Source organism: Thalia democratica, chromosome 5 (genome assembly GCF_965202585.1).
Source record: "Thalia democratica chromosome 5, ktThaDemo2.hap1.1, whole genome shotgun sequence".
Classification (NCBI taxonomy): domain Eukaryota; kingdom Metazoa; phylum Chordata; class Thaliacea; order Salpida; family Salpidae; genus Thalia; species Thalia democratica.
Genome location: NC_139169.1, coordinates 26,559,513 through 26,631,601, shown reverse-complemented (window position 1 = coordinate 26,631,601; position 72,089 = coordinate 26,559,513). Strand labels below are relative to the sequence as shown.

At 26.0% G+C, this 72,089-nt stretch overlaps 1 protein-coding gene across 1 annotated transcript; it reads left to right on the top strand.

Moving 5' to 3' along the window:
* Window positions 1–27,454: 27,454 nt before the first annotated feature.
* Window positions 27,455–33,889, top strand: LOC145836366 (uncharacterized). Its single transcript, XM_082944175.1, has 7 exons — window positions 27,455–27,516; window positions 28,551–28,707; window positions 28,879–28,974; window positions 30,484–30,548; window positions 30,631–30,768; window positions 30,830–30,967; window positions 33,398–33,889. Exons 1-7 carry the CDS (start codon window positions 27,480–27,482, stop codon window positions 33,850–33,852), a joined length of 1,086 nt encoding a protein of 361 aa, XP_082800301.1. The 5' UTR covers window positions 27,455–27,479; the 3' UTR covers window positions 33,853–33,889.
* The last annotated feature ends 38,200 nt before the right edge of the window (window positions 33,890–72,089 follow it).

Genomic DNA, 72,089 nt, shown 5'->3' with positions numbered 1-72,089 from the left:
TGCATGAAAACAACGCTGCTTTCCATCTCGCTCAACAGAGGATCAGAGTAGGGATTGTTGAACAGGTTGACTACCTCATTGCACGCTTTTGTGTTTTTGTGGCTTTTGCTCTCCAGCTTGGCTCTTAGGTCGTCTAAAGAGCGCTGGTTCAAGTTTGCTTTGCCAGCAACTTTAGCCTTGATACTGTCCATTTCCCTGCAAAAGGCATGCACTTTTACAACAAGCGTCTCACAGGTCTTTCTCACCTGGATCCAGGAGTTCAGGTTGAAGGTGAACTGGAGCTTCTGGTTCATTCCCACTTCTGCAAGCTCAATGTTGTGGTTTTGGACATCAGCAATGCTCTTCAGCACGTGATGAACAATACAAGTGCTTCCGTTGACAGATGAGCAGAAGCAGCAAGTGCAGTTTTTTTTCTTGCCTTTCAACTTTTCATCGTTGTCCTTCTTCAGCTTGTCAGTGACCATGACGAGCAAGCTCCTTCTCTTCTTCTTGTTGCCTGCCTGCTTTTCCTGACCCTCAACAACAAACATTTCCCTGATGACTTCCGCGCTCTCGTGGAAGGCAGCCACCAGAGCGATCTTGGTCAGGTTGCTGTAGATGCTGAAGTCAATTACCACCACAAGGTCTCTGTTGCCATAAATATCCAGCGCCACCTGTGAGTAGTAGAGCAGCAGCTTCTTGATGTTGGCCACGTTCATTTCAATCTGGTCGGTTTGCTTGCTTTTGAAGCAGACAATGGGGTGGCCTTCATTTGTGGTGCCAGTCAGGCACGCCAGCCCGCTTTTTATTTCACTAATAACCATGCTGTGAGAAAATTTTGTGATTAGCAATTTAAAAGTATTTTACTGTAAAATCTGCTGTAAAACAGTAGGCACAAAAAAAAAACTGAAATAGTATAAAAAATAATTTAAAGTACAAACAAAAAAAATAAGTTTAATTTTGTTTAAAGACATATGCTATTATCAATGTATTTAGATAAAAACACTTCTACACAAATTTAAAAACTAATAAGTTTAAGACACTTATCAACTATGAAAATTAAGTCTTGTTAAGCAAAAATTAAATAAACTCATGCTATTGATTTATTTATAAAAGTTTATTGAAGGACTTTTAAGATAAACTTATGATTTATGGTATATATACAGAATATGAGAAAAAGCTTGATCAACTTAGAGTTAGTAAAGCTTTTTTTAATGTTGATTATATATTTAAGAATTTTTACTATATAGCCAGCAGTATTTTTTTAATTTTTTCATAACTCAAAATAATTCTTGAGACATAAGTGGAAAAAAGTAAAACCTCAATAGGTTCCCTTTAGAAGGACCAAATAAAAGAGGCAAAAAGAAAAATTCAGCAAAAATGTATCTTCTCCTACAGCTGTAAATCAATTAATATATGCTTCTAAAACTTTCAAAGTAGAACTTATAAAAACAAAAGTTAATTCTTTTGTAAAGTTTTATTTAAATTATAAGTTTTTCTTGTTAAAAAAATACAATTAGTATTTTGTTTTATTTTTGGTTATAAAATGATTGTCTTTTGACTTTCAATTGTTATAAAAGAGTTTTATACTGCAAGGCACATTTCCTAAAAATTTACGACTAATTGCTAAATAAATGAAAAATAAATAAATGTTTAATGATAATTCAAAATTAAGAGAAAACTATCAATAAAATTTATTTTTTTAAACATTTGTATTTGAAATTTTTTAATGAACTGACTATATTTAAAATGTCATTATAATTTCTTTTCTATTCTATAAAAACTCATTTACAGTGTATAAAATAAGCTTTCAATTAAGGGACAACCTTAAATTTTGAATAAAAACATACTGAACCCCACTATGAACCTAAGAAAACAAAACACTTTTATTAGCTTTTCAAAATATTTGTTAGAATTTTTTTTGTGTATACTTTGGTTTCAAGTATTGTTTTTTATAGATTATAGTATACTGTTTTTTAAATATATTTTTTAATTATTAACTTGACATAATTCTAAAATTCTAATAAAAGTACTTCTGAGAATTATAACATAATTGCAACACTATGAGGCAAACCTCTAGCCGAGTTAGCCTTAATTTAAAACAAATTAAAAAATTAATATATGACCCAACTTAAAAAAATATATTCAACTCTGACTACTCATACAAACCAAAATAATGAAAAAAGGGACTTAACAAAAGTATTCTTCACATAAAAATACTTAAGTCACAGAGTTTGTGGAGACCCTGCTAGTTTATGTACAACATCATAATTTTAAAATTAAACAAAAGTTTAAACTTCTAATAGTAAATCCATAAGTTCAACAAAGTCATTATAAAATTTATATTTGGGATTTTTGTTTAATAATTTTAATAGAATTCTAAAATTATAGATAATATCATAAATTTTTTTGAAAATAGCATTAATCATGTTTGAAAAAACAAAAATAGCTCTACTTGCTAGAGACTAATTTTGAACTAAGTTTACTTTATTAAAAACAAGAGGTAAACTTTTTAACTTGTTCAATAAAAAATCATTTTGATAGAATTTTGATTGGATATGTGCAAACTTTATTTTTATACTTTATAAAATGATTAATCTAGTTTATAAACCAAAAACAAACAAAAAATGGGAATACTAATAAATTATATCAGATAGTTAACACTAGGTTTTAAATAAACAGATTTTAACAATTGTATGTCGGCATCTCTTTGTGAATTGAAAGTTATAATTTTATCATAAACTTATTTTTAACACAAATGAAGTATGATTTCTCAAATTCCAGGTTATTTTAGTACAAATTGTCAAATTCATGGTTTTTCCAAGATACCAGGTTTAGTGGCCACCCTACAGAAGGACAGATAATACAATACTCAAGTTGCACTGTTACTTAATACAAAACATTAACATAACCTAATTAAAAACTTTATTTAAAACGTTAACATAAACTAATTTTAGAAAAGTTAAATACTTTAATGTTAAAAAACATCAATACTCTACCCTTTGCAACAATAAATGTTTTCTTGGAACTATTATCTATTTTTTTAAAATATAAACCTCAAACAAACAAGTTTTTAACAAGTTGTGTTTTAAGGGCATAGGGAGGAGGCTCAGCCTTGATTTTTACAAGTTGATCTTATGTAATAGATTTTTATCTGAGCTGTCAGACTTTTTTAACTTCTTAAAAAATTCAAATTATTTTTGAAATGTGAGCATCAAATTTGGTGACCTCAATAAGTTCCTAATTGAAGGCACAAACTAAAACACAAAAAAAACATTTCAATAAAAGTTTATCTCTTCCTTCATTTTTTAAGCAATTATCTTTAAACTTTCACAGAAAGTCTATTATTAAATTCAAAAAAAATTGAATGCAGGAATTTTTTAATTTTAAAAAATTAATATTTTTATTATTGAAAACTACTTAACTTTTTTTATAATCTAAAAATTTAACTTTTTGGTATTTTTAAAACAGCAACAATCAAAGTCTTTTAAACTATAAACGAAAAGTTTCCTGAAAGTTTGAGCTCTCTAGCTCAAAAAATGAAGAAGAAGATATATTTTAAGTGATTTTTTAAATTTCTGAGAAAATTGACCCAAAAAAATTTGCGGTGTATACGTTTGTATTGGAAATTTTTATAAAATTTAGAAAATATCAAAAGTTAATAAAGTTTTTTTTTTATTCTATAAAAACTAGCTTGTAGTTTGTTCTTAAATCTTTAATATAAAATCCAATATTATTTTTAGTATAAAAAAATGTCAGACCTCCCCTATGTTGTTAACTAAATGTTTTTCAAATAATTTAAGAAACTAAGCTTCACTACATAGAGTTACAAGTATACTTACTTAGGGATTTGAGCTTCATGATTTCCCACACTTTGTGGTTTTAAGTGTTAAGATTTTACTTTGTGAGTGTTTGCCAAATGAAGTATCACCAAGGGATTTTTTTTTTGGTTAAATAGATAGTTTTTTTAATTAAATTTTCTGAATAGTTTAGTGTTATTTTTACAGGGGAGTTAGAATTACAGGTAATGACAAATTGCTTGCAAAAATTATTGCAGATAGAAAATTAAGTCTGACGACTTTTTCTACCATGAAAAATAATGGGTAAATGCCTAGGATGATGTTGCACCAATATCAAACTGAAAATATGTTATATTTGTTGTCTTTTTTAAGCTTATTTTTAGGCTAAAAATTTATATTTTATAAATACATAAATAAAATTAAACTTGTTTTTTATAAACTAATAAAACTTAAATATTCAATATCTTTTATTTGCAATATAAAGTGATTATATAAATACAATAATTTATATTGAATACTGTATTGTAATGTAAATTCATCAAATATCTTATTTTCACATAAAAAAGTTTAATTCTTAGTACATATTGATATAGCTTGTTTAAAACAAATTATCTTTTAAGATTAAACATATTCGGCTTAAAACATTGATTTTTAGCATATAATTATGCTTAAAAAAGACAAATAAATATTATACATTTTTAGTTTGATATTGGAGCAACATCATCCTAGGTAACTACCAAAAAATAATCTTCATCAAGTTTCATTATCTTCTATTAGTGAAACCTAGAGCATATAAAGCTTCTTTTATTTTAGAAGATTTAACATAGTATTATAAATACTAAAACCTGTTGTATTGGACATCTATAAAGTATGATTAACTGTTTTTTAAGTTATGTATAGATTATGAGCTAATAAAAATAAAATATGTATTTGTGCATCATAAGAGCAACATAAATACTAAAAACAGGACTGCCAAAATTGGAGGAAAAAGCCTAAAATAAAGTGAAAAATGTTACAACAACCACAATAATTTACTACTAAAAAATTTAAAAAAACTAATTTATATTTAAATAGTACTTAAATTTTTGTACACAGTACTTTGTTCATTGTATCAGCTTAGGGACTTTATTTTGATGGTAGTAAACAAACATTAGCCAATGACAGTGTTTGCTATAGTGCGAAAACTTTATTTAAATTTTACAAAAATGCAAAAAATAAAAAACAGGGTCGGCTACAGTTATAAATTTAGGGAACTGTTTCATTTATAACAATATGCACTTAAGGTAAAAGCTAAAACAGCAGTGTATTAAGAGAGAATGCGTCAAATTGGACGAAGTACATTTTTGCATGAAGGGTAAAATAAGCACATTTCTATTTTGCACGAAAAGTCAAATTGCACGAGAGAAATAAAAAATAAATAATTTAAAGCAAAATATTAACAAGTAAAAATTATAAATAATAAACTTACCGACTAAGGGTAAAACGACACAGTATAAATAATTTAAAATATATTTTAATATTCAAAAAAAAGCAATTTACCGATCCAGGGTAAGGCTTAGGTTAGGGATAACAGTGATATAAAAAAATATACATAACATTTAAAAAAAATCGAAAATTAAAATAAGAATTAAAAAAGTTACCGAATGAAGTGCAAGAGAGTTAAGCTGAATACAGGATTAGGGCAACAGTGTTAGTAAAAAATTGAAAAACAAAAGACTGTTTATATCTAACACCTATCTATATTAAGATTATCTATATATTCTTTATTTAAGGACAAAAAAGCTCAAAAAATTTTGTCTTAGGAAACTGGTGCATGACAAACCTTTTAGTAATCGAGACTTAAATCATTTATCATCTTAAAAAAAAAATCTTCGTATAAATCATCTATTAATAAAAACTATTAACAGTTTATAAAACCTTTTACTTTATTTTAAGATCCGTTTTTTTAAGATTTTATAAATTTATTTAAAAATTTTAATGCTAGCAACTTTAAGAAATCTTTGTCTGGTTGTAATAAGTGCTAGTTACCATCTATAAAACTAAAAACAGAAGAAATTTGTAAGCACTATAAGCCTCTTTTTAGTCAAGTATATTAAACTTAGCATATGCATAATTTTTGTTTGTTGAATGTTAAACACTTGTCAATTACAAGTTAAATCTATTCTGCAATATAATTTTTGCTCAGAGAAGAAATTAATAGTTTATGCATTTATGACAAAATGCTCGCATGATAAATATAGTGGGGTTGAATTTTTATACAGAGTTTATTCAATTTTTTTAAAATACAGTTTATATTTTGTACTAACAATTCTTTTATCTGGAACAAAAACTGATTCATTTAACTTCAAACACTAGCAAAATAAATTATGTAAAATATTCATTATAAAATAGTACATCCTTCCCATTTATATACAACATTTTTTTAAGAGAAACTACTTATACAGTGTTTAATTGTAACATAGTTCTAAAAAATATTTTATAGTGTTTTTTTCTAATTAACATATTTTGTGTTTCTTATACTTTAGAGTTAGTTTTACAAATTATAATCATAGTTAAAAAATTGATTTATTTTTGTTGTTCAAATAAGATTAGATAATTTAAATTAAGTTTTCAAAATAGATATAAAATTACTTTTTTTTTTGTTAATAACCAAGTTTTAGTTAAAGTACAAAAAACGTGTAATCCTGGAAAAAAATTGACACTGACAATTTAGGAAAAATATTAACTAGAAAAACCTGGATATTCAGAAATTAATAACATGTAGGAATAACATGAAACTTTGTACAATTTTTACATGTGCAATTTGTTAGCTTTTTTAGACAAAATAATGTATTATATACTATGTTTTTTTTTAAACGTTTTTAAGTAGTATAACAGTATTTCAAATAACTGTATACTATTTATGATAGTTTCAACTTAAATTCAATTTTATGCTTATAATGGACAAAAATTTTGAACTTTGAAAAACCTAGACAAAATTACAAAAATTCCTTAGCAAACCTATGAAGTATAATTGTTCACAAATTTTTTAAATTTGATCAGTGTTCTATTATTTGATAGTATTACACTTAGTTATTTAAAAATGCCTGAAATAATATTTTAAACTGTCTAGTATGCACATAGCTTTTTTAGATTTCATCTGTACGATTGTTACAATATTTTATTAACCACTGATGTAATAATTATATATAGTTTAATATTTAGTTTATTTCAAATCAAATTTTATTTAAAGTTTGTGCTTAAAGAGTAAGTTAAACACACTTTAGATTTTCTTATAACTATTACCTTAGATATTGTTTTTATGTTGAAATAAATTCATACAATAAGTGCATGAAAACAAAAAACTTAAACTACTAAGAAAGAGATTAATAAAAGTAAAAATTAAGTTTAATAAAACTAGTTGTAACTTATATAATTATAAATTCTGTTACTTTATGTCCTTAGTACAATATGTTATAGTCAATTTAGACAATTATTCAGTTGTTGGTCCAGCAATAACAGTAAAAGGAAGTTACATTTCTATAAGCAATAAAATAAAACTATAAAGTTAAAAAAATATTTTTAAATCACCTAATTGTACTCAGGGTTGCTACTTTATCTAGAATCCAGTAAAAACCTGGAATTTGACAATTTAGGCATAAAGAAAACCTAGAAAATGCTCAAATTTGGGATATTTTGAAAAAAAAACCTGTAAAATTCTGGAATTTTAACAATTTTCTTATGATCAGTAGTACTTTTTCGATTTGACTCAAAAAATATATTATATAAATAAATAAAAATTCTCATCATCAAATTTTTTTTATATTGATAAATATATTTAAAGTAGCTTAATAGTATCTTTTCAACGTTTTAATACTATTTAACACAATTATACTTCGCTTTAAACTAAAAATAGACCCACCCAACAATGTGTACTTTTAAAAATCTGGAAGAAATTTGGAAAACCTGGAAAAACTTTTGAAAAAACGAGTGGCAACCCTGTGTATTGTATTAAAAACAAAATAGCTTTAATAAAAAAATAGTACCAACATAATCTCAAAGTCCTAAAACATTTATATAGTATGATACTTGTTAAAAAATTGAGAAATGTTAACCTTGTAAACTTACTTTTTAAGTTTAAAACTGTTTATTAAAGCTTTTGGTTGTTTTGCTAATTTGTAGTAATTACAGCAATTTTCTTTATTTAAGTTAGTATTTAATAAATACTAACCACAATAATTAATTATTAACAGTAGTTCTTCTTTTATGTTCATTTTGCAATTAAATTAGCATATTAAATTTCTTATAAGAAGACAATTTTACCGATTATGCAAACTAAAACATAAACATTTACATATATTATAATTTTAAACCATGCTAATTTAAAAAAGGCAACTACTTATATAAAAAAGTTAATTTACTAAAAGTAAATACTCTATAACCACAAAGTTATTTTTGTGCACCAAGTCACTGAAGTGTAATTTTTAATTGCTTTTTTGCAACAAACTGTTTTTATTTAATTTATAAGAGTACAGACAGACCACTGTAGTCTCAATATTTTTCAATAATGCGATAATTTAATTGCAGTTTACTTTGTTTTAGTAATTAACTTCTTTTAGACTAATGCATGTAATAGATTGACATTTGAAGTTTCTTTATTTTAACATAGATTTTAAGCTACAATTACAATTAAAGTAATAAAGCATATAAACTATCAGGTATAAATTATTAACTTAATCATAACTAAAACACTACATTTAGTATATTATTAACTGATAAGTACTAGAACTTATTTCAGCAAATATATATATAGCAATGAGAAAAATCTCCAACAAACGCAATCTAGCTGATTTAGCAGAAAACCACCGGAAAGAAGCTGATGCAAAGAAAAGAAAACTACAAAACTCTGGTACAAAGCAAGCAGATAACAAATTTTTGAACCTCTGTAAGAAAAACACTCAAAATGATTATAAGATCTATAGCGAAAAAGGTAAACTATGTTACTTATAATAATTTTTCTTTCATATCTATTTTGTATAATTTTGTATAAAAATATAAATAGAAGGACTAAAAACTAAAATAACTATTTTTGTTTGTTATTTTTTATTCAAATTGAAAAAATTTACATAATTTAATACTTATTTCATTTTATTTATTAAACTTTGTTTATAGTAAGTTTTCTGCATTGTATCTAAAGCACTCTTTTTTAAGGAATAAATATTAAATATCTATTATAATTAGTTTGTTAAATATATGATTTTACAATTAATTTTCTTTTTAATCTTCTGATGTTATGCATTTATTACCGTTTATAATAACTTTTTTTTTTCACATTTATACCATCATATATAACTACTTTATAAAATTTAACTAATAAAACTTGGCCTAATGGTATAAGTCAAACTATTAAACTTTAGTCAGACTTGTCATGTAGTAATCTACTTTATAGCTTTCAAGAACTTGACCTGTAATAATCTAACTTTGATTGTTACTTCTATTTTTTGAAAACTTAAGAATATTTTAAAACTTGCCTTTGAATAACAGGGTATATATTCTTTAATTTTAAAGTATGTTTGAATAGATTTAGGTTGAATAGTTCGTTTTCCTATACATACTTCTATCAGTTATCAACTAAAAGATTTCTCTTTGGTGCAAGCTTAGTTTAAATATAAACAATAAAATTAAATGCAAAATTTTAATTTGTGGAAACATCTTAAAAAATTATGCTTATGCATTTAGGGTTTTTTAAGTTATTTATGATTATTCGATTTATGTTTAAGCTAATTTTCAAAAGTTTTTCTTCTAAATTAAGTAATACTGAACAATAGGATAAAAAAGAGGTTGGGATAAAGTTAGTTGGATAAAAATTGGTTACTTTTTTGCAAAAGTGTCTTTTCGTGCAAAAGTTTCAGTTTGCATATTTGTCCTGCTCCCGTATGTACTAAATTGTAAAAAATACAATCGGATGGTAAAATTTAATCTTTTGAGTAAACTATGACTTTAAACTTTCATAAAAGCAACATTAAGTTTTATAAAAGCCTAAAAAGTAGTTATATTTTGTCAAAAGACTTAAATTTTTAAATAACGCTACAATTTTGGTGCAATTGTTGCTGATATAAGTTCTTTCCATTTATATTGTGTTTGGGGTAAACTTAAGTGAGAAAAAAAATTTAAAATAGCCGTATTTAAACTAGCATAATTTATAAAACACTTATAACAAATTAAAAAACTGTTTTTAAACGAAGAAACCCAGACCAGAAAAAAAATTATATATCTTGTTACCAAAAAGTAAAATTATCGTTAACAACTCATTAAATACTATCGTGTATAAAAAATCAACTCTGTACAAACATTAAAACAACTCTAATTAATGGCTTACTTTACATAGAGCTTTATTGCATTTTTTAAATATACTTTTTCAGTTATACGTCTTGCAGTTTTCAATTAAAAAAAAAAACGATATTATTGTGCATAAGAAAATTAATTGGCCCGAATATTTTTCGAAAATAAATAAACTTAGGTCGAGTTAGATTAGTTCTTGAATATTCATGCAAGCTTCTAAAATCTAGTTGTTAGCAATGTTGTTTATTACATTTGTCAAATTTATTATTACATACTGTATATAAAATTTAATAATAAATAAAAGATAATTTCTTCAACTATAATTTATTAATTTATTTGTGTTTTGAAAATATTATTTATTGTCCACAATTTTAAGTGTTCAGAATATGATTTTAGAAGAATTATATTAAGTTTGTTATAAGAGGATGTAACAAACATTTTATAACTGTTGAGTGCACGATTATTCAAATTCTGAGAATTCAAATTTTAACAATTCGGAGTTATTCTTAATTATATTTGCTATTTAAAAAAATTGAAAATTCAATCCTATTATTTAGACTTATATAAAATTTTTGAGATGTTGGAGCTAAAAAACTCCTTTAAGTACTTAAATATTTAGAATTTGAGTTGTCAGAATTTTAATAGTTATGTAACCATAACTTTATACAGGGCTAGAAAAAATGGGAATTGGTAAAAAATGCACGAATAAATACTTTTTCACGAAAGGTCACTTTTGGACCAAGGGACAACTTTGCACAGAGTAAAAAAGCCTAAAAACAAAATTTATAAATATTAGTAAGAAATTAAATTACCGACCGAAGGTGTAAGGGTTTGGTGTAACAGGTAAAGTATAAAAAATACAATAATAAACTTAAAATATATATATATATTAAATGCCAAAAAACTGCTAAGGGTTAGTAGTAACACTAATGGTAAAAAAAAAATGTTTAGAGAATTTAAGACTATGCAAAAAACTCAAGTCATGCTTAAGTGACCATTCAAAAAAGTCCCTTCGTGCATATTTGACACCTAGCCTAAAAAATATAATAAGTTAAATAAATATGTTATTTATAGTAGTTATGTTTCAATATCTACTTCTTATAATTTTGCATAAAAATATAATTAGAAGGACTAAAAGCTAAAATAACTAATATTTTTTTTGTTTTTAATTTGAAATTAAAAATATACCTTATTTAACTTCTGTATTTATTTAATTCTGTTTATGATAATTTTTCTGTATTGCATCAAAAGTACTTTTTATAGGAATAAATACTAAGTATTAATTATAATTTGTCATTTGAAAATATGATTTTATAAATACTAAATTAAAGAAAAATTCTAAAGCCTTGCACTTATTATCGTTTTTAATTACAAGGTTTTTTTTTATTTTTCGTATTCACATTTATACCATCATATATAGTTACTTTATAAAATCTAACCAATAAAATTTGTGCTAGTTTTATAACTTTAAACTGTTGAATTTTAGTCAAACTGGCTAAATAGTAATCTCCTTTATATATTTCAAAAACTTGAGCTGTATTAATCTAACTTTGACTTGTTAGTTCTATTTTTAGATAACCTCAGGCAATTTTAAAACTTTACTTTGAATATCAGGACACATACCAAATTTTAAGTACGATTGACTCTATTCAGGTTTCAATATTTCTTTTTCTTAACAAACTTATATAACTTATTAAATAAAAATTTTCGCTTTGCTGCAAGCTTCGTTTAAATTTAAACTTTAAAATTAAAAACTAAAATACTCAAATTAAGTAATAGTTAAAAAATTTTGCAATTTTTCAAAATAACTCTGGAAACTAGATTTAACGCTTTTTTAAAGCAATTTATCTAACTGTTTTTTTTAAATAGTAGATTAGTGCTTATCGAAAAATAATAAATTTTGTTGAAAAACTTAATATATTTTTTTGGTTAAATATTTATAATTTTAACAAAAAAAGTTTAAATATTTATCTTAAAAGTATTTATTACAAATGTCATAAAAAATACCTGTATGTAACTATATTTAAGACTCCTACTGTATTTACTAAAGCCAAAAAAAAAAAGTTAAGTTTTTACTTCAATATAAAACTTTCATAAAAGCATTCTTAAACTTTATACAAAGAAACATGTTTAAAATATGTAGAGTGAAATGAATTTAATTTCTGAATAACGTGTAGTATCTACTAAAAGTATATTTTGAACTACACTTTATTAGATAAAAGTAAGATTATTAAAGTATTTTAGCTACTTTTTTGTAATCGTTGCAGGTATTTTTTTTTATGTTTAATAATATTTTGTTTCTAATTCAAATATAATTTAAAATAGCTGTAATTAAACTAACATAATTTCTTAAACACTTATTGCAAAACAAGACACTATATTAAAAAGAAAAACATAGAGCTCTGAAAAATATATATAAAATTTGATTTAATATTTTGTCACTAGTAAAATAATGGTTAAAAACTCATTGTATTTTGTTTTAATTAAAATTATTAAAAAAACTTTATACTCTGTATCAACATTAAAAAAATTTTTTATATCTTACCTTACATATAGTGTTCAGGCAAAAAAAAACATAAGTCTTCAGTTTTACTCTTTCCACTTTGAAAGTTAAACAAAACAACATAATTTTGTATGAGAAAATTAAATGGCGCCGAAACATTTCGATTCCGAAAAACTTAGGTCTAAACTTAGATTAAATTGTTAGTCTATAAAATTCAAGAAATAACAACGTAGTTTATATATTAATATGTATATATATATATATAGAATTAAATTATTTAACTTAATAAATTAAATTTTTCACACTAAGCCCACCTTGAGGGCTTTATTAATAAAAAGGTTTATTTAAAGATGCAAAACTCAAAGGACTCGAGTTTCGTGACTATTCACTCATCAGCTTCAAAACAAGTTTAAAACAAGTTATATGAATTTTTGCTTGTTTATTGTCTGTTGGTAGATTAATTTTTGCACAAGCCGTTTTGAATGATTTTTGATAGTTTCAAAATTACGTCATAATCTATTTATGCAAAAAATTTTTTACTTTCATTAGTGATTTTGTTTTGTGCTTTATTTTAAGATCTTAATAGTAAGATTATGATTGTAAGATTTTTCAAATCATTATCTAGAATTATGGTCAACTCAGAACTATTAAAATTTGAACTGTCAGTATTTGAACAGTCATGCTATATATATATTATATTGTTATTAAACGAAACAGTTTTTTTTTTTTTTAATTTTCAAAAGTCAAATTATGATTTCAGTAGAAACATAAGAATATTTTATAATTCGGATGCAACTAAACCTATTTTTAAAAATTAGGTGCATGACTGTTCAAATACTGACAGTTCAAATTTTAATAGTTCTGAGTTGACCATAATTTTAGATAATGATTTGAAAAATCTTACAATCATAATCTTACTATTAAGATCTAAGGGAGGATAAGTTTGCTTAAAAGACAATGCCCTGAAACATTCTTTAAGTACTTCTATTAATAATGTTAATAAAGAGCCTCAAGAATTTAGCAAAATAGAAATTCAAATTAGTTTAGGCTTGTACAGCTTGCAAAACTCTAATAAACTTATGCTATTTTTACCATGAAATATAATAACTATAGTCAAATTATGTCGCACATATCTAAAATATTTACGAAATATAAATTTGAAAAATGAAGAACAATATCTAGATACTAAGTTTTCTAATATATACATTTTTTCGTAACCTAAACTATTTTATATGTTTAAAATTTAAATTATAAAAACATTTCAGGTACTAAACTAGAATGTGCTGATCTAATTCAAGCTATAAAACTAACGAAGATTTTAACACAACATAATTTTGAACTAAAAGTTAATAAAAAACTTTTAAAGACGTTGAGCCTTAAAAATTTGTTGGTATTCTACACTATTAGCAAAATTTTCAACTTACCATCTGTTGCAAAACAATCTTGCAGCCACATTGAAAGATGTTTTACAATTTTAGCTGCAAATAAGAACTTATTAGAGTTAGAGTATATACTTGTTGCAAAAATATTTGTAAGTTCTGAACTACACATTACTTCCGAGCTTGAAATATACAATTCAGTAAAAGCTTGGCTAAACCACAATCCTAGTGAACGCAAAAAATATGCAAAACAGCTGTTGATAAAAGTTCGACTAGCTTTACTTTCAGATCATACATTGAGAAAATTTTTAAATGAATCTTCCTTGTTTACTGAAGATAAAGAATGTGTTTCAGTATTAAAAGATGTCATAGAAAACAGACAAAGATATATAGATTCTAGTTGTTACAGGTACTGCAGTAGCAATAATTTTAACTTGCTACTTTGTGGAGGCCGTCACCGTCATTATGGGGTTGTTGGAACTGTCGAGCAGATTTGTGGAACTAGTTTAAAAAGTATCAATACCTTGCCTTCAATGAGTCAAGGTCGTGAAAATAGCGAGACTGTATGCATCAAAGATGAAGTATTTGTCATTGGTTGTCGTGATGAAAACTATCGGAGTTCGAGCTCTATAGTGAAATACTCAGCTGCTACTAAGAGTTGGAAATACGTTTGTAACATGCATTATCGATATGATTACTGTTTGTGTGCATTTATAGATGAAATATTTTTCTTCGGAGGGACACTTCGTTATGTAAATGATAAACTTGCTAGTACTATTTGTGAAAAATTAAACACAACAGACTATCAATGGATAGATGTTGCCAGAATAAACGAAGTTGTGAGAAATGGAGCCTGTGCTGTATTTCAAAATAAAGTTATATTTTGTGGTGGGACTATAAATGGTTTTAAAACAGATAGTGTTAGTTCGTATGATCCATCTGCTGACGAATGGACACCGATGCCAAATATGATCACAGCAAAATCTCATCACAGCTCTGTTGTTGTCAAAAATAAGCTGTTTGTAATAAGCTCATTTATAAACGAGGTCGAAATTTATGATAACACTCATAAGATATTTATTTCTCTTAGTCCACCAGAAATTAGACATAAATCTGTTAATACAGTAGTTTCAATGGGAAATGAGTTTTATGTATTTTTTCAGTTACAGAACAACTGTGTTCTTTGTTATGATGTAGATGAAGGTAAATGGTCTAGAAAATCTTTTAAACGTGAAACACTTAATATTTCATACGTAAAGATACCTTGGTTCTAAAAAGTATGCAATGAGAAGTACATTTTTGACGTCAGCGTACCTTAAGAAGTAAATTTAGAATTTCAGAAGTTTTTTTTTTTGTTTTTTAAGTAGTGCAAAGTCAATTTTTTTCCCCAAAACTTAAAATAGTGTGAAAAGCAGTTGGATTTACTTGTCTTTATGGACAGATTCTTGTTTGTTTATTACCTTTAAAATGTTGGGTAACACAAGTTTTGTATAACTTAATATACTGTTTGGTATGTTAATAGTGTCTATTAATGTTTCAAAAAATGAATTGGCTTAAATTTAAAATATATTAGGAGTTTCTGATTTTTAAAATACTGTTGTAAAGTTGCTAATTAAAAACATTCTATCTTTGTTAGACATTTAACAGTTTCTATTTTTGAATTGATAAAATGTTTTGTTAATATTTGTAAAATGTTAAAATAAAAGTTTTTTACCCATCAAAAGACCTTAATTAAGATTAAATTTTAAGAAACGGGCAATTTACCAACAACAATGAAGATTATTAAAAAATGATAATACAAATCAGTTTATTTTTTTTTAACAAGGTTATAAAAAAGTAACAGTTTGTATGTATTTCTCGACATATGCAACAAAAATTTAAAAATAAATAAATAAATTTCATTTTTCTACTGCGACTCAATGAACCCTAATAACACATGCTTACGTTTTGAGATAAATGGTTCAGCTAAATAATTTTGCATGAAATTTTATTTGAAAAAAAAAAACAATGAAAAAGCTACACGTTTAATTTTTAAATGACAAAAAAAAAAAAATTTTTCTATTTTATTATAACAGTTATCGTCGCAATATTCAAGTCTATCAATATTAAGCATAAGCATTGTTTAAACATAAATTGGTAGCATTTTTTTTTAACTATGAAATTCTTTATTAAACTTAGTTTAAAACTATTAGCCTTGAACTTTAATTCTACTTTGCAATTATTTCATCAAGCCTTGATATTGAAAAATTAAACAGTAAAAAAATATACTTTAAAATTAATACAAAAGAGCACTATGGTACCTACAGTGCATATTACTTCAAACTTCCTCTAAATGTTTTGTAGAATATATAAATGTATAGTTTATGTGGTGATAGTTGAATGTTTTACTTAAACAAATAACTTAAGTAAAGCATAAAATGTGTGGTTTACTATAAAAAGTTAAAAAGTAAATTTATTTACAAGTTAGGTTTATTTTAAAGTGTTTTTTTATGTGCTCTTATACTTTGATTTTAAAGTTATACTTTTTCTAATAACAGCATTCAATGCATATTGCAGATAAAGATTAAAACAAAAACTAGATTTAAAATCTAATATTTATTTAGGTTGAAAAATATTCTTATGTAATACGTCAGGGGTAGGCAAACTGCGGCCCGCGGGCCAAATGCGGCCCTTTAAGACAAAATCTGCGGCCCACGAGGTACATTTCAGCTAAAAGCATTCTTTTATAAAACAATATAAAAAAAAATTGGTGGTGAAAACTAACAAATTTAAGTAATTACTCATTACTAGTGCTGCTTTATAGCTCAGTTTTCCCCAATTTTTGGTTTAAATAGTGCTTTTGTATTATTTATTACAATAACTTACTATAAACTGCGGCCCGCGAAGACTTTTCTCTGTATAGTGCGGCCCGCGAGCAAACTTTTGTAATAAAATTGGTCCGCTACTTATATAAGGCTGCCGACCCCTGTAATACGTTAATAATATCCGACAATCAGAGTCTATACGAGTTCGTGTAGCTGCATTCTTTTCGGGGTGGGTGTCAGAATGACACAGCGACAAAATGACACGGTGCGTCACTTTGGCACGGTGCGTCACTTTGACACGGAGGGTCACTTTGGCACGGCGACAAAACGACACGGTGCGTCACTTTGACACAGCGACAAAATGACACGGTGCGTCACTTTGGCACAGAGGGTCACTTTGGCACAGCGACAAAACGACACGGTGCGTCACTTTGGCACAGCAACAAAATGACACGGTGCGTCACTTTGGCACAGAGGGTCACTTTGGCAAAGCGACAAAACGACACGGTGCGTCACTTTGGCACGGAGGGTCACTTTGGCACAGCGACAAAACGACACGGTGCGTCACTTTGGCACGGAGGGTCACTTTGGCACAGCGACAAAATGACACGATACGTCACTTTGACACAGCGACAAAATGATACGGTGCGTGTCTATAGCATGGATTAACAAACTTATAAGCAAAACTAAACTTCTTCAGTAGTATAACTTTTAATTGTAAAATTTTGATAGTAATTAGTTAAAGAAAGGATTTATTATATTTTTTCCAAACTATAGTAGCTTGATACATTTGAAACTATATATGATACAATGCTTTAAAATTTAAGTCATTGTATAAAAACAAAAGTATTTTAAGTTTTATTTTTTACGTTTCACGACTTTTCATATTTATGTAATGAATAAAATTTAGTACTTTTTGTTAAACGTTTAACTAATTATTATCAGGAATTGTGATAAAAAATAACTAAGATTTAATTTAGTACAGAGTTATTTTGTTGTTAGAATAAGTCATGCGTGTTTTAACTCTACTTTTAAAAAATACAGAGTTAAGCTGCTTTTGTTGTAACTAGCCAGTTATATTAAATATGTTTAATATATTAACCTAGTAGTTTGTTTAAACATAAAAGTTTTTTCATTACTGTTTTTTAAACGACAAAAGGTTATCGCTCGAAAAGTTATACCAAAGAACATTTCAGTTATCGAGTTGTAAATCACATGATTTAACAATCTATTACGAGCAGTTAAAAATAATTTTTTTTAATGTAAAGTCCTAAATTTCCAAAAACATACAAAAAAAATATTCAACAAAAATTAATAAGTTAGGATGTTTACTTAAAACTCTGTATTGAAATTTGTATAATAAACTCGTCTAAAAGCAAATAATTAAAACAAACGGTCCTGGAGGCTAAATTTATGAAAAAGTTTAAATAGTATTATGAACAGTTGAAAGAAAATTAAGAGTCTTATGCAACCATTCATGCGCATTTATATATTTATCACTTTTAAGAAAATTAAGCACTAGAGGTTATACATACAACATTGCTGCTGCAGCCTAGAATCAACATGTTTTTGAAATTTTATTTATTGATTTATTCTAAGTCTTTTTTAATCCTTCATTACTACTTTTAATTTGATTTTATTTCTAAGTAGTAGAACACCTTTAAATATAAATATTCTAAAATAGCTTTCTCTGAGTATTAAACTGTGTTTTAAGGGTTTTAAAACATTCAAAATATTTTGTAAAGTAAAATGTACCATTCACTCATTATAAAGCCTAGTTTGTATAAAATAGCATTAAGTACAATCCAGTAATTATTTAAGATAAGTTTATTAATTTAGGTAATTTTGAACAAAAAAGGTTTTGGTAATAGATTATTTTATGAATATAACACCATAGTTTTATAATAAATTTCAATAAACAAAATTAAAAATTAGTTGTAATAGCAATTTAAGTTTCTTATATTAAAAAAAATCCTATTCTAAAATTGAAAAAAAAATTACAAAATAGAAATACACTGTTTTATAACTTACTTTTGTATTCCATTGTTAATCATTTCTGGTAAGTCTAGTTGTTATGTTAAGAAAAAATTAGAAAAAAAAAATTATGAAATTAATATGAGCTAGAGGGTAGAACTGTTGTAAAAATATTCATTGGGGCTCATTCAAATCTGAATATCATAGGGGTTAATTAAGATTCATATTTTGGTTTAATTAACCAAAAAATTGTATTTTGTTAAAGCAAGTCTACAAGTGTGTAGTAGTAGTTTATTGAGTTTTATTTAAAGAGATGCTTGATGTAGGGAATGTTTTGCTAAAAAACTAATTTATTTGCGGTTATTTGTACTTATACTTTTATCTATGCATTTTTAGTGCTTAGATGCTCAATTTTATTTGCGAAAGAGCATTATATTTCTACTTCTAAGTGCACGATATATGTTGCAACTAACATAAGTCGCATAGAGGCGCGACAATTTCGATCTTTTAAGTCAGGTGCACAATGATTTTTTGAAGATGGGGCTACTAACGTAAATCGTCAGGGAACGCAGTATTTTATTTCAAAATTGCAACCTATTAAGTCGCCAAAAGAGCGCAAGTATTTCTTTTTTAGGCATAAAAGCGTAAAATAAGAACCGCATTAGAATTTAGAATTACAACAGCAGAAAAGATGTTTTCGATAACGTTTGAGTTTAGTTTATAAAACAAGTTTTCCTCTTTGTTTACATCTACTACTTTATTGTTTTGATGTGCTGAATGATTGATCTAAAATGTAGATTGTATTTTTCAAATTAGAATGTTTCTGAAGTTTAAAAAATATGTTTATATGAGTTTTTATCTTTCTATTCGTAAAATGGCAAGTCATTTTCTAATTTTTAATACTCGTTTCAAGTTCTAGTACAAAACTGTTTTTAAGTTTTTTCATTCGAAAGAAATCAAAAATAAATTCCCCTTTAATTTTGGCAGTCGTATTTTGTTAAAAAAGTTGCTGCTTTTGTATCTTTGTGAACGTTGTTTGATACAAATAATTATTTGTCGTTTCTTAAGCACAGCTTTTAAGCACACCTAACACCTTGCTACTGCTTAAAAATGAGTATGTTGTTTATAAGTACGACGATGGACCATAGAAGGTATAAAAATTACGTGTTTCACTTTATTTTATGAAGTCACAATCTAAAGTTTCGGTTAGAAGACAGGAAACCAAAAATTTTCCTAGAAAAATAAGATCGTAGTCCAACCAATGAAGATTGAAGTTTCACAACAAATCGTTCCCTCCCTTATTAACCATCGTGTCATTTTGTCGCTGTGCTAAAGTGACCCTCCGCGTCATTTTGTCGCTGCGCCAAAGTGACCCTCCGTGCCAAAGTGACGGACCGTGTCGTTTTGTCGCTGTGCCAAAGTGACCCTCCGTGCCAAAGTGACGGACCGTGTCGTTTTGTCGCTGTGCCTAAGTGACCCTCCGTGCCAAAGTGACGCACCGTGTCATTTTGTCGCTGTGCCAAAGTGACCTTCCGTGCCAAAGTGACGCACCATGTCGTTTTGTCGCTGTGCCAAAGTGACCCTCCGTGCCAAAGTGATGCACTGTGTCGTTTTGTCGCTGTGCCAAAGTGACCCTCTATGCCAAAGTGACGCACCGTGTCGTTTTGTCGCTGTGCCAAAGTGACCCTCTGTGCCAAAGTGACGCACCGTGTCATTTTGTCGCCGTGCCAAAGTGACCCTCTGTGCCAAAGTGACGGACCGTGTCATTTTGTCGCCGTGCCAAAGTGACCCTCTGTGCCAAAGTGACGCACCGTGCCAGAGTGACCATCCGTGTCATTTTGTCACTGTGCCAAATAGACGCCCCGTGTTGTTTTGTCGCCGTGCCAAAGTGACCCTCTGTGCCAAAGTGACGCACCGTGCCAAGGTGACGCACCGTGTCATTTTGTCGCTGTGCCAAAGTGACGCACCGTGTCTATTTGACGACCGTGTCATTTTGTCGCTGTGTCATTCTGACCCGCTCCCTTCTTTTCGAACTTTTCACATTTTGTCAGTTTTCTCCTGATATTACATTCCTAAGTCACCGTATACTAGTTGTTACTGCAATCTGTTTCTTAAGCTAACAAAACATACCTTTTTTTTTTGAAGTTTTAGAATGGAAATTTTTCTTTTAGTTTTAGACGCTTTAAAAAGTTTAGCCACCCGAAATCCTTCTAAGTCACTGTAATTTTAATAAATGAAACTATAACTCTTTTAAAATTAAAATAAGCTAACAGTTTAACATTTCATATAACAAGTGTAATTACATTATGTAATTACTGAAATCTAGTTAAAATTATGAAAATTATTTCTTTTAAGTGAATGCATAACCATCAGCCTACTTAATAATTTTAGTTTCACTTTATGCACTATGAATATAATTTAGGCATAAGTACTGAGTACTCTGTTTAAATTTTATCTTTGTTGATAATTTTACAAAAAAAAATTGACCGGTAATTGTAGGTAGTTTAACATTTTGTCGGTTTCATTTTAATTTCTATATTAATTAGTTTCAAATATTTTTATTCACAACCAGGTTAAAGGCTCAATAAGATTGTGAATAACTCTATAAACTTATTTTTCTCGAAAGTTTGTTCGTTCTTTTCTAAGGATTGTAAAGTTAATTTATTCTAAGAATGAGCAAAAAAATTCGAAAATGATCTAAACAAGAAATAACAAAAGCTTCATAACCCTTACAGTGACCTTCCGCTAAATACATACTGTTAGCTAAAAACCGTTGTGTTAAAATTGCATATATTTTTTTACTTTGAATTGAAAACAGAACTACTGAATAAAGTATAACAAAAAAATTTTATAAAAAAAATTTTTATTAAATATAAACAAAACAAATCTAAAAGAGTAGAAAAAATAAAAACTCCGGACTTTAGTAACTGCTTAAATTAAAATTCGAAGTACAAATAAAGTTTAAATTTGTTTAGTTAAGCTTAAAACTGATTTTTAAATATTGTTAAAAACTCTTTCAGAAAGAAAATTAATAAACGAATTACAATTACAAAAAAACACCTCCACACTCTTATACTTTAAATAAACTATTCTTTACTTTAAACTTTGATTTGAAAATAAAAATTTACTCCGGTCTTTGAAAGCAGCCGATTATGATTTTGCACGTAAAAATTACTAGATTAAAATAATATATCAGAGTACACAGAACATAATGGTGCGGATAATATTACAAACATGTTATAATAATCTTTTTAGGTTTAAACAGTATAATAAAATAATTAAGTCAATTAACTAGGCACTAAAAAGCTATAAACATGTTTTTCAGTATAGAACTCTCTAAGCAAAAAATAAAAACTTAAGTATAAAAGTTAGAAGGAGCTAAGACGAGTAAAATAAATCAAAAGATCTACGGAACTTAAACCATTAGGATAGAGCTAAATCGTTTTTTATTAAACTATATTCGTTTGGATCCGGAAGTATTTTCAAAATAATATAAAGCCCGAATCGGGTATATTTGTTAAATTAGTATCTAGGTGAATCTGGATGTTTGATTCAGTAGATCATTATTAAAAAGGCATTCGCAGACTATGAATTTTGATATATATTTTCATTGTTTTTAACTGAATTTCATTCAAGTTAAAATTTAATTAAAAGTAAATCCATTGAGTGTATGAATAGCTATACACTTTTTTAAAAATTACTTCTAGAAAAACGTTTTCTAACTATTGTTTTTATACTTAGGTTTTGTATACATATATTGCAATCATTTAATATTTTAAGTTTAAGTTTAGTTTAATATCAATTTTATATAATGAAAGTATTTGATCAAATTATAGATCTAATAAAGTAATTTTTAATTTAGTCTTTTTATTTAGTATCACAAAATTTTAGTGTCCAAAAATGTCTCTTTATGCGTAAAACACTATTCGCGCAAATTGACGAATCGTGAAGAAAATTCAAATGTAATAAACTAATTCTACGTGCAAAAGTAACTAATTTCTCCCAAAAGTGATAGTAATTTTAAGTAAAATATCTATTTATTTAAAAAAAACTTTATTTTTAGAGGACTTTATTGTTTAATATTTAGTAAACTTTGTATAGTAAATTTATATTTTGCTTAAAAATTTTTAGCTTTCTATTCATACCGAAAATAGGTTAAAACACGTAATTCACACACTATTACATAAACTTGGATCAACTTTAATTTAATTTACCTTAAAATACTTGTGAAAAATATAACTCTGAAATTAAAACTTGAAGTGTTTTACATGTGTTTTAATTTATTGTGTAAAAAACGTCATATTAGAAGTTTTTATCTTTTGTATGTAAAATTTACTTGTACAGTCTTAATTCTCCTCTTAACACTTTTTTAAAGAACAGTAGATCTTTGTTAATGTTTTTTGACTGACAGGCACAAACATTTTAATTAAAATACTTAGTTATACTTGTAAATTTTTCATTTAAATTTTATAATTTTATGAGCTACTATAAAGAAGTTTTCAATATATTTCTAATAGGTATTAATTAACATTCTTAAAATCTGCTCAACAAAAATTTAGATTGAGTTTTTCAGAAATTGGTTTTAGACTATTATCAAAACTAATGATAAATGAAATAAGTATATGATGATTAGTATAAGTCAAAAATGAATCAACGGAACAAAAAACAACTCTGTTTAAACCCATACAGTTACAAACAAGTAAATTTATAGTATTATCATATTAATGTGTAGGTAAAGAAATTAGTTAATTAAATAAACTATCCTATAAATCATTGTAAATACACTTTATTTTAAAGCCAGTATTATATCAATATAAATGTGGCAAGTTGAAGTCATCAAGAATGTAGAAAAAGTGTTTTTTTGGTATGAAGTGTTTAATTAAGTCAATCAAGTTTTAAAACAGTAGTTAAAGATTTAGAATATTTTGGAGGAACTTACGTACATAAAAATCTCAGTATTAAGCCATTTAAAACTAAATAAAAATTTGAAAATACGAAATTAGTTTCCGATTCAATAACTTTTTTTAAGTTAAAAAAAGGAGCAATGCCTAACCAAAAACTAAATCTCATTACGGTCAATAAAATCTTATATAAAAAAATTTAAAAAAATACGTCCGAAGGTAACACATTTGAGTTAATTAAATGGGTTTTGCACATTTGACATTCTACAAAACTTATCCTACTCACACTAGATCTTCAAAATAAAGTTTGTGCCTTCTAGAAACTTCTTGAATTGTATCACCGTTTTTTGTCACAATTGCTTCATGTAAAGTAGTTGCAACTAAAAATTCCAAGGTCGTATTTTTGGTCAAAAAGAGTTTACATTGAGGTTGTTATCAGAAAGCCAAAACTTGCTACTTCGAAGGTTGTTTTAAGACGAACTAAAACTTTGCACATATATTTTTGTGATATTTTCCAAAAAAGAAAAGCTGACAACTCATAGGCTGAGTATATTGCAAGCACACTACTTACCATTGTCAATAGTTGTTAAGGTTCATATATTTGTCTCTTTTATTTCAAGTGACCAATTTCAAAAATAATTAAATAGAAAAAACGAACGTTAATAACGAAATACAAGGGAATTTAAAACCAATTTAGAAATAAATCGCTTGATAATATATTTTTTTTGCATTTTATAACCTACGTAGAATAAAAATATGTTTCCTTTGCACCTGGAGATCGTCACCTTGGAACTTATACGAAAAGCCCAGAAAGCACTAGTATTTTCTTTTTATATAGAGTTAATTCTCATACTTGCAATTAAAAAACATAGTGGATTGAATGGTTAGCATTTTGCAGTTAAAATTTGATTATAGTTTTCTATGCTTGCACAACTGTAAACTAACATAAAATCAATACTTACCTAATTATTAATAAATTACAACTTTTATACAAAAAAAAAGTGCAAAGTACCTGAGAAAACCTTACCAACGTTATTAATAACTTGTAATTATTTTTTTCATATAACAGCTAAAAATTTTTTAAGATGATTAGTAAAAAAAAATTTAGTCAGGCTTGGCAAAAAATAATTTGTAAAACAAACTAGAGGTTATAATACCTAATACCAAAAAAAATTATCTAAAACATGCAACATTTTCAAAAAAGTCAAAGCAATTCTAAGCACAAATAAAAAACATAATATACAGTTTTTATATATTTAATTTCTTTTTTCTTATTAAAAAAAGAACTACATACGTAAAAATACTTTGTTTAGTACCCCTGAAAATACCAACTAAATGTTATAAGTTGTTACGGGGATACACCTATACTGGTACATTTCTATGAAAACTTATTAGATTATTAATGGTAACAAATGGCTTGCAATTAAAATTACCAGTCCACTAATGTTTACAAAATATAAGTGGAACCCACAAACTGTAAAACTGTGGCTTGTGAGAGGTTGTTAAATCAAAATTTAAAATTTTTATTAGATATTTTGGAAATTACCTAGAATGTTGCACAAATATCAAGCTGAAATTATATTGTATTTGATGTCTTTTTAAACCATAACTTTGGTTAAAAATCAATGTTTTATGTTAAAGCCTAATATTTTTTATCTAAGAAGACACTTTGTTTTAAAAATGCTACATAAATACATAGTGTTTGTAGAATTAAAATTATTTATTATACACTAAAATATTTAATTGATTTTATTTTACAATGTTGTATTGATATAATTGATTTATATTTAATCATGAAAGTTTTTAAATGTTTTAGTTTTATAAGTTTATGATTAGTAAGTTCAGTTTTATTTAGGAATTCATAAAATAAAAATTTTTAGCCCAAAATTGTGATTAAAAAAGACATCTAATATAATATAATTTCAGCTTGATATTGGTGAGACATCATTCTTGGTAATTACGGATATTTAAGTATATATGTGTTGGCCATTTGTTTTGATCTTGTAATGTTCAACTCAGATAGTTGTCAAAGGATCTCCATAACTTATATGTTGAGTGACAAATTTTTTATGCTGACTCAACAAATATTGGGGAACATCTAGAATTTAAACAGGACTCTTATAGGTCATATACATTCTGGGGTTTTTTGAATTTGACATGAATAGCAAATAAAAAGTTACATAAAAAAGGTCTGAGGTACACTAGAGATAGTAACAAAAATATCACATATAATAAAGATATTTTCAAATGAATTTGGATAATTGTGGTAGTTTTTGTAAATACATATGAAGAATACAATGAATTTTGAAATGCTTCTGCCTGCTAAGGACTAATTTATATAATTTATTTAACTGTTCAAAATATAGTTTTAATTGTTTGCTAACAAAAGATCCTAGTGAAGTAACTTCACTGGAATATAAATAAAAACAAATTATACAGTAATCTTCCTTTATTCTACCAACATATGTTTCTGTGTGTCAACGAATCAACACACTTCAACTGGGTTGTTAATCCCAGTTATCTTTCCCATTAATAACCCAGTTGAAGTGTGTTGATTCGTTGACATATAGAAACATATGTTGGTAGAATAAAGGAAGATTACTGTATAATTTGTTTTTATATAATCTTTTTGTATATTTCTATAAGTCACGCGGATGTTGTAAACTGTTTTCTGCAGTTTTTGTGACGTGCTTCCAGTATTGAAAAAACAAATATTTTTTATTGTTAGAAGTTAATTTCTTTTCAATGATTACGTAAAAAAAATATTTGCAATGAACTTTATTTTGCTTTTGATATAAAATAAACAACATTTTGAAAGTTATGAGCATTCGGCAGAGATTTGGCAGTTATTGGTGTGCTTAAATTTAAGATGCATTTCAAACACGTTAAATTTAAGATGCTTTCTTTATTAAATTCTAACATGCTTATTAGTATTTTATTATCATTTGTGTTTAAATGTAGTTTTAGTATAGAATGATGTAATTATAACGTATCTTTGTGTTGTTTAGTCTATGTAAATAAAATATAAGTGTTGTTTCGATTGTTGTATTAAATTGCTATACTATTTCCTATTACCCCTAAATAACATCTCTGTAACGAAATAGTATATACATTATACATTAATATGTTATGTACTATACTTTAAAGTTTTAAACTTTTACTCATCTTATTATTTAAATCATTTACTTGTTTAAGTACCAGAAATTTTTTATGGAATTGACTTTTTAAAAATTTTTTATAGTGTAATTTGGTGGCACTTATTACTTGGTTTCAATTTTTAATATGTTGAGCTGATAAGTATTTGAGATACTTGATTTTCATAATTTTTCAATTTATTTATTTTTTCATTATTTTAATAAATACCATGTTTGCTAAATGACATGCAATCATTCAATTATATCAAATCAAAAACTTTAATTTTCTGAAGTCTTGTTATTTATCTTAACACTTTTTAACACCTAATTAAACTTAAGCACTATTATGTGACACTTTTTTGCCCATATAAAACTTTTATCTAGTGTAATAAATCAATATGTACATAAGCAAGCAATTTTTGTTTTTAACTTGAGAAATTATTTAAATAATATAGCTTTAATTTTTTTTATTTAGAAAAATATTTAAGTTTAAATTGTAAAAAAAGTATGATTTATTTGCCTTAATATTTTAATTTTTGGCATGCATTTTATTTACTCCCCCTACAAAATCGCTGATGCTAGTAGTCGATTTAAGTAAACAGATTTAAAATAAAATCAACATTTAGTTCATTCAAATGATGTTTAAACAGGAAATTATTTGATTGAATAGTTTTTTGTATAAAAATGGATGAACTTGGTAACAACAGAACTCTAAATGAAAGTTAGTTTCTCTTATACAACACATTAAAGTACTTTAAAAATGTACAATTGTTTTGTTTACCAACTAGTTTTGTCATAGTTTTTATTATTCAAAGTAATTAAAGTCTTTAGGATTTCAAATATTTTCTAAATAAGTTGAAGTTGATTCTTTATTTCAGGGGTCGGCAAACTGCGGCCCGCGGGCCACATGAAAATTTTTATTCAACTGGTTTAATATACTAATATTTTCGAAAACACAAAAATAAAATTTCAGTGTTATATTAAAAGGATATTCTATCGCCTAAATTTTTTTTGTTCAAAATGTTTTTTAAAGCACATAAAAAAAGTTACTTTTTGACCTGCCGACCCCTGCTTTATTTAAAGCTTAAAGTATAAATTATTTAAAAATAAAAGTGTAGTTAGTTTTTGGTATGTGGGTATTTTTGATAAAAGTATTCTGACATTAAACATTTTAGAAGACAACTTTTTTACTAAAAATTTTTACAGAAAAAAATCTATCTGCTCCTAGGTTTTTTCAGCAAGATATATAAATTTTGAGCAATTTTATTCAATATGCCTTGGTATAATTCATGTTATAGCATTTTAAAATTAATAATAATTAAGTTCTTCTATTTTTAAGGTTATTAAGTTCTTAATAATTAATATGTAAGTTCTTCTATACTTACATTTTTACTTGTTTTTAAAAATTGTTAATTCTATAAAACTATTCTTACAACAAAATTGCTTATAATTTTGTATAGGTAGTAATGGAATTATTTAAATATACTAGCCTTTAAAACTGTGTTATATGAAAAAAAAAATTTGTCACTGTTATAGTTTGGTCTTTGCATTCCTCAAAAAATCTTCTGTTATTTTTTTATTTGACAAAAAACAGTTTTTAGTTACATGGAATCTAGCAAAAAGAGTTAGTAGCTTGATACAGTATCTGTAAAAAAAAACTTTAAGTAAAATTAAGTTTAATCAAACTTTATAATCCCTCTATAAAGTTATTGTTAGTTTATTGATGGTATCAAAAATATTAATTACATTTTTTAGATTTAAACCAAGCTGAGTTTTTGATGTCTAACTTGAAACAGCTTATTGAAAAGCAAAATTCAGAAAATCAATATTTACAAAGCAAGAATTCCAGTTTGAAAACAGAAAATAAAGTTCTTGCCGAAAATAATGCTAAGTTGTTGGAACTGAATAAAAAGTAAAAGAAAAAATGAAATTTTGCAATATATATTTTTTAATACCTTTCATTTCTATAGTATTTGTAAAAACTTACTTAAGGCAGTAAAAAAGTTTAGTATAGAATGATATTTTTCAAAAATTCCCAGCATCTTTAATAACAGTAAAGTTTACAAGTTTAAAATTGTTACAGTTTTGAAATGGAAACTAGAATAATGGCTGAAACACATGTTAAATTAGCAAAAGAAATTGAGGTATTAAAAAAGGACTTATTTATGAAAAGTTCTAAGTTAGTAGTAATAATTCCACAGTTTGTTACATTAATTTAAGATTTTATTCTAAGCTATATTCTGTTATTACACAACAATTTTATTGTTTATTCTTGAATGTTACTGTAAAATATTTTTTAGCAATAAGTAGTAATGAATGTTCAAAGTAATTAGTTTTAAACATAAATCACCCAAAATTTACTTTATCTTTTATAAAAGTGTTTCATTTCAATGTTTATCAAGTTTTAAAATTAACTACATTTTAATGATGTTGCTTTACACCCCTTACAGGGTTCGTGCGCGTCAGGCTAAATCAGTTTATTTGAAAAAAGTTGAAAAACGTCAGGCTAAATCAGTTTTTGTGTTTAAAAATTTGAGAATCTCAGTTTTTGTCAGTTCAAATGCATGAAATTTTTTTAATTAAGATCAAATTGAGATGTGAATTTATTTCTAAATAAAGATTTAGTTATTAAAGACAAAATCAGTCAGTATTTGTAAAAATAAGTGCTTAAAACATTTTGTTGAATCTCTAAAATAATTTTAAGAATCTTCATTATTTTGTTTTTAGTAGATTATATATGTCATAATTATAAAAATTCATAAAAAAGTACAGTTTAAACATTACAGTTTAGTTCAACAACTTGACTGTTTGTTAGAATTTGTTTACATGAGCTTTGTTTTTCAGAGATTGGTTGGTTAAACTGTTTTAATTTCTAATATAAAGGCTTTATACCAAATACTTTATAGATTAATACTCTTAGCAGTTTGTTCATATATTTTATTTTCTGTTTATTCAAACTTATTAGAGATATTCACAAGACTAAAAAATTACTTATGTAATATCATGATTATTTTAATTAGTTATTTTAAAAATTAAGATGCTTTAATGATAACATAAAGTTTTTGAGAGATGTGTTTAATTACATTTTGTTTTTCTTTTACAGACTTATTCACATTTCTGTTTTAATAAAAGCTTCTGGTCCAGTCATGTAACTTATAATTGACGAATTCAAGTACTAATTGACACGAACCTTGTATATGGGTGATAAGTGGTGGATGTAACTAAGCCCCAAAATTTAATAAAGGTATGAATTCATTGAAGCAGAAATTATAATGACCAGTTAGAAATATTCAAGTTGCTGGGTAAGGGATTGATAGATGTTGAAAAATAATTCATTTAAATTTTTATTTTCTTTAAAAGTAGTTTTTTGAATACTTTTATTGCGTTAATTTGCTAATTAAGACCCCCCAATGCCCAAAATGCCTTCTAAAGGTGATTTTTTCTACTTTGAAAAAATGTCAGGCTAAATAGGTCTCTGTCAGGCTAAATGAAAAGGAATTTCGCGCACGAACCCTGCCCTTATGACATCATCAAAGTACACAATTAAAACTTTATTTATTTTCTGTAAAAAAGAAATATTTTAATAACAATTTATTTGATAACATAATAAAAAGGTTTAAATAATTTGATAATTAACCACATCTTTGTATTTGAATACCTAATAATTTAGATTGCAAAATATCAACAGATGTTCTTGTTTTGATCAATCAAATGAAAAAGATGAAACATCAAACAAAACTAATGATGGTATAAGTAAGTATTATTTAATAGAAACAAATTATCAAAAATATGCTTGTAAAATTAAAATTTTTGTATACATTAATGATTTTAACAGAAGCCATCTCATTTAGTGCATTGGTTCATGAATTTAATGAAGTTGAAGTAGAACCAGAAGACAATCATAATTCCAATATAAATCCATCAAATGGAAATGTAGTAACTTGTTATGAAAATTCCGCTGAGAACATGACTGGTGAGTTTGAAACTGTCATTAAGTTTGTTAATGTATTTAAATTATAAACTTACATAACCAGAAGCCGGAAACTCAAAGTTTATCAACCGCTCTTCAAATATAGTTGATGTGGATTCAATGCAAACTGAAGAAAATGAGTTGTTAATCAATGAAAACAATTCAAATATGGACAAAAATTCCAGACAAGGCCCAAATGAAGGTAAAAAAAGTTAACTTATTATCCGAACTGTTTTTTTTTGTAATTTGTCTTTTTAACTTTAAAAATAATCATAACCAATTTTTATAGTGTTTAAAAAGTATTTTAAGAAAACTGGTATATATATATATATTTATAAGTTATCAAATTTGTTATATTCATTTTTATAAAGTCTTTGTATTCTTTTTTTTTCAATTTATCTCTCATAATTTGTAACAAGGTTTTTATTAATTTTTATGTTTTTATTGATTTATCTCTAATAACAATATTTTTTATGACCACAAAGTTTCCACATTCAGCTCATTTATTGTATTCACTGTTTTTTCTGTCATTTTGTTTTTAATTAAACTTTTTATTTTTGGTTTCTAACATGTTAATTTTAATATTTTCTTTTACATCGTGTATTTTGTTAAGTTTTATAACTTTTTTTTAACGCTTTGCTCATGTGCATTTTATGATTATGGTTTTTATTACTTGTTTTTGTACTTTTTCTCTTTTTCACTTGATTCTTAAAGGATGGATTTATTTTTTAGTTTTTTTCTTAAATTTGATTTAATGCATTTGGTTTTTAGGTCAATGAATGCATTTTTATAACCTTCTTTTTTTAAAACTTTTTATTCTCTCTGCTTCAGGTAAAATAATGCCTCTAAATCAGGGTTTCCCAAAATGAGTAATATGGCTGTTGTTCCTTTAGGGCCATTTGAAAAATTAGGTGGCTTTAAGCTGCAAAGAGACCATAGAGGAGGCCTTGACTAGAAATGAGGCCATAGAGAGGCATAATGCCCTGTTTTGAAACTTAAACTAGTTATTCTGGATTTGATGATAAAGAGAAAATAAAAAGTAGTTTTAAAAGTTTAATCAGTTATATAGAAAACAATTTTAACTAGATTAGGGCTTCCTACAGAGGGCCATTTTAGAAAGTTAGGGAGCCGTAAGCTGCAAACGGGGGGACTATAAGGCTAGATTTTCTGGAGCTAATGTTAAAGATCATAACAAGTTTTAGGGAGTTTTTAAGGTTAGTTTTTTGGGAAATGTTATTGGAGAAAGCTATTGCTTTCTATAAATTCTTTGAAGAGGGCCATATGAAAAAAGTTTTGGAAAAACCTGCTCTAAATACATGTGGAGGGTGGTAAGAAGTATCATTTAAAAAATATTCTATAGGTTTTGTATGGTTTACAGTTTTACATCTATTTTTCTCTGAGCTTTTAATTTTGTATCTAATACCTAGAAAACCCAGTTGATTCTCTCCTTTTATTATATTTCTTATATATTGCAAACTTAAGTCATGTTTAACAAATTTTTAGTTAGTTTGTTTTCAGTTTAAATTATTTTACATGAAAAACAAAAAAAAAATTCATCTGTTCACCTTTTGTGTATACATAATGAAATTAACTTGTTTAATTATTTGGCTATTTAATGAAGAACAATATTTTTTAGGGGTATTTTAAACTTTAATACTGTAAGGATACCTTAGTTATTTTTATACAATGTATTTTAAAAGCTTATGTGGTTTTTTTTTTCAAGAAAAACATGAAAGTTTTTGTTATTTGAGTGTTCTGTTGGGTTTTGTACTTTAAACATATTTTAGACATTCTTTCAAGAAGGTTTTATTTTTTTTAAGGGAAGGGTGTAGGTTTTATTGTCTCCTGTAATTGTAGGTTTTATTTATTATTATTTTATAAATTTTAATAGTTTTAAAGGTATTTATCACTGTTTTTGCGGTTATTGTATATATCTGTTTTACAGTGGTTTGCTGCCATGTCTTATGTTATGTTTTCAAGTATGGTGGTTATTCTACGCAGAAAAGTGTTACCTATGGTGCAAATTTTCCTCGTTAGGAAATTTTGTATTTTGTTGTTTTCAATTTACATTGTCCTTGTCCTAGGTTTAAATTGTGAGTTTTAAATGTTGGGTATATGTGTCCTGGGTTATTATTTTCAAAGTATTTTGGTTATATCTTATAAACTACTATGAATTTCAAAAACCGGTAAAACACAACTGGTAGCTCGATTTTTCTTGTAAAACATAAAGCAACATTAAAAAAAATCCTTAGGACCTGTTTTCAATAATGGAACATGCTTTTTTTACAGTGTGGCCAACTAAAATTTGTCTACCCTAATATGACCACAATTTTTAAAATCCAGTCAACCCGTAGCGTAGTGCAATTAATTAATATATAATATGTGTTTCAAGTTTTACTATAGTAAATTGTACTTGATTATTCAACTTATATGATGGTTTATATTAAATTTCTAGAAATTTAAATTAAAGCTTTTTTTTACTTCAATTGTTTTGTTATTAAAGTTATTTTTATGACGGTTTAATTTAAACTAATATATTTGACTAGCAACTAAAAAAATTATTAAACTTATGAGCATAAGAAAAAAACGTAAATGTTCTTGTATACAACTAACTATGTGTATAAATTTTCAGAAAGCAGTTCTTCGCACAAAAGAGAAGCAATTGAATGTCCCACCTGCAACAGGCCTTTTGTCAGCAGAAGCATTGTGAACGACTACATGCACAGAAAGAAGAAGTACACATACCCCAAATCCTACAAGTGTGAGGTCTGCCTCAAGTGTTTCTCCAGCAAATCGAGCCTCAGCATGCACACCAGAACGCACACCGGAGAAAAGCCCTTCGCGTGCACCGCCTGCGGCAAGAGGTTCGCCACCAAAAGCGTCCTGCAAAACCACGAGGCCACCCACAGCGAGGAGAGGAAGTTCAAGTGCGAGATATGTCCGGACCACAGGGGCTTCAAGACGAAGAACGACCTGGGCAGGCACATGGTGTACCACTACGACCCGAAGCACTCATGCGTGAAGTGCAGCAAGAAGTTTTACACTTCGAGCGCTTTGAGGTGGCACGAAAAAAGAAACAAGTGTTAGCTTGGCTTTAGTTGTGAAGACTGATTTCAAGCAACAGATCCAAACATAACTGAACTATTATCAAAGTTTTAGCTCAATAACAATTTTAAAAATTAATTAAACAACGTGTTAGTTGTGTGGTTTCGATGTATTGACTGTATTTGATTTCATATTTTTATGATTTAAAAATAGATTAATTCATCCAGAAATCAAATAAGATTTTTATTTATAAAACAAAGTTTTTTACTTAACAATTGTACAATGAAAACTATTTATTTTTTAAGACATTTTGTTAATGATTGAGAAAAATGTAGGTATTTAAACAATCAGTATCAATTTTGACTAAGTTTTATGACTGTAAATGTAAACTTTAAATAATTTAGAAATGTAGTTTTGTTTTTTGATTTAATAAGGTTTAGGTAAAAGTTTAAGATTTTTATTTAAAATTTTTTTTCCTAGACGTTTTAAAAAGCTCTACTTAAGAACAATAAATTATTTAGTTCAATAAAGGTCTCAAATTTTCTATGTTAGAAATTTTATGATTTTTTTTACAATAAAATTTCTTTAACCTTTTAAAGCTTATTGCATTTTCAACTTTTAATTGCTGAAAAATGAGATTATTTAAAAACATAAGAATATGGAAGTTATTATATATCTAAACAAATGGTGTTATTAATTATAGTTTGTTTGGTATTCATTTAGAAACATTACAAAAGTTTAAAATATATCTTCAAAACTTATATTGTGTTAATAACTGAAGTATATTTTCACTAGAACTAGTCAAAATTTTCTGTATATGCATTTTCGGAATATTTTTCTGTATTTATTACTTTGACTAAAAGTGTAATCAATTCTTTTAAATGATGTAGTCGATTCATTGACCATTATTTAACGTATTTAATAGAATTATATTTATAGGTTTTTTGAAACTAAAGTTTTTTTAAACTTCAATAAAAAGTGTTTTATTTTTAAAACAAAATTAAAACTTTGCAAAACTTATTGATGTTATAACTAAATACTTAAATATAAAACTTTTTATAAATAAAAGTAATGTTTATTTTTATATCTTGTTTTATTTAGTTTTATACAGGTTAAACATATACTAAAAACTTAAACACATACTAGTAAATTGAAAATTGCTTGCGCATAACTTGTTTCATTGTACTAACAAATGTTTTTGTATATTAAACATATGTCAGTACAATAAAGCTGTAATGCGCATGTTGTTTTTTGTTATTTAACTCTGCGAACATGCTTTATAACAAATTAGGATCTTCATTGGCAAACAGTTTTCTTGTAGCTTTCAACATTAGAAAAAAAAAGAATTCACTTTTTTTTCTTTTTTAGTTTCAATAATTGTTCTTATATTAAACAAAAAATATTACAAATTTACGATAGTTATTATCAAGTTTATTGCAAATAAAAAAATTTCTAGTTGTTGAAATTAAACATCTTTTCTTTTTGTTATAATACTATTTAAGTTTCTTTAATTATTTATACATGTTTTTAAGTAAAAAAACTTTTTGAAATGTCTGTTTGTTTTTATTAATTTTATTATTTTTTATTTTATCAAAAATTAAAGTAAAAGCATAATTATGTTATACATTTTTAAATGCAAGAAATAATTCAATATTTTTAGTTTATCTTTTTTGAAAGTTTTATAACTTTTGTCAAGTTATATTTACATTTAGTTGTATTAAAAATTGTAGTTTACTTTAAATCAAACAATAGAAAGTTCTCAACTTAATAAAAATATATAAACTATAAAATAAAGTATTTTAAATTTAGTGAGATGAATATTATATTAATAATTTATTAGTGCTTTAGTTTTTATTTTTTATAAAATATAGTGTTTGTTTCACCTAAAAAGTAACTTTTTGAAAAACAGAGTATCTTTACAATACTTTTTCAAATAAAAAAATACTACGCAAAGTTTTAAAGGTTTTTGTCGCAGAAATTAATTTTTTATTAAGCAATTTTGAACCGTTAAAAAAAAACAATACTTTCTTCACTGACAGGTGTAGAGACATTTTAAATTGGTTAAAATTCATATTTTTTCTCATTTCAATTCAACAGTAAAAGTTATCAAATAAAGTTAAAGCTAATTTTTTGTTTGTATGATCAGCTGCCATTATATTTATTTTAATATAGCATTTGTAACACTCTTGCATTTTTGCTATTTCTGGAAACTAATGTTGTTACCAATTTTTTTATTCTTTAATATAACAAGTAAGCTGAAGTTATTAATGATATTTGTTAAATATATACAAACTCAATTTACGCACTAAAATAAAACTATTTGATGATAACATGATTTATAATGTGTGTGTTTGTAAAGTTTGTAATATTTCACTTTAAAAACTTAAATATTTTTGGTCATCTAATGCAATAAGCATTGAAACAATTGTAAGTAATATTTGAAAAGTTTATTATAATTTTAATAATATTTAGCTATGCAACAAAAGTTATTAAATGTATTAATAAATACATTGAATATTTTATATATGCATATAATTGTTTTACAAAATAAACTTTTTTTTTTGTTTACAGTTGTTCTAACTCGTAAAGGCGTCTTTTCAAAGAAATTTAAGTTTTATTGGTAAAATTTTATAAAAGTTTGCATAAATACACATTATGACGTATCAGATAAAATCGGTCAATTTTTTTGTAAAATCTCTTTTGTTCAAGTAAAGTTCTGTATTTTTTGTTTTATTTTTTTTTTCAGTGTCTACTTGTACAAAACTTTTTTCAAAAGTAAACTGATCTACTTAATTAATACGTCATAATATGTTCTTTTATAAACTTTTGCCAATAAAACTTAACTAGTTTTGAATACACGCTTTTGGCGATAAAATAACTTTAAGCAACATTAAAAGTTTTTTATTAAAAACAAGTAGTTATCTCCGCAACAAAAATTACTTGAAAAACTTTGACGATTGTAAATCAAAAAAACAATTCTTATATGCTCATAATTATGTTTATTTGATACTTAAGTATCTGCAGTATCAAGTTTAAAATAGCGTTGTTACTAATAACTTTTTCAAACTAAATAAGATCGGAATCATGAATTTTTTGTTGATCTGGTTGATTTCCTGAAAACTTTAATTAAATACTTAGTCATAGAGTTTTTTATTATGATTTGGTTTAAAATTCACTGTTTCTCTGATACTTTTCACAGTTTAGATTGTTAAATTTAAAATTATTGTTAAAAGTGACACTATAAATGGCACAGTATTAACAAAATCACAGTGGTTAAAAGTTAGAGTAAGTTAATTAAATATTCTTAAATCATTTAAAAAGCATTTACTTAAGTATTTGTAGAAACAAATGTAAACTAATTAAAGTTAGGATGAAAAACACTCTGAAAATCAGTTTAAGTAAGCATTAAAGATTTTATACTGTACTAACTATATCTGTTTAAATTATATAATACTATAAAACAATTCAAAATGAATTTATTCGATTATAGCTCTTAAAACTATTGACTATATTAGTATATATAAAATACTTGTAGCAACCATTAACGAATGACAATTGTAGAAGAAGATAGCAAACAATTACTTAACAAAAGACGTGATACTTCAAACAAATGTCTACATAATTACATACATACCGTTCTTATTCAAATAACATCTTGGCTCTTTCTCATCTTTTATTTCTCTTTCACGTGAACACACACTCACTTGATATATAATTCTATATCCTAAGTTAATACATAGTTTTAATTAATTTTAATAAATATATTCTTATACATGTCACTTTTCATTCTCCAACATGGTTTTTGTCTCTTAGTAAACTATATATTTTTCATGTTCCTTTATGAGTAAAGTTCCAAGTTAAATTGAAAATCTGTACTCCAATAACACATAACTGTGCTTTTTTAGCTACTACGATAGATCGGTGAGAGGATTTTTTACTGAAGGTTTATAATTAGCACATAACCACCTTGTTGTTTTATGTTTTACAAATTAAAAATATATTAAACGCAAACTCGTAATTTATCATAAATTTAAAACATCTGAATATTTTTTTTTATTTTAACACCCGACTGCTCTTTTCAAAGGCAATGTTTAATTACTTATATAGTATGTGATGTATATGAAGTTTAAGTTGTGGTGTTTTTATGTACGGTGCTGTAACTTAATTATCGGTCAGGGCTTTGAAGGCTTAATAACAATTTTAGTTTTTGTGCTGTGATGTTTTTAAAATTTTATTTGTTATTATAAGTTGTATCTAATTTTACTTATGTTATAATTCATATTTAACCAGTATAAACCTTTTATAAGTATATATTATCTTAAGTTTTTATATCTTTAATTACCTTAAACTGTCTTTAATTCAATAATTAAGGTTGTTGTTTTACTTTTTTTTTATTTACAACAGATATCTTATTAAATATTGAGAGTAGTAGTAAAAAGAATAATAATTAAAGTGCCTTACTACTTATCAAATATAAAGAATAAACTATTTAGTTTATAGTGCAAAGTAAATGACTTGTTTTGATGTTAATGTATAAGAGCGTTATTTGTTTTTGATATGCACACTTATATATATCTAATTAAGCTTATTTTCTTTCCCTACAATATATTTTACAGAGCTGCGTTTAAGTGTATTAACCTGTTAACACATAGAAACATGTTTTAGTGTAATAAAGTAAGAGTATTGTTTTAGTTTGTTATTATTGTATATTTCAGTGAGCATATTTAGCTAGGGTCTTTATTAACAAACGCTTAAATTTATATTTTAGAACAGTTCAGATATGGAGCTTAATTACTTCTTATTTGTTTATAGTCTTTAATTTAAAAGCTTGTCGTTAGAACTAAAGTAATTTAAGATATTTTAAATTACAACAAAACAACTTTTTAAAAGTCAGTAATTATATTTGGAATTTGTTAAACCTCATTGAACTCTCACACTGGTTTCGACTTAAGATAATGAGATATAATATATATACATATTTTTTTATAATGACAGTGGACATACGACATTTTTTACAGTTGCTAATAGTTTTATTTAAAACTCAAAAAATTGAATGTAAAGAAAGAAATACGAGCCTATATAGTTTTGTTCGAACAAAAAGTTTATAAAATTATTTGTAATAAGATGTTTTTTTAAACTATGATAAATTTTTGGATTGTTATAAGTTAAAAGCATTATAGTTTCAATATATAGTTTCTTGGTTAAAAGTTATATAACAACCTTTACCTTGGTACCAACCGATTTTCTAAAAACAACCCAAATGCAGAATATATGGAATTTAAAATTGCGTCCTTGAAGTTTTAAGCTGATTTGTATACATGTTGCTAATTATCACACAAACTCATTGTGAACAATTTAAAACGATTAAAAGAAAGTTTATGGTGGCATTTCTTGCTTTTTGGAAAAAGTACATGAAGTTCAGGTGAACTTAAAAAAATTGATACAATTTACATAAAATCAAGAAATGCCTGCAAAAAACTTTTTTTTAGTCGTTCTAAATTGTTCACAATGTGTTTGTGTGAGAATTGGCCACATGTAAAAAATTTCAGCCTAAAACACCAAGGTCGGTTTTTTTGGGACCAATACATTTTGCATTTGGATGGTTTTTAGGATATCGGTTAGTGCCAAGGTGAAAGCTATTTTAAATCATCTAAAATCTTGCACAGGGTGTTTTTTATGATATTTCCGAAACATAAAGAGTTTATTATACTGGAAGCACTTGATAGCTGGGTAAATTTCAATATTGAAGAAAGAAGTAAATTTGCACAACAACTTTTGCTAAAAATGTTGCATATCATGTTGCTAGATTATAATTTAAATAATCTTATGAAAACGAATGTGAGCTGGAGTATAAGTAAAGAATGTATTACATTAGTTGAAAAATTTCATACTAGTATTTGTGGTGCATTGAGATATCACTACTTTCTCCAAATAATGTTCTGACCTTTGATATCCTCTAACGTGATGATGAAACATAAATAGTCGGAAGGCCAAACGTGAAACAACTTAGGGCGGGAAAATTTCAATTTTATTTAATTAATGAAAATACTCAATTAACTACTCATTTAGATAAAATACTATTCTAGGTGTACTTTCTTTTACTATGTCTAATAATTCATTTTATTCATTAAATGTTGAACCTTAGACCTTTTAATTTTTTTCTTTTAATTTTTAAAACAATTGATGATAATGTAATTTTAACATTTGGTTTAGGGGCCAGATTTACATGTTTGCGGTTAGCAGTTAATGTTTATGTTTTACAATTTGGCACAGATATAGTCTGTTAATGAGTATGTAGTACGTACACATGTAGGTATATACGACGTAGCAGGGGCGTCGCGTGGGATGTTGCACTGCCGCAATTGCACCACCTTAAAATTTTGTATGAAAAAATTAACTATTTTCTTAGTTTTTAGAACAAAATTTCTTAAAAAACTCAAATTTAGACAACGACCATTTTGCTCACTACACTGCCGCTGATGACTACCACAAATGAGCTCAAAAAAGCAAATTTCTTCAAGAATTACCACAAAATCAATATCTTAGAAAAGTAAGCGAAGTTAAAGATTTCCTAAAACAGTACAGGCTTAACTATTATTCCACAAGCTGTTGTAAACAAAAAATGAAAACAAAGCTAAGCAGAGCAGGGGCGACTTGATCACCGGTAAAAAGCAACTCGAGCAGAAGCAACTTGAGCAGAAGCAGCTCGAGTAGGGGCAATTCAAGCAGAGGCGATTCGAGCAGAAGCAATTCCAGCAGAAGCAACTAGATCAAAAGCAAATCGAGCAGAAGCAAGTCGATCAAGGACAACTCGAGTAGAGGCAAATCGATCATCGGCTACTCGAATTTTTTTCTGCACCACCTAGGAAAAGTGCCTCGCGACGCCACTGATATGTAGTAAATAAGTTGTTATAAACTTTGTAAATCAAATTATTAGGTTCTTTCATAGATTAAGTATACTGTTTTTAAAAATACGCTGTACCTAAGTAGTACATACACACATATAAGTAAGCTATAAGTTGTAAAAACTAAATAATTTATATAAATTTTTGTGTTTACGTTTACCAGTGTTAGTTAAACATTTTTAACTACTTGCAGAAGATAGTTTTTAAATATACTTTTATGATAAATATTATACTCAACTGTTACTAGAATACTCGATAAATTTTTGATAAATGAGACTACCGCATTATGACGCAACAATATAAAAAAAGTTCAAATATTTAACGTTAGAAAAAGCATTAAAAGAAAAGTTCGTATAAATAATGAAAATTATTTAAATTTTTCTTTTTATTTTATGCGGACAAATTAAAAAGAAATTAGTTTATGTAGAAGTAGCATAAATTTAAAACTGTTATCTTTCATACAACGTTATAGTGAAACTAGTCTGTTGTGTGTTCTAATTAAGTGAAAATTAAGTTTAGTTATGACTTAGAAGTACAAGTACATTTATTCGTACATCCAAGTCTTAACTAAGTAGGGGCTGACCAGTATACAAGGAGGCCGTGTATAAATAATTAAAAAGAAACTAAGGACAGGCCGCAGGAGATGAAAGGTGCCTTTGTTCTTTTTTTCAAATCTTGTCCGCTATTTTAACATTTATCAATCAAACTCATCAACATAGAACCACTCAGTCAATAATTGAGCAACTATAAACCGATATTACCGTGTGGCATTCAATGTTTATACATCTGTAAGTTAGATCATATAAGCTTAAGGTTGTTTCAAAGATAATTTTTCCCAGTACTTACTTTTTTTAGCCTTTCTTTAGTTCTGACAGCTACTAATATTTCTAAAGAACGATTATTTTACCAGTTCGGAACTACAAAGTGAGTGGGAACCAATCAGGAGAAGTTTACGCATCGATGTTGTTTGATGATCGTTACCAGGCAGGGTGGTACGAACAACTCTATTACTTGGACATCTGTGAGGGCAAGCAGCTTGATGATGGCAAACTTTATGGGAAAGAGGCTTTGGGAGTTTTCAGTTGAAAATTAGAAAATTTTATTCAACACTTAGTATTTAGTTGTAAACTCTGTATATAGCATCATTCGCAGCCCAATCAAGTTTTTCAAACAGTCTAGCAAGACTTTTATTGTAGTCTTTCGCAATAAAAAAATTTAAATTTTCCATAGTGTATAAAAAAGTAGTAAATTTTATTAATTCCAACTTAAACGACGTCTTTTTTAGAAAGTTTTAAGTTTAATTGGCCTAAAAAGAGCTTTAATATATAACCACTATACGTCTTTAAAGCTCTGAAAAATTAAGAAAAGATAAAAAAAAACAAGCAAACAGACGAACATTTTACACTACTTTTCTCAAGTATCAATTTCACAATAAGTTATCATAGCTCCAAATATTGTTCCCCTTAATGTTTATAGAAACTTAAAAAGCCCAAATACAAATTAAGGAACATTTTTCATTTGTTTCATTTAAAGAAATCTAATTTGAGATAATATGTTTATACAGTTTTTCCACAGTATTTTTTTTTTCAGATTTCCACAAAGTATAACAAAAAAAACTAACTGTTTTGAAACGTACTTCGATGCGACTTACTTCGAAAGATCGTATTAAATAAACAATACCAAGTTTCAAGAATAAAAGACTGGTTCTTTCTATTGGGACTTTTTATAAAATTTTAGTCTGATATTTTTTAAAGCTGCTAAGTTAAAATTAGATTTCGTGAACAAACTTCTATTGGGTAAAACTTTGTTTTTAATTAAACAGTTAAGACACAAATAAAAGTTACTGTTTAGTTAAACGCATTGAACTTTTTTTGTAGAACGTTCTGAAAAATAAAGAAGATATATTCTTTTTTAAACGAAGAAGCTTTAGTTAATGTTAAAGTTTTGAAATAGATTTTTTTTAAGTTTTAAAGCAAATAAAAAGAGGTATGTAAAATCACGTTCAACTTTTTAAAATAATTGCTTAAAGATTTAATTACATTTACTTGTTTTTTTAAAAGTTTTCATTCGAGTGATACTGGGAAATGTTTAAAACTTATTGCTTAAAGGTTTAAGACCCTCATCAGACACGTTAGTCATTAAAAAATTAATAAGTAATAGTTTGTAGAAGAAAATCGAAAACAAGTCACAACTATTGTGAGAAATAAGTTTTGAGTTTTTATTGAAAACTAATTTAAAAGTCATGTTTTTGTGTACTAATTCGTTCAGTAATCTTTTTATATGTGTTTACTTATATAATAACTGCTTCATACAACTTTTAATTATTTTTAAGTTTATCCATACCTTTAACTAACCCAAAAATTAATCATTAAGTAAGCAGATTTTTTTGTTGTTTAATTTATTCAATAACAAAATTATTAATTATTCTTTAGACTAGCAAGCTTGTTCTCCAAAGCTTTTAAAAGGTAACAAATATATACTTAATGAAATAAATAAAGCATAATTTTTTCACTGCATTTCACTTGCAATTAGATAAGAAGGCTTGGATTAATAATTTGATAACAGGCTTTTCGAAAATTTATTACAAGCATGTTTAGAAAGTAGTTCAAGAAAATTAAAATGTTTAGTTAATTTTTTTTAACTAGAATAATAAGTCTACTAAGCTAGCATTTTCTATCCATCTCGATCTTATTTGTAAACTCTTTGCTTTATAAAAACTAAATGATAAAAATTTTGGTAATACATTTACTCATTTATCCTGCAATAAAATAATCAATGATTGGACTTTTTGCGAACTTTTATTTACGGAAAACAACTAAAAAATATAACAATGAAAAACTATTAGAACAGAAATATATATTTTTTATAATTGAACAAAACAATTTATACAAAACACTTAAAAAAACTTAGTGTCATTTGAACTGAGAATTAATTCAATTATTAAATTGCAAAAACACAATTACCATCAAAATTCCCAAACCAAAAATCGAAAACACAGCATAAACCACAACAATCAACAAAACTATTCCCGAGTAATACATCAACTTCTTTATACGTTTTAACGCCTCCTCATCAACAAGTACTTTCTTCGAATCAGAACTTGGAGGTTTATCCGGAGTACAATCTTCGATCCGACTTTTTGTTGATGATGTTTTGCCACTACCAGTCTTTAGATCATCAGTTTCAGACGGGTTGTTGACTGTAGACAAAGTTGCCACAGGATCATTTGCGTTCATGCCAGAAGGATATAAAGAAGATTTTTCAATAGGTTTACTATAAGTTGATCCTAATAAGACAGCAGGATTAGCTTCGGCTTCAACTAATTTCTCTTTTTCTTTCAACTCCTGTCCTTTGCTTTTCAACTCGGAAGTGAGAGCATTCTGCCCATCATCAGAATAGTGTGACGCATTAGCGGACTGCAAACAGTTTTTCTTGTTTACCAACGTCGCTTGGCTCTCCACCAACTTGGAATTTTCCGACATTCTAGGGGTTGAAACGGATTTTTGGCGATCAACAATCTCTAGCTTTCTTCGAGACGAATCTTTGGCTCTGGAAACTTCAGCAATTTTTGAACCACCGTTTTCAAACGGCTCGTCTCCGACACTGGGAGAGTTACTAGTTTGCGGGTCGCTACCTTCAGGTTGGTTACTTCCAACATCGGGTGGCGAACCTGAATCGCTACCAGGGCGTCGCATGGGCTGGAGCATAAGAACAGATGGCTGACCTGAAATAATTGGCTAAATTGTTATAGTTTTATAAAAATAAATAAAAAAATATTTTAATTAAACTTTTATTTGTAAACGATTTGTTGTAATAGTAGTAATTTTATTTTGTTAAACTGTTTTTTTAGTACAAATTTAAGGGATTTGTAAATTTTCTCACTTTTGGACGGAAGTTCCACGAGTGGGCATCCACCATCAACAACTGGGTCGTTTTCAGGAGCCGCCTCGTTGTTACCATCGACGTTTTCATCTGTTTTCAGCTGTCCTTCGCTTGACATCGCCAAATTGATTGTGTAACTAAGGGCTGTTAAAATTATTTCAAGTGTTGGTATGTAAAAACTAGAACTCTGTAACAAAGAAGTTAGCTTACATGTTGGAGTTAAGGTAAATAAATGGCTACTGCTGAAATTTTAGTTTAGATAAGAAAAAAACAACCATGTTTTCTATTTAAAGTATTAAACTAATTAAACAGTTCGTACATAAGTCTGAACTGTAAGTATTAAAACTTTGTTCTATATTACATTTCAAAAAGTTGTAAGATGTATAAACTAATACAGGTTTATAAAATTCATTTAAAAATAACAGTACCACAACTAGATTAACTTAATTATACAACTGTTTAGTTTTAAAATCAAAAACTTAATTATAATTTATTATTGTTTCGTTTTTTTATACATTTGATTTTTTCAAAGTAATTAGTTATAAAATTGAGAGAAAATTATTTACTACTGAACACATGCTAAATATGTACATTTTAATCAGTATTTTTTGCAAATATGACCTTTTCAAAATATAGTTCTTTAACAATCTTTATATCAGGCATTAAATTACTTCTTTAAATATAAAATAACTTACACTATTAAGTCAGGTATACTATCAAAATCCACCCGCGTTAAAAATTCACCCATTTTTTTATATATTTTGTTTATTTATTAAATTTATTTTATATGTTTTTTGCATTTATTTATTTATTTTTTTTTTCACTATCACCGTCACTTCTAACCATTACCCTCGATCAGAAAGCGGTTCTCGAATTTGACTGGGTAGATTTTGATCGAGTGGATTTTGAACGTGTCCCATTTAGTCAAGGTATTTGAATAAATACGTCTTTTAGAAATGCCTGTATTTAGAAACTGAGACTAGTTTAAGAAAAACGTTAACGACACTATTGAACTAAAAGTATAGTAGCACTTAAATTTTTGTATGACTTATACTTTCTCTTTTTGTTAAAATACTTTACTTAAATACAAGTTTAAGTTTTTACCTACATTACCGCTTAACTTACAAATATAGCACTAATTTTGTCAGTTTTATAACTTATCAAAAAGTCTAGTATTTAGTAAAACTTTTTCTTATTAGTCACTGTTTTAAAATTTGCTTACGAAAAGTACAGTTTAAGAATATATTATAAATTATTACTTTAGATATTTAGTTTTTAGGTAACCTTTTTATGAATTTTAAATTAAATCTTTTGACTTCAAAGTTTAATAAATTTATTAAGTTCATATATATATACACTTTAAGTTCGTTTATTTTTTTAAACATATACATAAATGAAGAAATTTCAAATAAAAGAAGCACTGTTAATTGTTCCAGGCTTAATGAATTAAACTGTCTCCTGAAACAGTGTTAAGTTTGATAAAATAAAGAATTCATACAAAATTTATAAGTTTAAATATTGTTTACTTTTATTTTAAATTTTACTCTGCCTGTTTTAAAATATAGATGAAACACTGTTGTATCACTTTTAAAATAAAAAAACATGTGAAAAACTAAAAATATTTACGTCTTTAAGCCAATTTAAAATAATATGTATTTTATTTTCAAAACAAGTACTAGCATTTAGAAGCAACCTATGTGTTAGAAAAAAAGTCAAAAACTTTGCGTATGCTAGTTATAATTTATAATTTTCTAATGCTCCATATGTTTCAAATAAGCGTTGTTTTGTGTACATAATATTCAATGAGCAGACGTTTTAATAATTTAAACTAACTAGCAAAAATGCTTGATTCGTTACATAAACTTTTAATACGTTATATTTGCACAATTTTTTGGTTTAAATGTTTTAGATATTCAATATATACTTTTTAAGATTTGAACTTATTTATTGTAACGTTTGCGCTTTTGTTTCTTGTACAGCACTTTTGTTTAACGTACCATTTAAGGTACCGTAATATATAATTATGCGTAAATCTAATGTAGCCAAGTACTTTAATTATGAAAACATATGTGTGTTTATTAAGATTAATTAAGTTTTATATCATAAAAAAGCCTTGTTTAAAAAAAAATGCTTTATAATATTTCTAGTACAGTTACTTATCGCAGATCTACGTACTCGTTTCAAATCACACCCTCGTTTTGTTACGCAATTTAAAGTTCTCTAGTATTTCTTTTTTTAAAACTTTAAAATTTAAAATTTAAATAAAAACAATTTATTTTCAAACTTTTTTAGTCTATTTTAAGAATGTTTGTTAAATATAAAATAACATCATCTTTTAAATCACATCTTGTAAATTTTCTAATAAATTATTGAAAATACTGCCTTTATGTTTCATAAATGAAAGAACTAAGATCTCTAGTTAGCAATTCAATAATAGCTGTTAAGTTTGCTTTTCTTAAAACTAAAACTAAATCTGCCTGAAAAACAAGTATAAGCAGGGTTATTACTTTTGAATCAAAAAAAAATATCCTAAGCCATAAGCTCTTGTAATGTTTATAATAATTTTTAAACAAACATTTGGAATAAATGAACTTCAAAACAAAAATTCAAGTTATCAACAAAATTGGAGATTTAAAAAAAAAAACATAAAATTGAAACTACAACAAAGAAATTTGATTGAATTAAAGAAAAACATTTAATTAAAGCCTAAAAGGTTCAAAATTTGTTTTTAAACTATCCTGAAAATTTCAGGGATTTACACTGTCCTGAGTTATATTAAATGTGTATGACTCTGCATAATTTACAACAATCTAGTTTGGGTCAACTTAAGTTTAAAATAGAAAAGAGAAATCAAAAGCTGAAAAGTATGTAGCATTATACTTAGAGTAACAATATGACAAAAAAAAAGAGCGTAAAAAAAATTCATACTTTTCAGAAAATTTTTAAACAAAATGTATTTAGAGATTTAACAGAAAAACCAAAACTAGACTACCTTTCGCAAAAAAAAAGCATGCTTAGTAAGATTGTATTTCTAAGAAAAAGTTTGTCAAGGCCAATGTGACGCAACCCTGGAACATTCTGAAACCTAAAGATTAAAGGCTAGATTTAATTTTAATATTTAACTATTTCGATTAAACTAAACAAATACAAAAATGAGACTAACACCTTTTTTGTGTAATCTAAAACTTTTGTACGCCCATAAATGAGTTTTGTTTACCCTAAAAGTTACGTGCACCCCAAAAATATTTTGTGTGCCAGTGTACACCTTAAAAACCACTGCTCTAAAGTTTGTATTTATAAGAATTTATTCATAAGTCATAACTTAAACTTAATTTTCAAACTGTTTTACTCAACAAAAGTTTTTCAAATTCATTTTATATTTGCCCCTTTACAATGAAACTAGTACAGTTTTGAAAGTTTTTGTGATATAAAATATAAAATTAAATGAGTAATCTGTATGTAATAAGTTGCAAATGATAAACACATATGTACTCAAAATAAATTAACAATCACAAAAGAAATACAGCGCTAATTAACTCTCAGCTAACTGTACAAATATTTTAACATCATTAATGTAATGCAAATATCTTAAAAATACAACTTTTAGTATAACTGTTATAAGTATATAAACAAAAATCAGTTAGTTTTAATAAAAAAGTTTTACTGCTAAACTAACGACAGCTAGTTAGTTGAAATCAAATAATCATATATTTCAGTTATTTTTATTTAGTATTAACGATATATTACTTATTTTACTATTAATTATATTTTTACAATAACTTACAGTTATTTTAACTTCTTAACTGCTGTGTTCATTTTTTACACCGTGAATTTAAGCTTTTCTACGAATCATCTTTAAATTTAAATATTTAAAACGAAAATAAAAATCATAAATTAATTATGTAAAGTAAAATCTTTAATTAACTAACAATTTTATCTGGTGCTTAAAATTACATATACAAGTTAAAGTATTAACCTGTTAGATTATGTAAGTATTTTAAACAAACATTTCAGTAATAATTGAAGTCAAGCTAACTCAAAATCAGGATGCTGTCTTTATATTGGTTATCATTTAAAATTAACTTTTAACTAAAAAAAATTTGAGGAACAGTTCAGTAAATTTCCTTGTTTAAACATTATTCTTTATAACTTAAACATTTATAAACGTAAAAGTATTTGGTTCATACGCTGATAGTGTACTTTAAACTTTATGCAACATTTGCAATATAAATCACCAGCTGTCTAAAACAGATTATTGTTTTATGTTTTATTAAACAACATTTTAAAAATATTTTTTATCAGTAAGTTTTTACCACGGTTAATTTTTTTTCCTGTTTAAATCTTTTTATTTTACGAAATCAAAAGAGATTTATTTAAATAAGTTCGTTGTTCGAAATAGTCATCAATAGAAATCGTTTAGTTTAAATTGAAATTTCCTGTTCTATGATTGAATACTAAGTAAATTATTCGAGTGCAAATCAGTTGATTTATTAAACGTTTAAGTGTCATTAAAAGTACTTAATAATTCATTTACTAGGCTTAAAATTAAACGTATGATACCTTTAAAGAAAGTTTCAACAAAAAAACTATTGGATATTTAAAATTTTCCTAACAAATAGTTTTTGTTATTAAATTTAATTAAGAAAATAAAACCTATGTAATAGAAAATTAATTTAGTGTTTCTAAGTTAAAATACTTTGCTATTTTTGAACTTGCTTTTTTTAAGACTAGTTAAAAGTATGTACTCAAGTAAAAAAGAGCTAGACCAGTGCATCAGCAGTTTTTCTGGTCGTCAAAATGTTTTGCGAGATCTTTGCGAGAAGGAAAAAATCAAAGTAACTGCAGATATTAAAAAGGCGGAAGAAGAATTCGAATCAACAAAGAAAGGTTTAAATGAAGACCTAACTGATCTGCTTAAACAAAACAACTTTGACCCAGAAAAATGTCCCACAGATCTTAAATACAGGCTAGAGATGTTAAAAAAGGGCAATAAAGATTGTGAAATTTTAAAAACTTCGCTAGGTTTAAGTCTTACGAAAGATGGCACTGAGCAAACTGTAAATGGTGTTAAAGGGTTGACCATATATAAAGTAAATGATGCCAATAAATCTAATGATACTCATGGTTCAAATTTACTTCTGCTTCATGGGACTGAAGAAAAAAATGTTGAAGGAATTTTAAAAGAAGGTTTCAAGCCCTCTCAAGAAGGTGTGATAGGTTGTGGAGTTTATTTAACCAATGACTTTCTTGCAGCTCAAAATTCTGGTCGTTGTTTAGTGATTGATGGACAATTTGTCAAGGATAGGTGTTACCTTTTTGTGGTTAAAGTAAAGCAAGTTAACAGTTCAAACAAAGATTTAGTTGACAACTCAATGAGCGAAAAGCGATTAAAAATTCAGTCCTCGTTTGTGAAACCTAAGCCAGTTTATGAAAACGGAAAAAAAATTGATAAAACAGAAATAACTTCAATTACAAAAGATAATATGAATAGTTATGATAGTTATGTACCTTTTCTAAACGTTATTGATGAAAATTCACAAAAAGTTAGTTTTGAAAACAGTCCACAAGACTTGTTTGACAGTGAAGAAAGCCGAATTATTCAGGGTACATTTCGACACTATTCTGGAGAGTATAAAAGAGCTGTAGCTCATCACAGTCTTGTCACTCCTTCATTTTTAATAATAGTTGAATATATAGAAAATGTAAGTGACACTGTGAATGACTTCTTATATGACAAATTTAATGTACATAAGTTCACAAGTGTTACTGATCGTTCGATTCAACTTCCAAGCCTAATGATAAAAACCAAAAGTGGTAAAATGACTTTAGAGAATTTTAAAGCTGCTTTTAACAAAGAAATTGCTGCAAATCACCAAAGGAATATTCTTTGGATAAAACATAAGTTTGATATCAGTGTAAAATCCTTCATGCAGCAACTACAATTTAAAGTGAGCCCTTTGTTCACTGCTATTACAAACGATTCTTTAAAGTTCAAAGCAGAAAAATTAGGAACTTCAAGCACAGATTACAATTTTTTATCTAAGGCAATAAGATATACTGAGAAAGAAGCAAAAGTTCTTCACATCTTCAGAATTAACTCTGACGACAAAACTGAGAATGAAAAAAATCAAAACAGCGCCCTCTTCTTTCAAGGAATCAAAGCTCATAAAGTGCTCAACGTCCTCAAGCGTGGTTACCCGAAAGACGAAAAGTCCTTCAGTGAAAATTGCAACAAAGGAGAATGTGCTGAGAATGATTTTCTCTTAAAGAGCTGCTCTTGTTACTGTACTGCTTTTTTGAGTGAAGCTATTCAAAAAGGCGCTAGTCACTGTGAAGTTGATAAGAAAGTTGAAATGTTGTCTTTTGTATTTGTCTCGAGCCGAAGAATCAACCCTCTCAGAAACTGTGTTAACCAAAATAGATAATAGTAAATTGAAAATTAAAAAGGTTGATACGGATAGCAGAAAAAATTATTTTATTTTAAAACGAGATTTGTCTGTGAACGAAATAAACTCTGCGTCCAAGATAGTTTTGAACAGACTGAATTCCGTATCTTCACAAGGTATGATTCCAGCATACTTGATTGTGTTTAATGAATTACAAAATATGTGAAACGGAACACTAGAGTTTTCAGTAATGAAAAATAATTGATGATTGTATAATTTATCTTCTTCTTCATCTACATTTTTTTTTCAAATCTCTTCAGTTCGGTGTATTTATATTTTGTTACTCAAATTTCGCTCTATAAATTATTTATATGTTGTATGTATTGTATGTGATATACTGCTTCTTTTTTCTCTTTTTGAATATTGTTGCACAAAATAAAAAAAAATATTACAATATTTGTTTTTTCATTAAATCTTGAAGTTACTTAGAATAAACTAACTTAGCTCTTAAAATTATTACTAAACCAATAAACTTTTATATTTTAATTTTAATTTTTTTTTTGCTTAACAATATTAACGCCTCTATGTTTCAGTAATATTAAAGCTAAATAAAATTTTTCTAGTATTTATCATCGATTTTCTTAAACATATTAAAAGCGTCATTTGATCATCATCATTTACAAATTTGTTAAATATACACTTTCCAATTAAGAAATAGTAAATGGTAATTTTTTTTATAAATGCTTAGATCTAGTTAAATGATCAAGTTATATATGATCGGGATAGAATTGATCGGCTACCATGTTAAATATGTTTTATTTGTGATTTTGTTATAAAGTTTTAGTCAACATTGTTTGAGTAAAAATAGGAGTTAAATATAAACTTAATTATTTAACAAAGCAAAGTTTTTGACATATGTTTTGTTTAGGCTTTTCCTTATAATCCCAAGTAAAACTGTTATTTATTATATAATTTAAAAACCTTTAGAACTTTAAATTTATTTTAGATATCGTGACGTAATTATGATGTTTTCATAGCAATCACTAAAACAAACATTTTAAAAATACATATTTTCTTGAATTAAATGTTCTAAATTAACAATCAAAAATGAAATACAGCGTGTATTAATTCTCAGCTAATTGTACAAATATTATAAACGTCATTAATGTAATTCAAACATATTAAAAATAAAACTAATAGTATAACTTTTATAAATATGTAAACAAAGTTCAGTTAGTTTCAATAAATTTTCTTAATGCTAAACTAGCGACAGTTAGTTAGTGGATATCAAAAAATCATGTATTTAAATTGTTTTTATTTAGTTTCAATAAAGGATTACTTCTTTTACTAATTTTTAATTTTTTTTAACAACTTACATTTTATTTAAACTTCTGTGTTTGTTCCTTACATCGTGGTTTTAAATTTTTCTACAAATCTTTAAACTTAAATATTAAAACTAGAAAAAAAACTCATAAGTTAAATCTGTAAAGTAAAATTACTAATTAACTTATAATTTCATCTGGTGTTTTAGAACACATATACAACTTAAAGCATTAAGCTGTTAGATTATGTAAGTATTTTGAAGAAACATATTAATAAAAACTTAAATCAAGCTAGCTTAACATTAGAACGCTGTCTTTACATTGATTATCATTAAAATTTACTTTTTTACTCGAAAAAATTGCTTTTTTAAACGTTGTTTTTTACGAATTGAAGAGTTCAAATTAGAATACTTTATAAAAGTATTTGATTCATACGCCTCATTTACGATAGTGTACTTTACATTTTCTACAGCATTTGCAAAAATAAATTCCCAGCTACAAGCTGTCTGAAACCGATTGTTGTTTTATGTTTTATTGAACAATGTTTTTAAAATATATTTTTATCAGTCAATCTTTATCTTTACTGTATTTTTTCCTGTTTAAAACATTTTATTTTTACTAAAACAAAAGAGATTAATTCAAATCAGTTCATTGTTAAAAATAGTAATCAATAGAAATGATTTAGTTTAATATGAAATTACTTGTTCTATGATTAAATACTAGGTAATATAAAAGTTTAAGTCAGATGATTTATTAAACGTTCAAGTTATCTCTAAGCTAATTTTATACTTTAGTCACTAGGCTTTAAATTAAACATGATATCCCTTTAAGAAAAGTTTCATCAGAAAAATTGTTGAATATTTTACATTTTCTAAATGAACAATTTTTGTTAATAAAGTTTATTTATCAAAATAACACCTCTAAAAAAGAAAATACACATAGTAATCACAATTGAAAATACGTTGCTATTGTTAAGTTTATTTTTTTTTAGACTAGTTAAAAGTATGTACTCAAGTAAGAAAGAGTTAGACCAGTGCATCAGCAGTTTTTCTGGTCGTCAAAATGCTTTGCGAGATCTTTGCGAGAAGGAAAAAATCAAAGTAACTGCAGATATTAAAAAGGCGGAAGACGAATTTGAATCAACAAAGAAAGGTTTAAATGAAGACCTAACTGATCTGCTTAAACAAAACAACTTTGACCCAGAAAAATGTCCCACAGATCTTAAATACAGGCTAGAGATGTTAAAAAAGGGCAATAAAGATTGTGAAATTTTAAAAACTTCGCTAGGTTTAAGTCTTACGAAAGATGGCACTGAGCAAACTGTAAATGGTGTTAAAGGGTTGACCATATATAAAGTAAATGATGCAAATAAATCTAATGATACTCATGGTTCAAATTTACTTCTGCTTCATGGGACTGAAGAAAAAAATGTTGAAGGAATTTTAAAAGAAGGTTTCAAGCCCTCTCAAGAAGGTGTGATAGGTTGTGGAGTTTATTTAACCAATGACTTTCTTGCAGCTCAAAATTCTGGTCGTTGTTTAGTGATTGATGGACAATTTGTCAAGGATAGGTGTTACCTTTTTGCGGTTAAAGTAAAGCAAGTTAACAGTTCAAACAAAGATTTAGTTGACAACTCAATGGGCGAAAAGCGATTGAAAATTCAGTCCTCGTTTGTGAAACCAAAGCCAGTTTATGAAAACGGAAAAAAAGTTGATAAAACAGAAATAACTTCAATTACAAAAGATAATATGAATAGTTATGATAGTTATGTACCTTTTCTAAACGTTATTGATGAAAATTCACAAAAAGTTAGTTTTGAAAACACTCTACAAGACTTGTTTGACAGTGAAGAAAGCCGAATTATTCAGGGTACATTTCGACACTATTCTGAAGAGTATAAAAGAGCTGTAGCTCATCACAGTCTTGTACTCAAGTAAGAAAGAGTTAGACCAGTGCATCAGCAGTTTTTCTGGTCGTCAAAATGCTTTGCGAGATCTTTGCGAGAAGGAAAAAATCAAAGTAACTGCAGATATTAAAAAGGCGGAAGACGAATTTGAATCAACAAAGAAAGGTTTAAATGAAGACCTAACTGATCTGCTTAAACAAAACAACTTTGACCCAGAAAAATGTCCCACGGATCATAAGTACAAGCTAGAGATCTTAGAAAACGACAATGAAAATTATGAACTTTTAAAAAACTCGCTAGGTTTAGATCTTAAGAAGGATGGCACTGAGCTAAGTGTAAAAGGCTTTACTATATATAATGTAAAAGATGCCAATAAATCTAAAAAGAAATCTAATGATACTCATAGTACGAAATAACTTTTACTTCATGGGAGTAAGGGAAAAGTATTGAAGGGATTTTAAAAGATGGTTTCAAGCCCTCTATAACAGGTTCGATAGGTCCTGGAGTTTATTTAACCAATGACTTTCGTTTAGCTCAAAATTCTGGTCGTTGTTTAGTGATTGATGGACAATTTGTCAAGTCTAGATGTTACCTTTTTAAAGTTTAAAAAAGTAACAAAGAAATTTTTAAAGTCGATAACTTAAAAGTAATTAAAGTTGAATCAGTTTATAGCTTAAAATCTGTTTATTAAATATTTTTCGAAGACGACATGTAAAATTAGTTATAAAAAACTTTATTGCTTCAAGTAACGTTAACAGTTTTATACTATATATTGTTTACTTTACTGTGTAAAACTTTAAATAAATAGTTTTGTTGTTGTTATAAAGTTAATATTTAAAGTTTTTAAAGGAATGAAAATTTAATACTTTTGTTTTATTGCATTTATCGCAATAAAAAAGAATTATAAGCCTTTAGTTTTAGACTAATTTAAACAAAAAAAAAGTGACAAAATTACTTTTATTTGAAATGAAAGTATTGACTTGTATCGTTTATGTATACAAACTAACATAAAAATAATATTATATCATGTCTAACTAACTTTTGCAGTTTACTTAAAAAACAAATACTTTTGCTTGTTTGACTTTTCGCCCTTCACGTTGTAAACATATTTAATAAACAAAATGGAAACCAACTGTTCCCTCAATTTTTTACATAACAAACATTTACAACCACTGATGAAAACAAAAAGACCTTGATGGTTTAAGAATTCATGTTTGTATCTATTTAATATTTATTTAGTGACCAATTAAACAAAACAATTTACTGACACCATTATTATATTTTCACATTTAGGCCTCATTCTTCTTAACAAAAATATTATAAGAGTTGCCACATAGTCAGGCTAGTTTGAATTTAAGAAAACACAGGCTTGGTTGAAGTATATTTTTTAAAAATTCAGACCATTTCAAATTTTATTTCATAAAAATTAGGCTGTTTTTTTACTTTTGAATTAATTTTTTTCTTCTAATTTATACACATTTATTTTAATTTAAGTCATTTTAATGGTTTTGAAAATATTCAAGCTTTATTAATGTTTATTCTGGAATCCAGAAATAACTTGGAATGTAGAAATTTAGGAAAAAATTATTTATGATTTATAAATTTTCCTTTGAATCTGGAATTTTTAACAGAAACCTTTTATTAATTTAGATTTGAATATTTTTTTATTAAATCAGTAAAAAGATGAAATCTAGATAAATTAAAAGATAATTATGATACAAAATTATTTCATAAATTAATTAGATTTTTATTAAGTGGAATTACAGTAACTTTACAGTAATTATATGCTATTAGATAGGTTAAAAAAATTAATTTAAATTTATACTAAAGGACAATAAAACTTGTTTTCCAAAAAGCTGAAAGAAAATAAAAAAAAACAGAATTTTTTGTTATTTAACCAGTAGACTAGTAGCATGAATTATTATTTTAAATTTTAGACCATACAAAAACATTTTTTAAATTACAATAATAAAATCAGTCTTAATTAAATTCATATTGATTTCAATTAAAGTTTCTCAAACTATTTAAAACTTTTTTGCAAGCATTAAAAACAAAAATCAAATTAGGGTTGCCACACACTTATACTCAGGAAATTTTTAATTTTTTTAAATCTCAGGATAACAGATTAAGTTGATCTTTTTTCAATTTTTGTTATTTTCAGTAATACTAGTTTTCTTCAAGAACTTAATTTTTATTGATTTTAAAATGCTTGTTCTAATTTTTGTAGCTTTCCTGCTGGCTTTTCATTACCTTTAGAAATAACATTGTGCTTGTGCTAGAGGCAAATACACTTTTAAGAATTTAAAAAAAACAGTATAACTCAGAATAGTTAAAGTTCAGTCAGCACAGGTTTTGGTCAGTCAGTATGGTTTTTTTGACTCAAAGATGGGCAACCCCGTATGTTAGATAATACTTAATCATACTTATCTACAATTTACATTATAAAGTGACAAGTACAACACAGGGTGGCTATTTTACCTTGAAAAATCTTAAATTTTGACAAACTTTAAAGAGGTTAAAACAAAAACTTCTTAATTATACAAAATAATTGGGTAATTACCTAGCATGATGTCCACCAATATCGAACTGAAATTTAATTATATTCAATGTCTAATTTAACCATAGTTTTAGGCTAAAAATCTATGTTTAAATCCTAGTATGTTTAATCTAAAAGGATACTTTGTTTTAAACAACCTTTATAAAAAATATAAATAAATTTATTTATTGTAAAGTTATAGAACTTAAATTATTATTACAAGATTTTTAGTCGATATAAAATATTGTATTGATATAATCGGTTTATATTGTTAAATTAAATATTCAAGTTTTATTATTTTATAATAAATAAGTTTGATTTTCATATTTATGTGTTTATAAAATGTCAGTTTTTCTAAAATTATTGTTAAATTAAGATCTCAAATAAAATATAATTTCAGTTTGATATTGGCGTGACATCATGCTAGGTAACTACTAATAATTATTATATATAAATTTAAATTGTTTTGCAAAAATGTCTTTTCCACTTCGGTGCATTGAACTTCAGTGAGTTTCAACGAAGAGGATTTTAGAGTCGACTGTTCTATACAAATGAAGTCGATGAAGAACTTATGTTTGTTTTTTACGTAAAGAATATTGCGTTGATGTGAAATTTAAAATAAGTATAAAACTTATTTTAGCTTGTAGTACTATACATAAAGATTGAGTATTGTTTTCTTTTGAAATAGTTTTAAGAACTCATATTTGTCTATTAATTTTTTGCTAACAAGCTTTTTTGGCACAATAACATTTTAATGTAAAAAAGAAACACAGTTTAAATAGTTTTCAGAAATAATGTATGTTTTATACTGTTCATTCTGTAAGTTATAACATAATAAAACGAATGTTTATGCACTGCTACGGTTTTATCAGGTTTATAAACCTTATTAAAACAAAAGAATTATTATAAGTAGTAATAGAAACTCTATAATGATGAACGGTGGACATTTCAAAAAGAATACTTTTTATTCAAAACCAATCATTTAAAAGTATTTTAAAAACTTACTTCAAATGATTTTACTTACTAGCGTTTCATTTTTACGTTCATTTATGTCAAGGAAGCCGTTGAGAAATTCGCATATTGTTTTTATTTTTACAGCATTAGAAAAACCGTTGATTTTTGTTCATCGATTTTTAAAATAATCTTTAACGTCTACTATTAGCTTATTTTCATTAACTATAGTTTATATTTTACTTATAATTTAACTTTAAAATAGAATATTTTAACTAAGGCAATTAGACTTAAATAAATTGCGTTTTACTGAATGTGTCTTTCTAATGTTAAGACAAGTTAACTACTAATTTTAATTAGTAAAATTTTTTGTATAAAAAATTCTGATTTACGACTTGGCACAAACATTACCAGTAGTTTCAGCACCTAGGATTGTATTGTATTTTTTACTAAATAATAAAGAACTGGATTATTTATTAATACTCTTTGTTCTGTTTTACTGGTGTTTTCAAACTATTTTAAGTTTAACTAATTTTATGTACCTGGAAAACTTTAGACAGTTATTACTAGATAGTTAAGTTAGTTTCTAAAGTTTACTATTATGGGCTATAAAAAAAAGTGCTGCCCCACTTAAAACAGTCTAGTTACGCCTTTGGTATCTGGAGACTGGAACTATTTAAACTATAATGCTTTTAACTTATAATAATTCAAAATTTTAACATAGTTTAAAAAACAACTTATTACAATTAATTTTATAAATTTTTATCTCGAACAAAACTATATAGGCTCGTTTTTCTTTCTTTACATTCAATTTTTTGAATTTTAATAGAACTATTAGCTAGTGTAAAAAATGTCGTATGTCCACTGTCATTAGAAAAAAATATGTGTATATATTTTATCTCAATATCTTAAATCGAAACCAGTGTGAGAGTTCAATGAGGTTTAATAAGTTCTTAATATACCTACTAACTTTTAAAAATTGTTTTAATTTAAGATAGCTTAAATTTATTTAGTTCTAATAACAAGCTTTCGAAAAAATGACTATATATAAACAAGAAATAATTAAGCTCCATATCTGAACTTTAATATTTTAAATACAAATTTAAGCGTTTGCTAATAAAGATCCTAGCGAAACAAGTTCACTGGAATATATAATAATAATAAATAAAAACAAAACTCTTGCTTTATTACACTAAAACATGTTTCTGTGTGTTAACAAGTTAATACACTTAAACGGAGCTCTGTAAAATATATTGTAGGGAAAGAAAATAAGCTTAATTAGATATTATATGTGTATATTAAAAACAAGAATAAATAACGCTCTTATACATTAACATCAAAACAAGTCATTTACCTTGGACTACAAACTAGATAATTTATTCTTTATGTTTGGAAAGCAGTAAGGCACTTTAACTATTATTCTTTTTACAACTACTTTAAATGTTTAATAAGTAGTCTCCTGTAAATAAAAAGAAGTAAAACAACAAACATTTATTACTAAATTAAAAACAGTTTTAGGTAATTAAAGATATAGAAACTTAGATAATGTATACTTATAAAAAGTTTATACTGGTTTAATATGAATTAAAACAGAAGTAAAATTCGATACATCTTATAATAACAAATTAAAATTTTCAAACATCACAGAACAAAAACTAAAATTGTTATTAATCATTGAAAGCCCTGACCGATAATTAAGTTACAGCACCGTACATAAAAAAACACCACAACTTAAACTTTATATACATTATATACTAAATAAGATAATTAAATATTGATTTAAAAAAGAGCAGTCGGTTGTTAAAATTAAAAATGATTTATACAGATGTTTAAAAAAAATTTTTTGATTTACTGAAAAAAGAACTAAAAAGAATTTAAGCCATTTTAGTTTAGTAACCTTAGCTCATACCATAGTAGCATTATTAAAGAGATAGTGCTAAATAAGTTTTTTGTAAGTGGTTTTATTTATTCTTATGCACCATAAAACATAACATTTTGTTTGAAAGGTCTAAAGTAATTCTTAAAAAAAAGGTTTAGTTTCTGGTTGTGTGATTTTAATAAGTTTACGACATATTACTTTGTTAAATATGAATAAAAAAATAAATTAGAAAAAAAATCTGCATAAACTAGCTTATTTACCAATAATCAAGCTAAAAACAAAATAGCCAGCAGAACAACTGAGTAAGTCAAAAAATCCTATTGTAACCTTTTTTTGAAAAACTTAGCCTACAAAAACTTAGCCCGAAAAGAAAGCAATTTTGAAACCTTAATAATATTCATATAATGTAATCATAAATGTGAAACAACTAGCCATAACTTAACAGTGAATGAATTTTTAACTATAACAATAAAAAAAAATGGATATTCAAAATTATTTTAATTTTAAAGAAAAATTTCTATATATTCTTCATTCTTGAATTCTAGCACAAACTACTATAACAAGCAAGCTGTTTTTTTTGTATGTGCCAAACACTGGGTTTGAATCCTGAAATATTGTTAAACTCTGAAAGTTTTTTAATCCCTTATTAGAAATTTTTTAGCATTAAACCCTACAAATTTTTGATTGTAAAAAAAAAGTATATTAATTGCTAGTGTTAAAAATTACTATTAAGTAATTATGTGAAAAAATATTATACAGAGTTCCACACACTCAGCATAGTATAGATTACTGAAAATATTTTTAAAATTTTGATAAATTCCAAATGACTCATGATGATTTTCATTAGGCACTGTGATACTTTTCAACGTTTTAATTCAGTAGAGTTGTTTCCATTTCAACCTCCAAGCAGCTGGATACAGGCGCCTGCCAAAACGCCTAGCTGTATAACTCAGGACAATTAAAATTTGATTTTTAAAGTAAGACTGGCTCAAGATAGTTATGTTTTTATTTAAAAAGCTCAGAACTATTTTAAGATTTTTAAAATCCTAGGCCATTATTTTTAGATATAAATGAGACTTAGTTTATATATTTGCAATAATCTGTTATTTTATGATTAGTTTTGTTGAACAATTTGGTTTTTAGTGATTTTTTTTTTTCAATTTTTCTTAAGTTTTCAAAAATTTCAGGATGATTAAAGCAAATAAATGGCCGCTTGAAAAAGTTTTTTGACTTATAGAGTAGCGAGTATATATGTTTATACCATCAAGTCATTTATTTAAATAAAACGAAATACTTATTATGCATAAAAAAAAATACTGTTAAAAGGGTAGACTATAAAACTAATGTCTATAATTTATGCAAGTAAGGTAAATCTTTAAAGATTAAATATTTTAAAATACAATATTTATGTTTTATAAAGTTTGACAAACAACTGTTCTCACTCTTTAATAAACTAAGTTAGGGCTGACACAATACCTGGAATTCTTAAATTTGACAATTTAGGCTTATATAATACAAGAAAAACTTAGAGTTGGGAAATTTCGCAAAAACCTAAAATATTATAAAATACTACTGAAATACCTAAAATTTTTAACAATTCGAACATGCTAAGTATTAAAATTTTGATTTGACACAAAAAGTCTACTATATAAACAAAAAACTTGAGTCATAATCAAAGTTGTTTTATTTAAAAAAATATTTAATGTGGCTTAACAGTATCTTTTTATTCTTAAACACTACTTTACAAAGTTTAAAAACTGATTTCATCTGATTTGTATTCATTTCTAATTGATTTATAATTTCAGGATTTTATATTAGATGGTTTAGGTAATACTCATTAACTTGATTTAACAATTTATAATGGTATTGCATATTTTAAATAAGTATTTGTTTTTATAAAATATTATTATCTTCTAGGTTGTTATACAACTTTTATGCTGAGTCTGAGTACATGTTGTTGATAAGGTTGATTATTGAAAATACATCAATCATACATACATGATTCAAGTGATGTAATGGAAGTTAGCTGATTAAATTCAGCAAATAAAAAGTCTTTTTTTAAATTTATAAATAAGATTGAAAGCTCTAGATAGTTTCAAGTGTTTGACATTGTATTTTAGAGTAATTAAAATTCAGATTTTGGTTTAGAAAAATCATGAAGCTTTAGCAAAATGTCAGTAAAACTTAGAAAAAGTTTCTCAGATTGGCTTGTGGCAACCCTGTAACAAGTTGTATTTTGCAAACTTTTAATATTAAAAAAAGTTTTGAGATACAGCTAACGAAAGTTAGTACAATAGGCTTCTTGTAGGAGGCCCAAACTTAAAAGTCTATTTCACTTGACTTCTTTGTTTAATTGAAATAAACACCTCAAGTTTTCAAGAAATGTTTCTGTTAATTTTTAAAACTGCATATTGTAAAATAATTTTAAGTTTAAATTTTTTTACTAAAAACGCAAATAGTTTTTTTTTTGTTTTTTGGTCATTAAATTGATATATATATATATTTGAATTTTTGACAAGAGAGTTTTCCAATTATTTTAAGCAGTTTTTCTCCGCTGTTTCAGGTTTTTATTTTAAAAATGTAAAATGATATAAATGTTAAATGTTTGTTTTTGTTAATATGTGCCTACCATAAGGAACCTATTGTACTCTCTGACTTTTCAAGCTCTTTTTAATCTTTTTCTTATATGAAAGTGTTTTATTTTTGCTTTAAGAGTGATAGCTTTGTAATTAATTCTAAGAAAAGTGTTTTAATAATATAATAATCTGTTATTGAATTATTACATTTTATATGAATATTAAAAGTTTGTATTTTATTTGTTTCTAAGCAAATTTGATATTAGACATGTACGAATTTATTTTTATTGTTAATATAAAGTATAAACTTAGTACTTCTAAACAGTCAGGATACTTCTAAACAGTTTTTAATCTTTAAAAATCATTGTTCAGGCCAGTTTGGTATTTAAAAAAATTCAGAAAAATTAATGAATTTAGAAAATACCAGTAAACTTTATTAGAGATTAAGTTGCTGCACTGCTTTAATGTATTGATTCATATAAGAAAACTTATTCAAAAACTAGATCTTTTAAATTTCTGAAATATTTATTTTAATAAAGATAAATATTAAGTTTTTTAATGTTAAATTTATTTTAAAGAATTAAAACCAGCTGAGATTGACTGTATTCTCAAACACCTCACTTAATTTTTGGTCACTTATAGAGGTACCCTGTTAGTTAAAAGAGCAAAGAAGAGCAGCTTAAATATTTTTTTAATAAAAACCTCAATATGTTTTAATGTTTTAGTTTTAAATAAAGATAAATATTAAAAAACTAAAATAAAAAAATATGTGTAAGCAGTTTAACTTAAAGTCATCATTTTAATTTTAATTATTACAATTTTTATTTTTAGTTATATTTTTATAGACAATTTTATGTTTTTGATCTAGTATTTATGGAATTTAATTATAAACTATTCAGGAATGAGCATAAATATTTTTTTTAAGTAGTTTATTAATAGCAACGTGCAAAAATGCTATAAAAACTTTATATCATAAGTTGATTGAAATATTATAAAAATAGTTTATGTTGTTATAGTTTTGTGATGTTTAAGGAACAATTTATCCTGGCAGCCCGAAAAATAGTTGAATAGAAATAAGTAAAAGCTAAAATAAAATTCTTAATTAGTTAATTAAAATAAAAATACCACATATAAATAGTTATAAAAAAAAGTTAGTAATAAAGCTATATGATTATACATTAAATAACGAAACTTGATGTGGTACTTGTTTTACTGTTTATATATTTTTTTAGCAAACTTTTATTTATATTTGATTTCGATTTATTTTTAAAGGGTAGCTGTAAAAATTGCAATGCTTAAGGGGACAAATAGTCTGAGGGCACAAAATTTCATGAAGATACTTTTGCACAAAGGGACATTTTTGCACTGAGATTTTTTTGGACGGTTTGTCTTTTTTTATTTCATAATTTTATTATTAATTTCAATCTTTTTATTTTACTTTCACTGTTACCTCTTACCCTCGGTCTGTAAATTTTTTTTTGTAATTTTTTTATTAAATTAATTTTTTTTTTTTCTTTCACTGTTAACCCTAACCCTTACCCTCAGTCAGTAGTTTTTTGATTCTTTTTAATTAATCCATTTTTATTTATAGTTTTCTTTTTAGAAATAATAATTTTTATTTCTATTCTCATTGCTACCTCTAACCTTTAACGTAGGTCAGTAACCAAAATTTTTCTTTTTATTATTTTATTAGCTTATCTTTAAATTATTTTTTTTATGTTTTTTGTTTTATTTTATTTTTTTTTGTTTTTTTACTCTCCTGCAAAAACTAACCTCCGTGCAAAAATGTACCTCATGAAAAATTAAATTTACCCTTGGTGAAAACTGTCTTCATGTAATTTTGTCCCCTTATGCAAATTTGTTTTGTACAAAAGTAACTTTTTGCAATTTTATCTTCGTGCAATTTTGACCTGTTACTATTCTTAGAAGTCATATATTTTTTTATAATTTTACCAAATCATTAAAGTTTGTTTGTAAACACTACACATAACTTAAGTAGTAAAATAAATAATGTGTATTAGTTTTTTTTTCATTTTCTTGTTGACTTCCGCTATATCATTTGTTTTATCCAAATGTAAAAGCAAAACAATTTTAATTTACTACATGGATTTTTTACAAACACTATATATGGTTTCAAAGTAATACTTATTGTGTTAATTATAAATAATTCAAAAAACATTTTAACTAGTTGCGATTACTTCTAGTGACATTTCGATCTTAAACTTCCAATTTAATACTAAGCTAGTACTACGTAACAATGTTTAATTTTTATTAACATTTATAGTTTTTGATATTTAGTTGTCCTAAACAAGATTTTACAAGGTGACCGTTGTGTGCGAACCGATAACCGAAAGGTTGTTTCTGCACTAGTGCCTAATATCAGATATTTTGAGTGTCTTTTGTTTTTAATAAAAAAATAGTTCTTACTTTAGTTATAATATTTAATTTAAATTTGTAGAGTAAACGAGTTTATAAATTTTGTCCCGGAAACACTGTTGAAAGGTATCTGTGATGTGCGTCTCGATAACCTACAGTCACCAAACTATATGCCCTAGTATTTTATGTTTTTTTTTTTTCGTTTAATAAATTGTTTAATGCACTTAAACACGCAAAAAAACTGAAGTTTAAGAGTATGGTCAAAGAATCAGAAATATAGACGAAACTAGTCAGTAATAATTTTGAGCTTAATGTAAAAAAACATAAGATTTTATACAACTATGTACCTATATAAAAAGGGTCAGATTTAAAAGCAATGGTGTTACCCCAAAAACTTACTTAATCATAAACAAAACAAAAAAAAAAACAATATTTTTTTATATCTATACCCTTAACCCTAAAGCACCTTACCCAAAATACTTTAGTTTTTTTATACCCTTAACCCTAATACCTTACCCAAACATATTAAAAACTGATTAAAACATAAAATATTTATAATTTTTTTATGCTGACTCAGCAAATATTGGGGGACTTCCGTCACATCAACAAAAGAATTCATTTAAAAAAATATCATAACAACTTTAGTTAATTGTTTAGTAATTATATTTAGCAATAGCTTTCCATGGTTATTAAAGAACATTTTAATACAAAAAATACTCATTCTTAAAATTTGTTTTCATTATTAAGTATTAAATTCAAATTATTTAAAAACAAATTAGTATAGAAAAAAGCTGAACATATATAAACTAACATTTTTAGATTTATTTGTTACAATTCAAGTAAAACATCGTAAGTCATGTCAGGTGAAAATAATATGGACCACATTGGTGTTAAAAGAAAAAAACTTGAAGATATCCATGAAAAATTAAGAAGTTTTGGTGCAACTTGTAGAAATTCTGTGGTTGACTGTTTTAAAAACAAAACTATAGAGTTTTTCACAAAACAATTAGATAATAAAAGTATATCAGCATACAATACCTTCAACAATACAGGTAAGATAATTCAAACGGTATTTTAACATTGAACGTTTTGTTAAATTTAACTTTAATAAACTTTATTAATTTTATTGATTAAAGAATTAAATTTTTTAGTTAAAATAATATTTGAATATCGAAAAAAATAATCTAAATTTACAAAGATAAAATTAAATTAACATAACTTTTTAGATATAAAAATAAGTGTTTTAAACTGTAGACTACTTGAAAAAAATTTAAACAAGTATAAGTGAAGCTAAAAGTATTGAGGCATGTATGAGTGCTCATTTTTAATATTATTAATTTTTTTATGTTAGCATTAACTTCTGTATAAAAGGTTATAATTTCAAGTGTAAATAATTTTATTACACATAACAATTTATCTTAATTGTGATATATAAAAATATTATTTTACTGTTTCCATTATAGTCATATTAACTGTAATACTTTAACTGTTACGTTAATTATAAATTTAAAAAATCAATGAAACAATTTGTTTTAATAAAATAAAAAATAAGATAAAATTTTTAGATGTTGTAAAAATATTTTTGAAAATTTGAATAATGTAAAATACTTTAGAACAGGAGTTTAAACAAGTATAAGGTAAACTAAATGTATTAAAGGCAAATAGGGGCTAAGTGATCATTTTTAAAGTTAGCATTGGCTTATTTAAAATAATCTAAAGTTTTGACTATAAGTATTTTTTATTAAACATAGACAAATACCTTACTTTTGAGATATAGTCATATCTTTTTAATGTTTTTAATATAGCTATATTTTCTGCAATATTTTACAGCTAAACAACTCAAAAATTTAAAATATCAAAAAAAAAACTTTCTCTCATTTTTCAAGCTATTGAACTTAATTTCTCAAGAAATGTTTTTTTAATTAACGAAATCTTGTTTTAAAGACTTAGAACAAATATGACCAAAAAAATGAAAAAATACGACTTAAAGAACATTTTTCAGAAAAATAAACTTTATAATATTTTAAACAAAAATAATAAATATTATTAACTTAAGAGTTTTAAAAGAAAGTAAAAAAAGGTCCTTAAACTGAAAGGATTATTATTTAAAGTTTTGAATTTTGCCTAAATTTAACGATTTTATAAAAGTTTCTGACTTTGTCCTTCTATATCTCAAATTTTATTTGAATTACAAAGATCGGTAAAAAGTTTGAGTTCTATAAAAAAAATCAATAAATAAAAATAAATGTTTTTGCTTCACTATGCAATAAATTAAAATTGTGTTAAAATAACCCATTAAGATATAAAGTTTATAACACTTTAGAAAAAGAAATCCTTAAATATATATAACATATAGAACGACTTACAGATAGCTATTGTTTTCGTTTGCAATTTAGAAATATTAATAAATTTATATGTAGTATTTACAATATATTTTAATAGAATTTTTTTTCTAAAAACAGGAATGAAGATATTTCAATAACATATAACATTTAAAAAAAATTGAGTTCTCCCGTTAATTGTAAAGAATTTTATATGACTTTAATTTTAAACCCCTAGATTCTCAAAATTGAGTTTCAAAATTTGTTTTAGAGGTTCAGACTTACATGCTTGTAAGTTACTTTTTATGATTCAAACTTCAATCAGTTTTTAAACATTGGCTAGCCAAACATTCTATCAGTGATCCATTTGTAGCCTACCTCTAACTTTGAATCTTTAATTAAAAATAAATAACAGCATGATAAAAAAAACTTTTAAATTCAAAAGGTTACATAAAATATTAACTTCTAATTGTAAAGATATATCAGTGGTTTTAAACAACTTCACAAGTTTGATACTTATATATTATTATTTTTACAGATGTACCAAATATAAAAGAAAATGAAATTGTTTTTGCTTTAAAAATAAATAAGATATTGCTAAAAGATGATTCAAGCACAAAGATCAGTAAAATCTTTCAAGAAAAAATAGCTGTTAACAACATTCTTATTATTTATCGTTTGAGTAAATTTTACAACCTAGCAAGTATTGCTGAGTCATCGTTGCTTTATATTGAACGTTGTTTTCCAATGGTTGTTGAAAATCAAAATTTTCTACATTTAGACTTTGATCTTGTTGCAAAAATATTTGATAGTTCTGAATTGAATATTCACTCGGAAGTTGAAATATTCAATGCAGTAATTACTTGGATGAAACACAACAGTGAAGAACGTAGCAAATCTGCAAAACAGTTGTTACTAAAAGTCAGGTTCACATTGTTGTCAGAAAACGCTTTAACATATATTTTAGAAAAGGCTTCACCATTCTTTAATAATAATGAATTAATGAGCGTACTGAACGAAGTTTTGACTAAAAAAGTTACAAGTTTTCAAAACAAAATAAATAGTTATTCTACAAATAGGTATTGTAGTCAAAATAGGTTTAATTTATTAATATGTAGTGGTTACGATAGAAAAACCATAAAAACGGTCAGGAATATACACCAACTTAATGGAAGTAAATTAAACATCGTTAAACGACTACCTTCAATGGCTGTTGAGAGAAAAAGTTTCGAAGCTGTTTGTTCTAAAGGAGAAGTTTACTTATTTGGTGGTTTTGATAATGGTTATAACTTGGTAAAATCTGTTGAAAAATATTCAGCTTCTAATAATAAATGGACAGTAGTAGCTAATATGTTTGATGAACGTCAGTACTTTTGTGCTTGTGCATTTATGCATAAAATATTTATTTTTGGCGGTTATTTTCATGATGAAAATAAAGCAACTAACTCTTGTTTACAATTTGATACTAAAGAAGAAAATATTTCAGACCAAAGTTGGAAAGGAATAGCTAGTATGAAAGAAAGAAGATGGGCTCCAGCTTGTGTAGTTTTTCAAGGAAATGTTGTTGTTTCTGGTGGAATGGATAATTATAACAATTTTTTAAACTCAGTCGAATTATATGATGTATTTGCTAACAAATTGACACCAATGACTAGTATGATAAATAGTTACAGTAGTCACAGTTTAGTTACTCTGAAGAATAAACTATTTGTTATTGGTTATCAAATTAATAGTTGTGAAGTTTTTGATAATATTAATAAAAGATTTGTTGATCTAAAATCAAATTACAGTTGTAATTATTCGAATAAAGCTATGTCAATTGGAAACAAAGTCATAATATTTCAAAATAACAAATCATCAGTTATTTTTTATGATGTCGATAAAGATAAATGGTTTGTAGAATCATGTGAAGTTACAAAACATCTGGATGGTTTTTCTTGTACAAAAATACCTTGGTATTAATTCTATTACTTGAAATAAACTGGTCAACTAGAATACAGTTTAACGACTAGACTAAAATTTTAAATTTGTATACTGTTTTAGAACTATTGTATAAATAAATTTTAGTTTGACTGTGTACATTCCATGTTTTTAGCAATATCTTGTATTATCTTAAGTTTTTTTTTATAATATTTTCAACTTTTCTAGATAATATAAATACAATTTCAATATTTAAATTTACAAGACTTTTAATTTTATGAGAAAAACTTAAAAACACGTCACATAGCGATAGTTGAATTTTTAAAGAGTCGAATTAGTTAAATTTATTCTAGTATGATATTTACAAAAGTTTCATTGTTTTTAGATATATAAGCCTATTTATTGGAAGTATGCTCATTATTGACCATATAAAACCGAATTATTTTATGAAAATAAGACTTTTTGATTTAGTGTTGGCTTACCAAAATAAGTGTGATAAAATATTAATTGATGTAACAATGCATTAAAACCATAAACTGGACTTGCTTTTAATTGAAACCGTTTGAAAGTTTACTTATATTGAATAATGATGTTATTGCTAACGGTCATTAAGCCTAATATGACAAATGATAATTATTTTCACAGTTTACTTACTTTAAAAAAAGTTGTTATATATAAACCGTTAAGATAACAGTTGTTAAATGTTTGTAGGAAATCTTTATGTTCAAAGCATCAACCAAGTATTCATTATACTAAATTTATGGCATTGATTCATAAAACTTTATGAATTTAGTTTATCAATAGTTTGTTATGATTTTGATGAAGATGAATGGCCATGCAAATTAATAAAAGATCTTCAAGGTTTTTCTTGTGTGAAGTTTCCATCGTTTTAAGTTTTTGTGTTGATATAAACTACTTATGTTTTAACACTGATATATATAAGCCTAAAACAGGAGTCGGCAAACTGCGGCCCGTGAGCAAAATATTGCCCTCGAAGGGTAAATATGCGGCCCTGGAGCACGTTATTTTTGAACGGAATCGGCCTACTAAATCGTCTCAATATGTGTTGCTGACTTTTTAAAAGAAGATTTTTTGTTGAAAAGAAAGATTGTGCAGCTGTGTTTGGTTTTGTGTAAACTCACTGATTGATGAAAGAATTGGTGTTAAACTTGCCTATTATGGAGTTAAAAACTTATTTTAAAAAACCTTCTCCTTCAAATCATAAATAAGTCAATTAGTATTATACTAAAGTGTCGATTTATTTTGCTGTAAATCTATAAAAACTAGATCAAACTATAGTTTTTGATTTTCAGGTATATAAGTTTTCGTCTCTTTGTTAACTGTCATTCAGTTTAAGTGGCCCAGATTTTGATGACTGGTTAGCTAGCTTGGGATAAAAAACTTCCAATAGCAATAAATATCAAATATTAAATTTTAACAAAAGCTATCTGAACATTAAGTTTCATTTTAAACAAAACAAAATTAATTTCATTTAAAAAAACAACTTTGTTGAGACGCAACAAGACAAACCCATATTTAAAAACAATAATAAACAAACATATTAATACAGATCGGGTTAATAATTGTCGGGTTAGAAATAATAGGGTTAGATATGATCAGGTTAGATAAGATCGGGTTAGAAATGATAGTGCTAAATCGGGTTTGAAATGGTCCGGTTAGAAATGATCGGGTTAGAAATGATTGGGTTAGAAGTTATTGGGTTAGAAATGATCGGGTTAGAAGTAATCGGGGTAGAAGTGATCGGGTTAGAAGTGATCGGGTTAGAAGTGATCGGGTTCGAAGTGATCGGGTTAAAGTGATTGGGTTAGAAATGATCGGGTTAGAAATAATCGGGTTAGAAATGATGGTAAACCCATTATTTTATAATAATATTATCTGGCGACTGGCGACTTAACATATCTAAGTAGACTTAGTTTTGCTTTTTTGCTAAAACTTTAAACAACGTTAAAATTACATGAAATAGTTTAGTAAGTTTTTATGTTGAAAAAAAGTAAAAAATGTGTAAAATGCTATTATATATTTTTGAGTCTAGTGTTCATAGTTAAACTTTATGAACTAATGTTAGCTTGATGATTAATATTGGATTAATGTGCTTTTGTCCTGTAAGTGGTTTTAAATCTCTCTAAACTAATTGTTGTAGAATAAAAACCCAGTGGTAAACACATATACAAAATAAAATTTAAAACTGCATATTTTCATATTTAAAAAAATATTATCAAAGTAATTCATTTTTGACCACGTTTCTGGCATTTTAAGATATTTATTTAATTTGAGATGAGAACTTTCTTTAACAAAAAATTCTCCTAAAACAAAAAAGTTTTCCTGGGCATGATGTTAAACTGTTTTGGTTTCCGTGGAGTATGACTCGATAACCGAAAGGTTTTTTGCACACCAGGTCCTTGGACCAAACCTTTTGAGCGTATTTTTCGTCATTAAATAAAAAAATATATATAAAAAAAGATTATTTAAGAAATCACTTCAACAAGTTCAACATTAAAAATAAAACGGATACCAACTTTAACTTATAACAAGCAGAGATATTGTTACAAAAAATAGCAGTAATATTGTTAAAAGTTTTATAATCATTGATTGTTTCAAAAATAAACTTAAATTCGATCAATATCTCAATTTTTTTTTTTAATATATTATAATGTTTACAATTTTATTTATTGTAGCTTTATATAAAATTTAACTTAAATAAAACATACTTTATATAAAAACCTAGTACGTTTGAATTTGTTAAAAAAAAAGATCAAAAATATATAACCACCAAGAAAATAACTTGAACTAAATTAAACTAAAAAGTTACTTCTTATTAAAAAAAACTATTAACAACAAACTTTGTGACTAAAATAATCTAATCTAACAACGACAAAAAAGGTTACTAATCAATACCCTTTTTTTGATGGGAACCGCTCAGTTCCAACCCGCGCACATTTCACACCCGAACAATTCAGAAACAGACGTTGTGATCTTACACAAACACAACAAAGATCACAACAGCGGTTTCACAAGACTATGCCTGCCTGATGAGTCATAATTAGGACGAAACCGGTCGTAGAATAAATCGGATGCTGTTGTTGTTGTTGATTTTGCAGTAAATTTCATTAATTATTAATGATGGCGCGAAATATATCAACTCTGTTAATGATTGTTGTAATAACTACTGTTTAAAACTGATCAAACAAGCGTAGACCATAACCTTACAATAAGCTGTTAATCTCTGAGACGTTGGGCTGTGAATGATTTAGCTGTGTCAATTTTTTCAACTTTACCCACAAACAGTCGCATTAGTACT

Excerpts from the sequence above, each read along its gene's own strand:
- LOC145836366 (XM_082944175.1), top strand. The coding sequence starts at position 27,480 with ATGGATGAACTTGGTAACAACAGAACTCTAAATGAAA. Across the intron at positions 27,517-28,550 it reads CAACAGAACTCTAAATGAAA|ATTTAAACCAAGCTGAGTTT; the intron begins GTTAGTTTCTCT and ends TACATTTTTTAG. Across the intron at positions 30,549-30,630 it reads CAAAACTAATGATGGTATAA|AAGCCATCTCATTTAGTGCA; the intron begins GTAAGTATTATT and ends TGATTTTAACAG.